Raw genomic sequence first — 72089 nt, forward strand, 5'->3', positions numbered from 1 at the left:
TTCCTTCGATATTGTTTGCTTCATTCATTGTAATTCGGCGTCTTAATTGCTTTGTCCGGAATGCGTTGTTTTAAGTAGTCTTGGTTGTTGTGCGGTGCTCTTGTAATTTGTTATGTCTTCTTTGTTCTTTCCCGAGACATTTTCAGTTGAGAGACTTTGAGGCATTCAGCTGAATGTTTTAACTGATCAGTTCCAACTGATCAGTTTACTCTGTATCATTGTATCAGCTGATTTCAGTTGATAAGTTCAGTTGCCGAATTTGCTTGTGCGTATCAGTTGATTCATATTTTGTTAATCGATTGATTCATGTTTTGTCAAACTCCAGAATCTAGTTACCAACACATGACAACAGGTGGGACAGGTTCAGGGTCGAGGAGATGAAGATAGATCGTGATTAGAGTGGAGACTACGGACTTGGATTAGAGATAGGGTTTGGACACTTGACATTTAGTTGTTAAACCTTAGTTGAATGATTGTATATATAGTACCAGACTTGTACTTTTAATATACTGAGATGTATATTTTCATGTATTCAATTACGTTCCGCAATTTAAAAAAATATTTAGACCATGTTTATTATAATTGATTAAATTGTCCTAATGATGATTAAGAATATGATTAGTGTTCGGGTTCCCACATTTACCGACTTCCATAGTTTAGTATATAGAGTAGGTCTCTTGTGAGACGGTCTCATGAATCTTTATCTATGAGACAGGTCAACCCTACCGATATTCACAATAAAAAGTAATAGTCTTAGTGTCACGCCTCGAGCCCGGGCTTGCGCCGCCTGCATGACTTACAATGGACTTCTATAGCAACTTGGTTAATCATTTTCGTAAAAGCGAAGACAAATACGAAGTAGTTGCTATAGGCTAAAATGTCACGCCCTGAGATGCATGGCATGAACATCGGAAATGTTCTTGAAATGCATCTCGGGGCGTGACATTTTAGTTGACATCAGATCCGACCTCTCCGAGTACGGTGTGGTTCGGGAACGAACCAAGCGGAAGCTGGTGGGCATGTGAGGCCCGGGGTCGAAAAGGGCGGGAGGTGATCACCGGTGCCATGAGGTTGCACGGACAATGAGCGGCTCCTGGCAGGCTTCTAGACGGAGAGAACATGGATGAACCGATCTTACACTGGAAGGAGAGGGATTCCGAAACTATTCAGGTATGGGACTGTACAGTTGAAGAGGGCTTAAAAGATTTGATATGTACTACTCATATCAAGAAGGTGCATCTTTTTTTCGGTAGCTCATCACATAAGAACTCTAAAGTTAAGCGTACTTGATTTGGGGCAATTCTGGGATGAGTGACCCGCCTGGAAAGTTTCCTAGGGTGCGTGTGAGTGAGGATATAAGCATGCTGGAAAGACTCGTCTTGGTACAGTGAGGACAGTCGTCGAATCTGGGGCGTTACACTTAGCATAAAAAGTAATACTTTTTCATGGATGACCCAAATAAGAGATCAGTTTCACAAAATACGATCCGTAAAACCATATCATACAAGTTTTTGCCTAGTATATAAACTAAAAATCAAGGTTTAAGTCTAATTTTTCTATTTTAATTTGGTCATGTTATGTTCACTTTTCTTATTCATTTCACATACTCAAATTAATTATTGCTCTTTTGATTTAGCATTAGGATATTGTCTTTATGTTAGGAATAATTCAACCTAAAACAGGTTCATATTGCAATGTTACATCCATTTATCACATTGCACATCATAGATTCAAAATTTCTCAAAAGTTGATTTAATATCTATGATGGTAAAAATATATTATAACAAAATCCAAAATTTCCTATTTCCATCTTGAAAACCTCCTTACTAGTTTCTTAGCTACACACAAATCAAAATATTCTTCCGTTGCTTGTTGTACTTCATTGGATTCTAAAAACTGATAATCTGAAGAAAAAGAGTTTTAAATCAAAGTTCTTTATATATCTTAAATAAATAAAATTTACACTATGGGTAAAAGAGTAAAAGCAAGTGCCTAGCAGAGAAATTAGAAATGATATGATTACGGATGATAATGGGATAGAGCAGGGACGGTTTGTCATCCCCGTCCTCGAATTTCATCCTCATCCCTATACCCATTCCGATTCTCGTTTTTTCGGGTTCGGGGATTCGTAGGGATCAAATTTTCATCCTTGTTTCAAAAATATTAATGAGACAAGACGATGACGGATTCGAGAATTTTCTCAAACCAAAATTTATTATTAGCTATTGTTACTAATGATAATTTTTATATTAATATTGATATCAATATTAATAATAATATTATTATAAATTTTTTGTAAAAATAATAATATTATTACATTATTAATACTAATAATAATATTATTTTATCATTAATATTACTTTTGGACGAGTTCGGGAATTTTAAAAAATCTCCGAACCCGAATCCAAACCCAAAAAAATCGAGGATCACTGTTCTCATTTCGGATTTTTTCCATGTGACTCAAACTCGTGGGAAAGTTGCAATCCGAAGGGAGGGGAAAATACAAAGGAAACAAGTCGGAATGAGTCGTCCATACCACCCCACTCTTTCCTCATTTGCCCCACAATTGAGTCCCCCGATCCTATTTTCTCCACTCATATATTTCTAGCCTTTTTTTTCAAATTAATAAATCTTCATATACGATTTTTGTTTGGTACGGAAAAAATATTACTACACGTCCTTGCCTCGCATGATATTTTTTTTGACAAAAACTTGTATGAGACGGTATCACGGGTTGTATTTTATAAGACGAGTCTCTTATTTGGGTCATCCATGAAAAAATATTACTTTTACGCTTAGAATATTACTTTTTATTGTGAATATCAGTAGGGTTGACCCATCTCACAGATAAATAATCTTGAGATCGTCTCACAAGTCAAAAGAGACCTTTTTTTTTTTTCATCTGGAGTTCTTAAATAATTTTAAATTTATAATAGTTATATTTCCATATTATCGGGAGGGCGGATAGCTGATGACGTAGATTTCTTTCGATGTAATATTAAGAATTTAGGAATGTAAATATAACACTTTATTGTTTTTATGGAATTAAATATTGTTTTTTTATAATTTATGTATTATTAATGTTTGTTGTTTTCACCGGCTCATTTCGAGCGCAAGACGTGACCGTTATATCCCAAAATCTGATTTTATAATCTTCATTACACAACTAATAATAATAAAAATAATTGTCAGAAAAATAAATAAAAATAACTGTTTATATATAATTTATGTCTTTTTTTTAAAAGATGATAAGTTGTTAGAAACTCATGTTGAGATTACTAATAACTCATTTATCGATTTTTTATTTAGCAAAGGGTTAATTTTAATATTTATTTAAATATATACGAAAGAGGTATTTCTCTGACATTCTTTTGTTTACTTTCACAATCAATATTTTCTCTAAATGATAATTCTTTTTTTTTTCCCATGACAAAAACAGAATTTGCAAAAATTAAGAAAGTATCTTCCCCCGAATTACCCTTAGTTAATTTTACTTGTAAACTATTCTATTGTAGTTTAAACTTGTCCTGGTTTAATTGAATTATGTGTGAAATAATTTGCAAAATATTTTGCATTTATGTAACGTTGTGTATTTTTCTTGTAAAAGATACAATAGTTCTTAAACCATCTTCAACGATATTTTGGGTAAATTTTTGGGCAAAAAATTGTGTGAGACGGTCTCACGGATCGTATTTTGTGAGACGGATCTCTTATTTGGGTCATCCATGAAAAAATATTACTTCTTATGCTAAGAGTATTATTTTTTATTGTGAATATCGGTAGGTTTGACACGTCTCACAGATAAAGATTCGTGAGACAGTCTCACAAGAGACCAACTCAAATTTTTGTTAGATTTAAAAAAATTGGGTCTTTTAGCTTCTTTTTTTTTCCTCATAAAATAATAATCACGAGTGACTTTTTGGGTAGAAAAATCTTTTTAGTAGATTTTTAATTGATTTTTTTCTATATAAACCCTTGTATTTACATCTCTCTTCCTATTTTTATTCTAAAAATTGAGAAAGAGTTTTTCTACGCAGCAAGGTCTCGAATTTGATATTTTTCTCGTAATTGACAACTTTGTGCTATTCAGCTATAAGCTTGTCAACGCAATTCAATTGAATAATTTTAGATCAAATTGAACCAAAATAATTTTTTTCCCATCGAAATCGAATTTTTTAGACCAATTTCTTGTCGAATACTTATATAGATTAACTGAAAAAATGATATTTTCACAAAGGGTAAGATGTCCATAGAAAAAAATTACCTGATGAATTAACAGATTAGATTTAGTTGAAGTGCAAAATAAACCAACATAAAAAGATATCTAATTAAAAATATAAATAAATAATGTAATAAATTAAAATTATTAATAAATAATGTAATAAATTAACTTTTGCTCATCGAAGACTCTCACCATCGATATATAATAAAAATCCTCAAGTCTGCTTAGTCACGATCATCTAAATAGATAAGTTGCTAGAGCTATTCATTTTTAGAATAAAAATTTTGAATCCTTGTTATATGAGATATTTGAAGTATTTGATGTTGCTGAAATTCGAGATGGTGGCGGGGAGGTCGGATCTTCATTTGGGGAGCTTGGATCGTGTTAAGATTGGAATTTAGACCTAACTCAACCCCAAAAGCTAGCTCAAGGGGGAGGATTGTCCAAGATCATATATATAACTCTCAGATATTTTATCCAACCGATTTGAGACAACTAACACACCCCCCTCACGCCCAGGAATGAACTGGAGCGTGAAGTTTACAAATGACCCAATTATGGGCAAAACGGATGACCCAACTATGGGTAGTCCAACACATAACGGTGGAACCTGAGCTCTGATATCATGTTAAGATTGGAACTTGGACCTAACTCAACCACAAAAGCTAGCTCAAGTGGGGGGGGGGGGATTGTTTAAGGCCATATATACAACTCTCAGGTATTTTATATAGTCGATGTTGGACAACTAACACACCCACATCACGCCCAGGAATGAACATCTGGAGCGTGAAGTTTGCAAATGACCCAACTATGGGCAGAACGGGTGGTCCAACACATAACAGTGGAACTTGAGCTCTGATACCGTGTTAAGATATGAACTTGGACCTAACTCTAGAATTCTAGAAGCACAAACAAGAACGTTAGAAGGGAGGCCGGAAGGTTGTTCCGGCGTAGCCCCTCCGACGCTCAAGTCAGAGAATAGAAAACTGAGAGAGTAATGTGTATGCGGAGAGAATGTGAATATATGAATGAATAAACAGTGAACGAAACCTGATATTTATAGGAGAACAATATAGTCCTGATTTGATAGCTTCAGATCCTCATAATCTTGAAAGATTTGGTTAGATCTTGTGCCAGATTTGGTTAGATCTTGTAGGGTTTGATTTTTGTGGGCTATCCGTTAATATCTAGGTAAGAGCTCTCGGAGGCATGAGCCCGCGTAGGATCTCGGTTTCTTGGGAGCTCGGCTCGGGAGGTCGGCCAAAGCATTCCCAATCGACATGAAAGCACGCTCTTGGAGGTCGGCTACCTCACTGACCGACGAGATTGTGGATACGGGGGGTCGGCATGGATGACCTCCCGGATGGCCTCCTGGATGACCTCTGTGGGGCCCTTAGCTCCTAATCGTTATTACAATGCACTTTGATTAGGGTTAACTAATTACAGCGGAAAACGAGTTTAAAATTTCTTTACAATGAGCCCGAAATATTTCTTCTATAATTTAAATACTAAAAATAGTATTTAATCTCACATCATAAACATGCCCACAAGAAATCATAACCAATCATATACAAACAACTCATATTCTCGGGACATGCCCCGGTATATAAATACATATACATATATACTGGGAACAAAACATAAACATCAACTCAACTGTGACTCCCTCCAGAAGTACCCTCTCCGGTCTCCTGATATCCTGGAGTAACTGTCATTGTCCACACACAAAGACAACAACAGCCCCCCTTGGGGGTGAGCAAAGCTCCGTATGGAACAATCATCATATATACAACAAGTATCTAAACAATGATATGTGGTATGCAATGCATGTATGTCGTGGAGGTATCAGGTCAAATGCTCATCCACTGAGCACATGTCAGAATCAAACAAATCGCTATCAAATTAATGCTTGAGCTGGCACACCGACCCCAATAAGGGATACTCGTATGATAGCGTCGACGAAGCCCCATCAAATCTCAAATCTCATATCAATCGTCGGGGCCACAAATGTCTATGTTTTAAGGGTCATGTAATACCAAACATAGCATTGTGTTCACAAACCCCAGAATCCAATCAAATCATATCAGGGTATCCAAGGATCATAGCTCAACGTGCATGTCATGTATCGATGTATGCATCAAACGATGTGTGTTAACAAAACATTTATTTTATACATCGATATTCCAATCACAATATCATGTATGCCACATAAACTCCACAATTAAGGCATATAGACATGTATTCTCATTCCAATCAATCAAACCAATCCAACATATATCATATAATACAGATACCTGTCGTATGTTATCCGGTCGCAACATACCTCAATTCTTCGTTCCAGCTGATGTGGCTTGAAGATATCAATATAATAATCTATCTACATCAATAACACATTCATTTCAATCAATAACATAATCCAAAATTAATAATATAAGTTCCAATTATCTTTTGGAACTTTGAAAATTCATATCAAATCAAAATCATATCATAATTCAATTCCGACTTCAAAACTTATTTTCTTGTCGGTTATTCTACCACATATAGGAATCTCGACTTCAAATACATGCTATTTCAGCACTTTCATATTTAGAGGTACTGAAACTAGAAGAAATTTACCTCAAAAGGAAGCTCTCGACGCGAGGATTCCGAATATATAATTTGTTCCAAGTTTGGACAACGTTTCGAAGTCAATTCGGACGAAAGAAATCGAATTTCCAACTTTTCTCTCGAAGTTATCGAATAAAACTGAAGAAGAAAAGAGGAAAAAAAGTTACTCTTATCCTCACCGCTATCGCGCTCGAGCGGTAGAATTCTTGCGCCTGAGCGCGAGACATTCTGTCTCCGAGTGTGACTCACACCGCGCTCGGGCGGTCAGAAACTACCGCTCGGGCGCGGCATGTTCTGTCCGAGCACAATTTTGTGCTACACTGGCGCTCGGGCGGTCATTTTCTACCGCTCGGGTGCCACATGTTCTGTACAATATCCCAACTTTTGGTACATGGCGCTCGGGCGGTCATTTTCTACCGCTCGGGCGCCAGATGTTCTGTTTAAAAATATTGGTTTTGTACTTATTGGCGTCCGGCTTTTCCACTCGAGCTCTTACAATGTCAGTTCATATCCAATACTTATTTTCTCACTTTCATTGTCATGATATATACATCATACACATAATCATATGACAATTTCATAATTATCGATAATCAACATGTGATTTACGATAATACGATACACGGTCCTTACAATCTCCCTCCCCCTTCGTTCGAGTGAGGACTTTCTGAATGCTGGCCCAACGACTATCTGGGCTACCGAGAGTGGGCCGAGCCCATCCTCAATCCGGGGGTATCAGTATTATTTTAGGTTGTGATTGGATTGATAAATTTCAAATATATGGATTTAAAATATATTTAAATGTATTTTTGTTTTATTTTGTTTTGTTTTTTTTTTTGACAAATAAGACCATAAATTTCAAATCATCCTTACATGTTTATATAATATTTCATGGTAATAAGGATATATTTCAACTTCACCAAATAATGATGTCATTTGAAATTAATTTTATTTTATATTACTAATATATAAATAAGTAATATGTGAATTTAAACTTTAATATATTGTTTCATTGTAAATAATAATGTTGTATTTGAATGGATAAATTCGAAATTAATGAATTCGATTATAGTTTTATTGTTAATATTAAAATGATAGATAAAATCTTAAATTCATATCTTACTTATTTATTAATTAGTTATACAAAATATAATGAATTTTAAATCTCTCCATTATTGGGTGAACTTGAAATACATTATCATTAACACGAAATATTATATAAATACGAAAGAAGTAAATTTGAAGTTTACGATATTATTTTTCTGAAACTATAGAAATATATTTAAAATTCATAAATAAACTTAAAAATAATCGAAATCCATAAGAGATGCACCATTAAGAAATAATAGAGAGACCTTTATAGTGATATAATGGTCCTCGAAGACTTAACGAAAGCCTGTATATCATAATGATCTAATTAGGTATTATTAAAGGGAGATAAAGGAGAAAGGACAACGAAAAAGACCTCAAATAAATATATAAAAAAAATTATCTATTTGATTTTCTTTAAAGAATCTAAATCTTATGATGGGTTAAAAGCAGAAAATCTAACTCAAGAAAATTATTATTATTATTATCAGTATTATTATTTATATTTTTTAAAGTACAACAAAAATGTTTTTGTTTTTTTTTATCATGTATCCAAATTCCAAACTTGGGCCCATATTGAGCAGAACATTGGGCCTCTACAGTTTGAACTTAAAAATGAACCGATTTTTTGAACGATTGTGTGAACAATTTCAGAATAAATAAATACATTCTCACAGGAAGATAAGTGCGAATTTAATTTCACTTACATTTTCCAATAAAAAAATTAATTAAAATTTGAAATAAATAACCCAAAATATATTATTGCTCAATCTTATATATTTTCTCCATAATATTATTTTATATCTTCGCAGCCAAACTATTTCACTAATTAAAAGATGTTTACGGATAAAAAATATATAAATTTAATGCTATTTAATTAGCTTCATTTAATATAATATATTAATTAATTTAAAGGATTTTGAAATTTTGGGATTTTTTTAAAGTGTTTTTCCGCATTCACTTTTGGATCGTCAACACTTATCGATAAAATATGAGCGACTCATATAATCTAGTAGTATTGACATACGAGTAAAATTACTTCGGGTGTAAGCATAAACTAAGCCGAAAATGTGTGTAATAAGGGTCATCCGATTTGCCGTAGATTCGAATGAATTTTGGGATTTTAGGTAGGGAGCTTCGGTTGGGTAATTTATTTAATCCAATTTTTTATATAAAATTTTATAAAATCGAAAATTTTTAAAGTTAAAACTTTTAGTGATACCCTTTCGAAGTATTTTTCCTTGGAGATGGAAAATTTGACCACCGGATTTTATCAACTTGCAAATTCATATTTTTTTGAAAAAACTTTAATTCTAAGTTTAAGTTGGGACGAAGTTGTTAATAATAAATTATCTAGCGAAATAAGTAAAAGAAATTTCCAAAAAAATAAAAAAATTTAGTGATACTAAAAAAATAAACGGGCCAAAATATAAATTTTTTCCTATGAAATGTTTGATTAATCAATCGTAGGGTAAGTTCGGTCCAACCAACCTAATAAACCGAACATCAACATTGATTGCTCATAAAATTACGCAGCACGTAGGGTTAGGTTCCAACATTGGTTGTACCATCACGAAATATTTTTTAAATTAAATTTTTAAGTTGAGAATATTCTAAAATCAATTTACATAAAAAATACTAATAATAACGATAATTTATATGTTCTTGAAAAGTTACTCCGAATAAATAAATAAATAATGGATATGTATCATAAATCTATCGACGACAAAAATTGGTATAGTTGTTTTCCCTCCCGAAAAGGGAATGAATACATCCAATTTAGTAATCTAATTTGTGAAGTTTTCTTATTTGGTCTTCTCTTCTAATTTGTCAAAATCAATATGTTTTTATCCAATAATTTTTTTAAAAAATTTATTTTACTCTTATATCCTTAGAGTGTTGACGTAAAACTGAATATATGATCAATTTTCGATATCACTCAAAATATTTACTTTAGTTTTCAATGGTGATAATCCTCTCTATCACCATATTTTAATGACAAAAACTTGCGTGAGACGATCTCACGGATCGTATTTTGTGAAATATATATCTTATTTGGGTCATGCATGAAAAAATATTACTTTCTATGCTGAGAGTATTACTTTTTATTGTGAATATCGGTAGGATTAACCCGTTTCACAGATAAAGATTCGTCAGACCGTCTCACAAGAGACCTATTCTATTTTAATACACAAGTGGGTGTATTCAATGTATGAGATTTATTGATTTTTAATGACTTTTGTATATTTTAAAAGTCTATAGGTATTCAATTAAGATTTTTGCATATTCTATAGAAGTCTAGTGGTATTAAAAATAGACTTTCATAGAGTTTTAAAAAATCAAGTGGTATTCAACATTGACTTTTAAAAACTCTATAAAAGTCTAAATGTATTCAAATTTTCAATATACTTTTAATAACTTAAGGAATTCATTAACATACAAACATTAAAACTTAAGGTAGAACTATAAATTTTCAAAAATTGTATTAGGTTCAACTCAAAAATTTGGATGGATTTTTAAAACTTATAACTCATACACAAACTATTTAATTCTCTCTATGTCCCTTCACATCACCTATCTTCTTATCTTCTCTCATCTCATCTATCTCTCACTCCCTCAAATTTTCGAAATGTGTATGTATATATATTTTCATCTTTCCTTTCAAATTTTTAATTTTTTGACTGATTGTTTATTTAATAATTTTTTATTTTAATATCATAGGAAATTTTGAATTCTAGAATTGATTTTGTGTTTTTTTAAATTATGATTTATACAAACTAACGTAATATTCAATAATAATAAAAGATGATAAAAAATGCTGCTTAATTCTTAATAATTGAATAGTGTGGGGACCCGGACGCTAATCATCTTCTTAATCATCTTTGGGATTTAATTATCAATTAAACGAAACAGGGTCTAAAAATTTTTCTTTTAAAACACAAGTGCGGAGCGTAATGGAATGTAACTAATATACATCTCAGTATATAAGTAAAATAATGTACAACAATTATTCAAACTAGTCTAAGGTTCAACTACTAAATTTCAAGTATTAAACCAAGTCTACAATAAGTCCGAAATCACCACTCTAAACTCGTCTTCTCTCATCATCTTCTTGACCCCGATTCTGTCCCACCTGTTGTCATGCACACATACAAAACAAGACAACAGCCGGATACTCCGGTGAGAATAAATCTCAGTATAAAACATGGTAGACATGCATATACACAATATAAATCATAAAGCATATTATCATGCATAAAATCAATAACAATAGGTTTCATAGTCTATGAAACCAAATCAAAATAAGCATGCAGTAACAATGGGTTCCATAATCTCTGAAACCAAAATAAAATAAGCATGCAACTCAATTCAATTCATATCTTGACTCGACTCGACTCTAACTCTAGGGATCCCGGTGTGAATAAGACGTCACTGTCTGTCACCTACCCTCCCAATCGGGGTGACGGTACGCCTTATTCCTAGACTTCGGTCCTGTCTGTATCGAATGTCTACAATCGGAGGAAATCTGCTCCTATGCGTCGATACCACCGAACATCTAGAAATTTGGCAAATCTGCCAATGACACTTCTATCTTAAATGCTTGAATAGAAATCTATAAACAAAGTATAATCATAATAAAATCTAAACAACAATTTAGTATGTGATTTTGTTGGGAAACTCAAATTGAATCTCATTTGAGTTGTGTCTTCCCAAAACAAAACATGAATTATACCTTTGTCTTCCCGGTCTGACGAAGACGAAGTCTTGTATTCCAATCTGTCCATACCCAGTCTGGCAATGACAATCGCATAAATACAATATCAGTATATAATTCGATTCAAAACCTGTTCTGATCAATACTCAAATCAGTATATAATCTGATCCATATCTGAACAAGGTACAATCTAATTCATATCAACGATATCATCGAAATCATTACTGAATCTGATCACTCTAAATCAACTGATGTTTCGACGGCATAACAATACAGTTTCGATATCCCCGTCAATCTCAACATCACAGATATAATATCAGAATTCATAATCAGTATCAGTACAATTCATAATCTCAATATCTGTACACTTAAGATCAGTAACAACACAACTCTGATATCAAATTCCAATCAATATCTTTCGAAAATCATAACAAATGTATAAACAGTCTATTCTTTAATCTGACTTCAATTATACAATGTCTATTGTAGCAAAAACACTATATCTGATTCATATTCAATTCTGACAATATCATAATTTCAAATCCTGTCTAAACGTAACAAAACTTACGTCCAGTTGTAGCCTGCGTTGATAGGAACTCGGTGCTGAAGTCGGATTGAAAATCTTACGGGCGGTTTCTTCGTAAATTAATTTCTAAGATCACGAACTAAAATTTCTCCCCCACTCTCGATTTCCTTCCGACTTTCTGAAGATAATTTGTATGCTTATATATATATATATACACATACCAGGCATGCAGCAACGCAAGTGGCGTCGTGCATGTTCTGCACGTTGCGCGCATATGCGCGCACAAAGTCGCGCATATGCGCCGGTTGTTCGAACCAGCATTTTGTCTTCTCGCACATATGCGCCAATCACTTCCGCGCATATGCGCCGAACATTCTGCCCATCACGCGCATGTGTGCCATCTACGTCGCGCATATGCGCCGAGTACTCTCCTAGCCTAATGGACACCTCGCGATATGCGCGCCCTCAAACCGCGCATATGCGCGCAAGGTTCTGTCTTCCTCGCGCATGTGCGCCCAACACGTCGCGCATGTGCGCAAGGACTTCTCCTTTCATCTCTTTTGATTTTCTTTCGGCTTTCCCGGTCCAACCCGTTCCGTCTATAATCATATTAATTATCAACAATAGATTATAATAATCATCGCCAAATCCTTTCAAATTAATAGGATAAATTTCTTGGGCCTTACAAATAGCCTCGCAACAACCATGCTTTTTAAAATTATTTTTAACATTTTCAATTACTATGTAAGCTATGATAAAAAATCGTACCCACACAATGATAAATAATATTCTTTTCACATGTATATTATCAATTCAAAAACAAGATTACAGATTAATAAATTGATGTATTTTTAAAAATTTACAAACATGCATACAAACCCACTCACACACACACACACACATATATATGTAAGGATTAAATGATTTAACTTTTAAATAAGTAAATTTATTTATTAATATAAATATTGAAAAACTATTTCAAAATGAATATATTATATATATCAATTAATTATTGGTTCATATAAATTAATAAAAAATAATATGTTATAACTCAGTACAAAATGTATAAAATTCTATAAAAAAAATTCACAAAAATATATAAAAATCTTGCAAAAAATCAACATGAATTCACATAAATCTGTGAGATTATGTAAAATTCAATAGTCTATCATTTAAAAAAGTTATTAAAAGTAAACTCTGAATTGAATACACCCCACAAAAATTCTTGTGAGATGGTCTCACGGGTTAATTTTGTTATATTTGATCACCCATGAAAAAGGATTATCTTTCATCGAAAATATGACCATTTTATAAATATAGACAAAGTTGAATCGTCTCGTGAAAGAAGATCAACGAGATTATCTTACCAAAGAGGTACCTATTCTTTTTAATATTGCACGACTCCTATGCCAGGGAAAAAATATCATCGTGTTCGGCCATAAATACAGATTGGTAAATCTTATTTTATGATTTTAAGTCACAAATATGGCTATCATGTTAAGAAGAATCAAATAATTTATTTTTAAACGAAATTTACGTATTATTTAATTCAAACAATGTTTCCACAATATCACATATAATGTCGGAATTCAATGTTTCCTGATTCAATTCGACTCTTCATTACAGCAGCTGTCATATAACCCTAACGTGTTGCTTTTTAATGCAATTAAATTTACAGATATATTATATTTTTTATATTTAAAATAATTTTTGTGGATTAAAATATCATTAAAAAAATCCACAATCTCGTCCTCATTAATTTGATGTGGTCATGTGCATTGTCGTGACCAAAAAATTGGATATTTGGTAATTGATGGGTTTACTAAATATTATATCGGACAATTTGTGCACATCTCCTTAATAATCTATTAACGTTTTGTAACAAAATAAATTTATTAACAGACTTTTTATTGAACCAACTTCCACAAATATAAAATTAAAATATCTTTAATATTAAAGTTTTTCTAATAAGTTTTTATTAATTTGTGTTAAGATTGAAACTTGGACCTAACTCAACCCCAAAAGCTAGCTCAAGGGGGGAAGATTGTCCAAGACCGTATATACAACTCTCAGGTATTTTATCCAACCGATGTGGGACAACTAACAATTTGACTAAACAAACTATATTTTTCATTTATAAGTTGATAAATTAAAATTTTGAAAATCCCGATCTTTAACAACTCCTGATTTTGAATATTATAAATTTATACGATAAAAAATTTCACTTAGTTCATGTTTAATGAATACTAATATTTAACTGAAGCACTTATATGTTAGTTTATTATTATTAGTTTAATATTCGTTAACATATTTTAATTAATAGATAGAAAATAATCGATATTATTTATTTTATATATATATATAGTTATTTAGAATTTGTCTAACGAAAATAAATGAGGTATAAAAATTAGGCAAAAACTTGTGTGAGACGGTCTCACGGGTTGTATTTTGTGAGTCAGATCTCTTATTTGGGTCATCCATGAAAAATTATTACTTTTTATGTCAAGAATATACTTTTTATTGTAAATATCAGTAGGGTTGACCCGTATCACTTATAAAGATTCGTGAGACCGTCTCACAAGAGACATATTCTAAAAATTAAGGGTGTCATTATTTTCGATAATAACTAACACTAATTTTGAACTTGCTGATTATAGTCTGAGGCTGTGGATTTACCCGGTTGGATTACTTAGGTTGTTGGACCTTCGAGTAGCTGATGTTTCTCAAGCCATCCAGCTGCCTCAAGCCCGCTGACATAAGAAAAGATAGCATAATACACCGGTTATCATTAAATAAAGATAGATTAATAGTCAAATATTTATCGTTAAAATTTTAAGTTGTTTTAATAATAATTTTGACCCGGTTTAAGATCCAATTTTATGGATAACTATTTGATTAATAAAATTGGATCTTAAACCGGGTCAAAATGATTATTAAAACATCTTAAAATTTTAACGATAAATATTTGACTATTAATCTATCCTTATTTAATCAACTCAACCAAACATCATTATAAATGTACTATTTTGGAAAAAAGACAAAAGATATGTGACATTTTTTGCATGAAATGTTTTTGGCCCTAAAAATGATTGTCTTTTCCAAAGTTATTAGGCAAAAACTTGTATGAGACGGTCTCACATCTCTTATTTGGGTCATCCATGAAAAAATATTACTTTTTATGCTAAGAGTATTACTTTTTATTGTGAATATCGGTAGGGTTGACCCGTCTCACAGATAAAGATTCGTGAGACCGTCTCACAAGAGACCTACTCAAATTAACATTGGAGAATTCAAATGTTTAAGGAGGCAATCATCGAACATTGAAAGACTACTAAATTCCAAGTAATCAATCTAGAATTCAAGTTTTTCACGTTTATTAAAAATCATCTTGCTTCTCTGACTTCTTCAAGCACAGCTGAATAGTCGTATATGATCATTTAAGGATATATCAAATTGTTATTTTCAATCTATTGATGTTAAACAAATAGTGAAATCTGGTGACCGTCGAAAATCATTTCTTTGACAAGTCGTGTTTGATTGAGTTGCTAGGAGTTTCAGTTGGCTGGTTATGGTTTAAAGCCAAATGAAGCAAATTTGTACAAGTTTTACTATTCAAATTCTTCTAGTGAAATACCTCAAACACGGGAAAGAATATATGAGAGTATTATCCTAATAAATTATATGAAATATTATGTACCATGCTGATTACTAAACTAATACATCTAAGTCAAAAATTGTTATTTTAATTATCAATGCTCGTCCGACGGTGGCTCCAGCCCTACCTATTTTTTTTTTTAAAAATAGTATGTTTAAATTTTAACTTTTTTTCAGCCTATATTAAAATTAGAACAATTTTTTTTATCAATTTTATTTTTTTAGTCTCGTGTTTAAAAATTAAAAATAAAACAACTCCCACAAATCATAATTTATTATTGTGTATTGGTTGGTTTATTGTCGTAAGTTCTGAAATTATGCAACTTCGAGATAAAAATTCAACGACTCTAAAATTTTATTGAATATTTAGTTGTGATTATTCGAGTTGCAATAATATTATCTTATGATGTATATGAATTTTGGAGTTTGAATTTTTGTCTTAAAAATCTATTGTTGCAGATTTTTGGAATAATAATCAATTGGTTGAAATATTTGATGATTATTGATATGCTATTAATTATTGGGCTTGTTTTGTGATTTCAATTTATAATAATTAAAAATTGAATAAGTATGAAAATTTGAAAAATGATTATTTGTTTTAAAATCTTGGGAATAATGAATATTTCTAGTTAAATAACTTAGGGGATGGAGAAAATAAAAACTGTCAAATTATTTTTAAACCAAAAAAGCATATATCAACAAATAACGGACAAACAACAATTACAGTATATGAATTAACAAAATATCAGTTTCAACCAAAATAACAAACCGAAATGAATTAATTTGAAAATTTGGTTCAATGTTAAGGTGCTATAATTGTCTCTACTAGGTAAAGCGATCAAATGATCATGAAACTTGTGTTACTGTGCGATTTAAAATATTTGAGTTGCACCATTAACACCAGATATAGCTTTTGGTAAAGCGGAAAATGTTTGGTCCTACATTCGGTTTATTAGGAAGTTCGGTTTAAATTTTTTAAAATATAGGTTAGTCTGTTCAATTTCAATTTTTAATATAAAACTTCGGTTAACCTAACAAACTAAATTTTGTAAATAAAATTAATATCATGAAATTTTCTAATAAAGTTTATAAGTATATAAATATTACAATTTATAATAAAATTTGTTAGGCAATAGTACTATACTTAAAAATATTTTTTAATAAATAATATTTAAATTTAATTAATCCAATTTTTATATTGTATTATTTAGAACATGATTATTTTAAAAAAAATCTAAAATTTCGATTAATTGTGTTAATGACCGAAATAATCGATTTTTTTGGATTTAGTTTGTTAGTTTTTCGTAGTAAAGTTCTGTCGGTTCGGTTTGCCGAAAAAAAAGTTCGGCTAATTCGATTTTAAAAAATTCGGTTCGATTTTAACTGAACATATTACTGTCTAACACATAATGGAGTCAGCCCCATATGGTTATGAATCCTAGCTCCTCCCCTGTTAATGTTCGTTCCCACTACTCTTGATCAGATTATGGCCTACTAGTGCTTGATAAATTTTCACCGATTGCATAGAATGGTCCGATTGAATAGAATGGTAAAATTCAGTTGTTGGAGTTGGAGTTGGAGTTGGAGTTGGAGTTAGAGTTGGAGTTGACTTGAGGATCGCGTAATGGTAAATAAACAAGACAATAAACTTTAAATATACATTTTTCATATTTATACTGTGTTTCATTTTAATTAAGATAGATTTTTCAATATTAAGATATGAATTTTTCCTATTTTAAAACTGTATCGACTACTTTCATTTAAAAGATGAAGATGACGCTTAAAATATTTTTTTATAAAAAAATAAATCGAATAGATTTGTATTCTAACAAGATGGTCCAGTCCTTGAAAATAGTATCGAATAAATTTAAGAATTTTTTTTTATTAGAATATCTTCGTATTTATAATTTTTGAAAAATAGTAAGCTTTTCGTCCTATGATCTATCTCAGTTAATAAATGTTTGATTTTTATGAGTAATAAGTTCGTGAAATTATTAAAAAAAAGATTGTCTTTGAAAAACAATCAAAATATGATATTTAAGTTGTACGTATATTGTTATAAAAATTATATTTTTGGAACATTCGTGTTTATTAAATTATTATTATATCTCATTTTTCATGCATCATACTTTATATATATTTTTATAAATTTTTACAACATAATTTTACCATACCATCAATTATACTAAATATAATAGTGGGATGCCTTAGTGTATACAAATGGAGACATTTGACGGACTTTTCCCTCCTTCACCATACCTTTATTATCCAAAAAATGCTTGTTCCAACCAACTTGATCCTAAAAAGGTCTGCTTTTATCAAATCAAGATTCTATCTCGTGATCTTTAAATTAAATGCCCTACAACAAGTGATATTGACAAATTCCCACATATCATTTTGTAATATATATATATATGAGTAGGTCTCTTGTGAGACGGTCTCACGGATCTTTATCTGTGAGACGAGTCAACGCTACCGATATTCACAATAAAAAAGTAATACTCTTAGGCTGCGTTTGGTTGAAGGATAAAATAAACTAATGATTAGTACGTAAATGATAAAGAAAATGATTGTCGTAGAAATGTAATATATGGTATAAAATAGTATTATGTTTGGTAAGATTTTTAAGTATAGAATAATTTTGAATTTTTTGATAAAAAGACAAAATTGTCCTTTCTTCTTTTTTGTTTCTTCCACTCTGGCGGCAGCGGCATTCCGGCGGCAAATCCGGCAGATGATCCGGCATTCCGACGGCAGTCCGGCGGCGATGGTCGGGCGGCAGATCTGGCAACCGAGGCGGAGCCGAGGTTTCGGCGACGGCGGTGTTCCGGCGATCCGGCGACGGCGGCGGTCCGACAATGGCGGTGGCGGTCCGGCGACAGCGATGGCGGCGTTCCAACATCCGAGGTGGTTCAACAGCGGTGAAGGAGGAAGGGAAAAATTGGAAAGAGAGTAGGGATAGAGGAAGGATTAATAATCATACGGAGGGAGGATGTATTCTTTAATCACATCTAATACAACCTAATCATTCATAGGAGGATTGACTTGGTTAAATAAAAAACATACCAAACATGAGATTAGGTGGATTTAAAAAAATAAACCTACCTAATCAAGGCAACCAAACGCGGTCTTAGCATAAAAAGTAATACATTTTTATGGATGACCTAAATAAGAGATCCGTCTCACAATACGACTCGCGAGACCGTCTCACACAAGTTTTTGTCCGTATATATATAAGTCGTCTTTGAAGTGTGATTACTTTGATGAGCCAATCAACAATTGAGAAGAAAAATAAAAATAAAAAATAAAATTATTAACGTGTCAAAGCTTCTTTTCGTTTACAATTAATAGTTTACTATACTGACAAGTACTTGAGATTAATTCAACTTATGGATCTTGTTGCTACGTATGTTTAGCTGTTACTTTCCATTCAAAGAATCAAATATATCCTATATTTCACTTTCAGACTCAGGGTCAATTTGGAAATATGAATATTACTAAAGATTTGTCCCGGCCCCCTCAATATCTATTCGCATACTAACGCGATGGATAGATATATCTAAAACATAAAAACTCTTTTGAAAACGTCTCACGGGTTCAATTTGTGAGTCATATCTTCTGTTCGACTCTATCAATGAAAAATCTTACTTTTAATCTCAAAAGTATTATTTTTTATTCTAGATATGGATCGAGTCGACCCATCTCACGAATATAAATTTACGAGATAATCTCGCAGAAAATCTACTTATCATAAAATTCCAAAGATATTTGTTTTCGACATCAACTAATACAACTTCAGGATCCACTGGGGAATTTTTATCCACCACTAGAATGGAATTTTAAACTATAAATACGTGGCAAATAATGGAATTTTAGATACGGTTACGTGGCAACGGGTCCATGTATCTAAATAAAAGATTGCATTTTTTTAAATAAAAAATATTAAACAAAAAAATTAAATTCATTGTAATGGGATTGTGGGCACTAACGTATTTTGGTCCTACATTCGGGTCAAGGTAACACAATCTCTTTATTGTCTAGTGTATACGTGTTTAGGGCTAAGGGGATATATGCTTGATACTTCACACTTTCTTGCTGCATGCAATATGTATTTTGTTTGTTAGATCCAATTTTAGGATACCTTATCCAGTTTTTGTCAATTATTCTAGATAAAGACGATGAACAAGTTGAAGAAGATGAGCAAGAGTACTTTTGGGAATGATGATAAGTCATTGGTTATCGATGATCTGTCATTGTAATTCGTTATTTGATTTACGATGTAAAACGCTTCCCCCATCGTATTTGTTTTTATTCGCTATTATTTATAATATTTAAGTTGTAAAGATAATATAATTTATGATATTTATGAAATAGACTAGTTTTGATTTATATCGTACTACAATACTCGTTGTTTTGAGATTGTGTGATTGTTGAACAAAGTCGATGTCGACTAACTCCGATCGTGGTGCGTGACATTTAAGTGGTTTGAATTCTTCTTCCACCCCATGCAAATTTCGGATGGCTTCTTCCAAATTCAAAAATTTCTTCTGCCTTATTTAGTTTGATATTTACCTTGTATAATTAATCCTACTTGCTATATGAGTAGCTCAAAACTTCTTTCATCTTTGTAAATTTGAGAACCTTTCATCACCTGCAATTCAAAAACCTCCTTCACCAACTACAGAAAAAAAAAAAAAAAAATTGAGCATAGAGGCCGCCATATTCAAGGGTTCCAGCAACTGATTGGCAAACCAATCTAAGGCCATGAAGAACCTCAAGCTCGAGATCGAGACATTTAGGAAGACTGTCACTAGTTTACTTTTTGACAAGAACAAGTCAAAGGGATTTATGGGCCAACTTCAAGATGTTGTAAGAAAAATCTCCTTCAACAAGAGATTTCCAGATAAACAACTTAAGGACTACATAGAAGAGCTACAAGAGGCCCAAAAATATGGTCAATAAATGTTAATTGTGGCTCAAACATGGTTCTGCCACTACCATATATACTGCAAAACAATTTGCTGACCTCTCCAGCAAGAGTTCAATAGGTATAGTCAGGAAATGGGAGACTACGTGCATCAGATTGAGCCCAACAACCAAAACTTGGAGGCAGAAATCGTCAATCAACAAATACACTTGAGCATATGTATCAACTATTAAATGCAAGGAAGAAGATGCCAATGAGGAGTTGGGAAATGGAGATGTTAAGATCCTTTGTAATAAGGATATTCATACCCATGTTTTTTCAGCATTATTCGATTTTAATGACTTTGGTTTTCGCATTCAATTAAAGCATTTTGAGTTGTCCACTGATTTATTTTTGAAAAATTTCTTGGAGAATTCCTTTTCAACATAGGGGATTGCTATTACGTAAGAAAGAAACGATTAGTATTGACATATATTATTGGGAATGTACCTACTAGAGATAAGTTGACATAAGCTTCTGACTTAAGATGAAAGATTGGACTCAGAGATAATGAATTATTTATGAGAAACTAGTACGTGAAAATATGAGAAGAATTATATGGATATTTCAATATAGAATTGATTTATGTGTCAATAATCAACTGCATGGACATTAAATTTGGGTTATTAGCAATGCTAAGAGCTAAAATTAAATATATAAGATCTTGGAGTATCTTGTTAAAAATGAATGTGAGGATCAATAACTATAGGATAATAATTTATATTATTTTTTGACAGAAGGTAGGCTATTATCTCAATGTGAAAAACAATGTCTTTAAGTTAAGAAATTTATATTATTTAAGGATAACAAGTATGTTATTACCCTAAAGTAAGTCATGAGGTATTGGTGAATATCGAGAAAAATATCACATAATAAGTATTTGGCGAAAGATATTCGATGAAGCTCAGTTACATATTGTTGGGTTCAATAATTGTCCTAACTTGGTAGAGCGATCGAATCGTAGTGCTTGAACTGCTGTACAATTTAAAAGATTTGAGTTGCACCATTGCCACTAGCTATAGCTTTTGTAAAGCGGTAAGTACTCGGTCCTACAATTGGTATCAGAGCCAAGGTCATGAGTACGATTCTCATTGATTGCAAAGAATGCAATTATTGGGATGGAGATTATTGGGTGCAATAATTGTCCTACTTGGTAGAGCGATCGAGCCGTGATGCTTGAGCTGCTGTGCAGTTTAAAACATTTGAATTGAACTATTACCACTAGCTATAGCTTTTGATAAAGCGGTAAGCACTCGGTCCTACGTGTCAGAACACGCTAGGCTCATGATCTTCATAAAAGAAAGATTTATTATAATAAGAATTATCTGAAGATTAGTTTCTTGCAAACAAGGTTGAGTGAAATTCTATTTTGTAACAACTAATTTATAATTTTTGAGATTTAATTCAGTATGCCCTAGATTGATATTGAGTTACGTTCTAAAATTCTATATGATTTTTAAATGTTGAGATAAAAATCATGATAATTTCAAGATAAAATAAAATCAATATTAATTCACATATATTCAGTATCGACTTGATTCAACTCGATATGGTAGACTTTGATGCCATCCTAGAAATAGATTGTTTGTCCAAAAAACATGTGCTAGGATTTCCGGCACAAGAATGTCAAAATCCGAGCGCCGAACCAAGAGAAATCATGTACCATAGCAAGGTCAAAGATCAGAAAAACATTCTTTCTTCTTACCAGAGTTGAAAAACCATGAATTCGGGAGAAAAGGTTTACCTAGCAATGGTAAATGAAATAAAGAGGAAATTGAGTTCAATCAGGAAAATATTCTAGTAGCACGAGAATTTTCGGACGTCTTTCCGAAAGAGTTACCTAATGGTCCTGAATCGAGAAGTAGAGTTCTAAATTAATTTAGTACCTGGTGTTGCATCAATATCAAAGGCGCTAGACGGACTGGTTCTAGCTGAACTCCAAGAGATCAAGGAGAAACTGCAAAAGTTGACTCACATTAAAATCAAGTCAACACAATTTTCGAGGACGAAACTTTCAATAAGGAGGGAAGGATGTGAAACCAGAATTTTTATCCAAACAAAAATCGACTAAGGACTGAAAATTCAAGATCCAAAGAAGCTCTAACCGGAATTGCCAATCAAGCCCGACTATTTTCGAAAAGATACATACTTGGGCACCAAGTTTTCAATATTTGGTAAGACAGTGTTTATGGAAAAATATCATCAAAAGGATGGAAAGATATGAATTGAATTATGGTAAGATTTGCACTACACAACTTATAAATACCACACTTGTGCCATTCAAAAAATCACACTTAATTCACTCTATATTTTCATTTTCAAAGATTTTGCAATGAGAAGTTCTGTCCAATCACTGTCAAGAAATCAAGCGGCAATTTCAAACAGAGCAAGAGTTCATTAACGTTTTGATTCAATACTAAGGTAAATAGATTATGTTTTAAAACAATTTATATACGAATTGTTTCAGTTTCCGAAAATTTCGTTCGTGCATGAGTTATTCGTATCGTGTTGTATTGAAAATACCTTATATTTTGAGAGAATATGAGTAGAAATTCCAAAATATGATAAGTCTATGACCTTTTATACGGTAAGATTATAACCGTTATTATGGCAAGTCCTCTAGAGAATTAAATATTGGAGAATTATGACCCAATCTTCCACAAGCATAACAAAAATTAGGTGATAGCCATATTTAATATTTTCAAAAAAGAAAAAAAAAACATAAATGATCGAAGGAGTATCATTGAACTTGGCTAAATAATTAAATCAAGTTTAGGTTCGGATGTCAATAAAACATGCATGGTCCAATTGGTGGCCACATTACGAGACGGGAATTATTATTATTATTTTTTAGTTTACTAACTTGTCCAGTTTTTTATTTTAGTTCATTAAGTTTTTAAAAGTTGTTCGGTATATTTTCTTTTCATTTTCAGTTATTTTGGTCCAACTGTTGACGTGATATCAGACATGTCAGAATTTCTGATGTCATGTCAATAGTTTCGATGTTATACCAGCATGTTCGATGTCACAAAAGTATTTTCTAGTGAGATGTCACTTTAACACTCTGATGAAATATGGCTGAAAGTAAAAAAAAAATAAAAATTAGTGCACCGAAACTAAATTTAGAGACTCGTGACCAAAATGCAACTAAAAAATATATGGATCAAAAAAATAATTGTCTTATGAGACCTAATATGTTACAAATTTTTATCAATTTCTTTAACTCGTTTTTCTTTTAACAAAAGTGAAATTAAATTAAAACGTTTTTATTCGACAAGGTCATCTTTTATCAATGTTTCCCCTTATGTTCAAAATGACCTCTATTGTATCATACTACACTATACCATATTATCTACTCATATCATATTGTTTATTATTATATTATATTGTGTTGTATTATCATATCAACAATCACACACACACACATATATATATATATACATACATACATGCATGTGATAAAATAATAAAAAAACGCCACCATTAACTTCGTAGCAAACAAAAACAGAAACAAAAAGTGGACACCTTGAGCAACAGTACTTTTCCGAGTACAAAATTTAATTTAAGAGGTGTGTCATATATATATATATTTAAAATATATGTGTGTGTGTGTAAGTATTCTGAGGACCATACATCACTTACCCGTTTCCCCCGGTTCTTTAAATCACATCACACGCCCCTCCCGATCTCTCACACATATTTTGCTGCTCACATCCTAATATAATTATTGAAGCAAAAAGGCAGAAAAACAATGGTACTGTGTTTAAAGTGGGTAATTTTTTCTTGAATTTATATGTGTAAGTATTTAATAATTTAATTGATTTATTTTTGTCTGTCTGATATATGACAGGAAGTGGAGAACCAGTTGGCCAGAACTTGGGACGGGTATGTGGATTGGAGGGGGAAGCCTGCTTTGAGGAGCAAACATGGCGGCATGCGACCTGTTTTCTTCGTTTTGGGTAAATTTTTTTACAGAAATATTGAGCAAAATGTTGTGGGATTCATTTTCTTGCATGATTTTATATGTAAACAACAATTATATATATATATATATTTTTTGATTTTATTTATGTGGCCTGTATATGTAGCTGAAGAATACTTCGTTTGTAAAAGTTTGTTTTAAAATATAATTTTTTTAAAAAAAATGATTCCAAATATATAGTTTGTCTGGTTTTTGGATTTTTCGAAAATCTAAATCGACGACCAAATAAAAAAATACCTGTTTTTGGTGCTTCTGCCTTTGTTCATAAGGTAATGATTAAAAATTTGCTTTTTTAAGTAAGCTTTTGTTTTTGTAAAACTCACCCAAACTAGTTAACAAAATTCATGAAATATAGCCACTACTTCAGTTTAATATGGAAATTAGAATAAAATTAAAAGATCAAAGGGAAAAGACACGGGAAGAAAAATAAACTAAATTATCCTTTTCTTTTCTTCCTATATAAAAAATCAAAGCCATATTTTGAAATTTTGTGAATTATGTTTTCCCCCATAATCATGGCATAAAATGTTTGGTAACAGTTGCGGAGGTGTTGGAGAATTTGGCATATTTAGCCAATGCAAGCAACTTAGTGCTGTACCTATCGGAATACATGCATTTTGCACCGTCGGAATCAGCCAATTCCGTCACCAATTTTATGGGCACGGCGTTTCTTTTGGCCCTTCTCGGCGGCTTCCTGTCCGACGCCTTCTTCACCACTTATCACGTCTACTTGACAAGTGCAATCGTCGAGTTTCTGGTATGCAAGTATCCTCCGACTCCATATCATAAAAATTATTATTTTTTGCCAATTTGATTTGGATTCGATCGGACGCTAATAATAAATAAACATGATGAAAAAGTACCATTTATATAAGATTAAAAGCCAAAAAATATATCAAAATTAAGCGGTCTGCATTCAGTCATTTTTTTGTGACTTGTGACACCTCTATACAACTTGCTAGAAGTTGATGCTCTCATTCAGTCATTTGCACAATATTTGCATAGATTTTTTTTATAATTTGTTTAAAAAATTTTTAAGATTTAATATTCATTTGAATATATGTTTTTTTGGGTGCACATAACTTTATTAGCAAAAACTTGTGTGAGACGGTCTCACGGATCGTATTTTGTGAGACAAATCTCTTATTTGGGTCTTTCATGAAAAAATATTACTTTTTATGCTAAGAGTATTATTTGTTATTGTGAAAATAGGTAGGATTGACCCGTGTCACATATAATGATTCGTGAGACCGTCTTACAAAAAACCTACTCAACTTTATTTCATATGTCCTTTTCTATTCATAAAACGCAATTTAATGCAGATGATATATAGTCAACTAGTGATCCAAAAAATATGTTATATAACGATCATAACTCTTAACATATTTTGTTTGAATATCAAGATGCTTACGAGTCTCGTCGTTTTTTCGTTTGAATACTGATGTGTCTGTGCACATATTTTGTATTTATTTATATAATATTGTTTTGAAGTTAAATGAATTAATATATACATTATTTATAATTTATTAAAAAAATTAGAGATGATTTTTATAAGATTATTTATGATTAGTTTAACAACTTTCTGAATAGAATTTTGATATGTGCATGTTGGGTATTTCAAAATTTTGATATTTTGGTTATTTAGGACATTATTTTATTATGTGGATTGTCATCAGTATTAAATTAAATAAATAGTTTTTGGCTTGGTGCTACCATGCAAGCAACGTCATCTAATGCTTTTGGACCAACCGATTTGTCTCGATGACGTACACAAATTTCAAAATATGAACATGGGAGTTGTAAAACATACATGTCACAAGTTATTATAAGGACCACTTACCGTTGTCTGATTATGAAAATTACGCCAAATCAAAAGTGGGCTTTCAATGTGCTGGAGTATCTGCCAATACATATGTTTGATAGTTTGGGACGTAAACGAATCGAGCTGATGTCGAGCTGATGTGAGAAAGTACGTGATTTTCATTAGAAACTGTTGATCTCGAGCCAAATTTGAATCAAATTGAATATTTATTTTTAATCGAATTCGTGTATTACAATTTAATTCATATCCGACTTAATTCGGTTCTTGTCACCCAACTCACAATAAGTGGGGAGAATTCTATTTCTAAAATATAGTTCCCATTTTTTCTTCAAATTTTGAAAATATTTTGTGAGTTTTCATGCTATAGTTTAAATCTCTTAATTTCATTGAAATTCTTTAGTTTGTTAAAGTGAAGAATTCAATCAAGTTGACTCAAGCCTCACAAATCACTTGGAACACAACAATAAATAATATTTTATATGGAAACATGGATGAGAAGGTGAATTATGAATAATATAAATTTGATAAATCCATATATTGGATAAGATGATGCATGTCATTAATTTTTTTATAGAACTTGATTCAAATATTGGACAAAAAAAATACGAATAATCAATCAATATTTTAACTTTGACACCAGTCGGTGCATTAAAGACAAAAAAAAAATAAAAAAAACAGAGCCAATAAAACAAAAAAGTGGAAACAATAAATAAAAAGAAAGAAATACAAAGCAATATCAAGAAGTTCGTATGGATGGTATATTGTTGCGTTAATTCGCATTTGATTCTTGTCGTATGATATTGTGAGCTTTGATTATTTAACAGGGTCTGGTAATACTCACAATTCAAGCAGAAATCGGATCCCTGAAGCCCACAAAATGTGACCCATCCAACCAGAACATCCCCTGCCGGAAAGTGCATGGAACAAAGGCTGCAATGCTCTTCTTAGGCCTCTATCTAGTAGCACTCGGCGTTGGAGGCATTAAGGGGTCATTGCCATCCCACGGAGCCGAACAGTTCGATGAAGACACGCCGCAAGGAAGGAAGCAAAGATCGACTTTCTTCAACTATTTCGTGTTTTCCCTCGCGTGTGGTGCACTAGTTGCCGTGACGTTGGTTGTGTGGATAGAAGATAACAAGGGTTGGCAATGGGGATTTGGGGTTGCCACGTTGGCCGTGTTTTTGTCCATACCGGTGTTTCTTGCTGGTTCTTCGTGGTACCGGAATAGGATTCCTGTTGGAAGCCCACTCACAACTATATGTAAGGTATGCGATAGCCTCAACAATAAGATTCTTTGATGGTTTTGATCCTCTAATACGACTCGGCTTTTTGATCCTCTAATACGACTCGGCCATGGTTTCTTGAACAGGTTCTGATTGCTGCATCGATGAATACTTGCATGCCAAGCAGCACTTCAAGCAAAGTCATCGTTAATATGACCACAAGCCCGTCTGAAGATTTGGCCTCGGAGGACGAACGAGCTGTAGAGAATGAGAAGATAATGAATACAGCTGATTCTGCCTCAAAAAGCCTCAAGTTTCTGGACAGAGCAGCTGCGCAAAACTCGGCCAGTGGCATGCTAAAATGCTCGGTACGAGAAGTGGAAGAAGTCAAGATTGTCCTGTCGGTCCTCCCCATTTTTGCTTGCACCATCATGCTTAATTGCTGTCTTGCTCAGCTCTCCACATTCTCAGTCCAACAGGCTGCCACCATGAACACAAAGCTCGGTTCCTTAAAAGTCCCCCCTGCTTCTCTTCCCGTGTTCCCCGTGATATTCATCATTATTCTTGCCCCCATATATGACCATGTGATAATCCCATTTGCTAGAAAAGTGACGAAATCTGAGATGGGGATAACTCACCTACAGCGAATAGGAACAGGCTTACTCCTCTCCATCATAGCCATGGCTGTGGCTGCTCTGGTTGAGATCAAACGGAAGCGGGTAGCAACCGATTCAGGCCTACTCGACTCCACCAGGCCTTTGCCCATTTCATTTTTCTGGATCGCGTTTCAGTACTTGTTCCTTGGATCAGCTGATCTCTTCACCTTAGCAGGGCTACTTGAATTTTTCTTCACAGAAGCGCCTTCTAGCATGAGATCTTTGGCTACTGCTCTATCTTGGGCTTCACTAGCTATGGGGTATTACTTGAGCACCATGATTGTATCAATAGTAAACAGCGCCACTGGTGATTCGAGACACAAGCCATGGCTTTCAGGTGAGAATTTAAACGGCTACCACTTGGAGCGATTCTACTGGCTATTATGCATACTGAGTGTATTGAATATCATACATTATCTCTTCTGGGCTACCAGATACAAGTACAGATCAGCAGGGACTAACAAGTAACAAAGGCGCCGGTAATTTGTAGTTTAAAGTGGCTAGTAGAGGCCACTTTCATGTAAATTCAGTGAAGATATGTGCAGTAATTACAAGTAAAATCATCTTGTTCGAGAAGAAATGAAATATCTAACCCTTCACCGCCTTCTAAACGATGTCAAGCTCGAAGAGTGTAAATTAGAACACAACACAAAATTGCATCCGTCACAAGTAAGTTTAGATTATAGCTAGGATGGATATCCATGGCTTGAGGTATTAATTTGCAACACGGTTCTTAAAGTAGAATCACAAGATCAAAAGGCATGTTTTCAAGTCAAATAGTGCATCTACATTGCATTGCCTACAGCTCAAAATAGGCATCAACCTAAGCAATCGATCGTTTACTTAGGATTCAAATGCCTTAAAGCACATTATTTTCCTTCTGGCGTGAAGCATACAGTGGAAGACAACATGACATAAAACAAAAGTTCGATTCACTGATTACAAAGTACTAGCACCCGACAAGCTTCTCACAGCAACTTTGACAGCACCCACGACACTTAGTTGCCGAATATGAGGACTCAACTCATGTGTTTCGTAATTTTTGCCACTATCATCTATCTGAATTCCAACAAAGTACGCCACCTGCGCAAATAACAAGATGTGAAATGAGGTGTTCAACAGGGGAAAGTTCAATGATGGAAGAGTCAGAGAGACCAAGGAAAAACTTGGCACCCTCCGGCAACCATGCACACTATTCACCAAAAAACCCCAACCTTATTTTATCATCAGGATTCGTTCCTTGAATAAAGTCAAGAATCCAAACAAAAGATTTCACAAGTTGGTGGCAGAGCCTTTCCCCAGTGTTTTTGTTGACACTAAAATCAAATTTAATGATCTATCATATGGGGGAAAAAAGAAAAAAATTTGTAACAACAACCCGTTTATTCTGTGGCACGACGATAGAATTGTGACACTTAAGTTATTGTGTAATTAAAAAGATTTGAATTGTATCGTTATTATCGACATAGATTTTTTATAAAGAAGAAAGTGTTCGGTTTAACATTTGATGTAAAAAAAATTCGCACATGTTTAAGTACAATTCATTACAAGTTGATGCAATTAGTAAGATATGACCATGCAACCTTATATCTCACAATGTCGCAAAACAATCTAAATGTAAATCTTGGCTGCTTTACAGTTTAGGAGATTTCAATCATACTATTTCCATAGTCTTTTGACATTTTTGGCACTAAAACAATACGATATCAGGGCTAGTTAATTTCATGAAATTTAAATGTCATCCCAATATTGACTATGCTCACTACGAGTTACTATATATTCAATTATTACATATACACCAAAAGACAAAATGAGTAGACACTCAGGTACCCGAATTTTGAACTAAAATGTTAATAGAGAAGAAAAAATTATGACGAGTGATGCGATCCTGGTGAAATGAATGAGCAGGGTCGGGTGCTCCACCGGATCTGCTATCAAGATAATGAAGGAAACTGAGCAAGAACTATATCTGTGATGAAAATATATCTCTGCAATATGGCTTCCGCTGTAACCTGCAAATAAGAAAAGAACTCGTGAATGGGCGCCGGAGGGGTGTCCGGCGTGGCCACTCCGATGCTTAAGCCAGCAGGTGAAGATGATAACCAGTGTAACTTAGATAAAAGTAAAGGCTACTGGTGTAAATATGTGCATTAACATGTGTTGGTGAATGAATCATTCTCCAGCACAAGAGAAGAAGAGGAAGCCAAAGTCCTTCAAATGAATTACATACCTGCTATTTATAGGAGAAAAGGTAGTAGGTACCTTGTTTTCAGTGCCTACTTGCCACTTCCTGTCACGCCACCCTACTTTTCCATCAAGTCACATCAATAGGATTCTGTCAGGTGCGCTTCTCGACACAAGATCTTATCTTCTGAATCACTAGAATGCGGCACTGTTATCGAGGTGTCCGGGTAGAATGCCTCCCGGGAGATTTATACAAGAGCCCGGGACTATGACTGCCCGGAGAGTAGAGCATGGGCTTGCACCTGTCCCGCTCCAGAAGAATCCATCTGCAGACTCACTCGGATTTGGGAATCCATTTGATATTCCGGGTCATCCATGACCCGGGCTCTTACGGGGTATCATCACCCATCCCTTAAATAGTCGTGCTAGAGTCATACTCGCTGTCCCGATCAGTCATGCCTGGATTCCCAAAGAGATCATCAATCTTGTTCTATAAAAGCATCGGGGGCTTCATGTCTCCCAGAAATGGGATGAAATGCCGGAGTCTCATGTCTTATGGACTTGAGATAAGATGCCGGGGCCTCGTATTTCCCGGTCTTTGCATAAGATGCCGGAGCCTCATGTCTCCCGGACTTTGAATAATGTGCCGGGGCCTCGTGTCTCCCGGACTTAAGAGAATGTTCCGGGGCCTCATACCTCCCGGACTTTGAATAATGTGTCAGGACCTCCTATCTCCCGGACTTAGGAATGGTCGAGGTGTGGTGCCCCGAGCCAGATTTGAGAACCCTGGGCTTATAAGTAACCAAGGTGCGGAGCCTTGGGCCGGGGAGCATGTCCCGGGACTTGGGAATGGTCGAGGTGCGGAGCCTTGAGCCAGGTTTGAGAACCCTGGGCTTATAAATAACCAAGGTGCGGAGCCTTGGGCCGGGGAGCATGTCCCGGGACTTGGGAATGGTCGAGGTGCAGAGCCCCGAGCCAGGGTGTAGTGCCCTGGGCTTACAGATAACCAAGGTGCGGAGCCTTTGGCCGGGGAGCATGTCCCGGGACTTGGGAGTGGTCGAGGTGCAGATCCCCGAGCCAGGGTGTAGTGCCCTGGGCTTATAGATAACCAAGGTGCGGAGCCTTGGGCCGGGGAGCATGTCCCGGGACTTGGGAATGGTCGAGGTGCGGAGCCCCGAGCCAGGGTGTAGTGCCCTGGGCTTATAGATAACCAAGGTACGGAGCCTTGGGCCGGGGAGCACGTCCCGGAACTTGGGAGTGGTCGAGGTGCGGAGCCCCGAGCCAGGTTTGAGAACCCTGGGATTATAAATAACCAAGGTGCGGAGCCTTGGGCCGGGGAGCATGTCCCGGGACTTGGGAGTGGTCGAGGTGCGGAGCCCCGAGCCAGGTTTGAGAACCCTGGGCTTATAAATAACCAAGGTGCGGAGCCTTGGGCCGGGGAGAATGTCCCGGGACTTGGGAATGGTCGAGGTGCGGAGCCCCGAGCCAGGTTTGAGAAACCTGGGCTTATAAATAACCAAGGTGCGGAGACTTGGGCCGGGGAGCATGTCCCGGGACTTGGGAGTGGTCGAGGTGCGGAGCCCCGAGCCAGGTTTGAGAACCCTGGGCTTATAAATAACCAAGGTGCGGAGCCTTGGGCCGGGGAGCATGTCCCGGGACTTGGGAGTGGTCGAGGTGCGGAGAACCGAGCCAGGTTTGAGAACCCTGGGCTTATAAATAACCAAGGTGCGGAGCCTTGGGCCGGGGAGCATGCCCCGGGACTTGGGAGTGGTCGAGGTGCGGAGCCCCGAGCCAGGTTTGAGAACCCTGGGCTTATAAATAATGTGTCGGGGCCTCGTATCTCCCGGACTTTCAAGAATGTGCCGGGGCCTCATACCTCCCGGACTTGAGATAATGTGCCGGGGCTTCATAACTCCCGGACCTAAGATTATGTGCCGGGGCCTCGTATTTCCCGGACTTTCAAGAATGAGATGTTGGGATCTCATACCTCCCGGGCTTTGCATAAGATGCCGGGGCCTCGTATCTCCCGGACTTGATATAATGTGCCGGGACCTCGTACCTCCCGGGCTTAAGAGATTTTGTTTTACCTGCTGTTTTAGTTTTATTACAAATCAAATCACTAACCTGGAAATATTGAATCCGAATTCATTTCCGGTAGAGTGAAACTTCTCTGGTTGAGCTAAATTAGGTGACTAATATAGCTGTATGCTACTGAGTGCATAGTAAATGCTCTTCATGCCAATCCGGGATAGCTGCTGAGCTTTGAGCCCATATGAAATCCACATATAAGATCTGAGTGCCGAGCTGGTCGGACTTGTATGTTTGCCAAGCAGAATTGGGCTTACTGAGGTGCCGAGCAAGGTCAGACTTACTTTTGAATGGAAACCATATCTACGTCTTGAGCTCAAGTTCCCACAGACGGCGCCAATGATGCGATCCTGGTGAAATGAATGAGCAGGGTCGGGTGCTCCACCGGATCTGCTAGCAAGATAATGAAGGAAACTGAGCAAGAACTATATCTGTGATGAAGATATATCTCTGCAATATGGCTTCCGCTGTAACCTGCAAATAAGAAAAGAACTCGTGAATAGGCGCCGGAGGGGTGTCCGGCGTGGCCACTCCGATGCTTAAGCCAGCAGGTGAAGATGATAACCAGTGTAACTTAGATAAAAGTAAAGGCTACTGGTGTAAATATATGCATTAACATGTGTTGGTGAATGAATCATTCTCCAGCACAAGAGAAGAAGAGGAAGCCAAAGTCCTTCAAATGAATTATATACCTGTTATTTATAGGAGAAAAGGTAGTAGGTACCTTGTTTTCAGTGCCTACTTGCCACTTCCTGTCACGCCACCCTACTTTTCCATCAAGTCACATCAATAGGATTATGTCAAGTGCGCTTCTCGACACAAGATATTATCTTCTGAATCACTAGAATGCGGCACTGTTATCGAGGTGTCCGGGTAGAATGCCTCCCGGGAGATTTATACAAGAGCCCGGGACTATGACTGCCCGGAGAGTAGAGCATGGGCTTGCACCTGCCCCGCTCCAGAAGAATCCATCTGCAGATTCACCCGGATTTGGGAATCCATTTGATATTCCGGGTCATCCATGACCCGGGCTCTTACGGGGTATCATCAACGAGATTTCTTGTAAATTGGGTATGTTGGATCCTCAAAACTATCTAGCAAGTAAATAACTTAAAAGACCATGAATCAAAGTCATTGGGATTTAATGGGAAAAAAACTCCATTTGGATAGCACGTGAAGGAAAAAAAAGGTAAATTTGTTTCAACAAAAGCGACAATCGTGCTCCACTGAAAGTTTCATGTAATGCGTTAATGAACCTTTTATCTAAAATAAAGAATGAGAATGTCATTCATCGGCGGATTTGTAACCATGATTCGTGTGCGCATTCAGGAAGATAAAACATGAAATGATGCAGGTACCAGATATGACCACAGCAGTTGATAAGATAAAGCGTGAAATACAAGTACAACACACAAACAATAAGCCGCGAAATGATTTGTTAATAACTTCATAAAAATCATGTTAAATAAACTAAAGTTTGAAGGCAGTTAACGTTAACTCTGAATAATTTTTTTGGGATGTTCGAAAGATGAAATTTCCGAAATAAATAGTAAATCGGAGGAAGAAAGGGAGAGTTTAGTAATAATAGAGAAGTAGAGCTGATAAAAAAGTTAACCCATTTGAAGATAAGAACGTACATAAATTTCTTAACGGAAAATGTACTGATACGAACAAAAAATACCTTTCCAGAAGCATTCCGAACTGCTGAAATATGAAGAAAATTCCAAAATGGAGTCCTATTTTTTCTGGAAGCACAAACCAAGATGTAAGGTCAGGTAAAAATCTTCATACAAACTAGCTGTTACAAAGGGCTGTCAGTCATCAACCTGTAATTTAGGATACGTACTGTACACGATTGCTCGGTCTGAATGCATGCCTTCATCTACAGAATAAGAACAAAAAACCACCCTATCTAAATTTTATTTTCTTTCCTTTCTCGTTGAGGGACAGCACACGATATGTTAATAACATAAAAACTGTAAAACCGGGAGACTAAAGATGCACCACAAATTATAGCTATTAGTAACATTGCAACTCAACTGTTTAAACTATATAATAGCCTGATCATCACGTTCCGGTTGCAGCACTATACAACCACACAGAAATCATGGGAGTTTGCCGTCCCAACCAGAAAAAAAAGAAAGAAAACTTATTAACAGATGAATGCAACCACCTGAAACTGGGTTGAGGGATCTGTATCTGCCCCACTCAAAAATCGGCAATTTTTCCCCAGTACTTCATGCCTTCCATAGCCTAAACATGATTTTGGAAATATATTAAAACAGAATGCATATATTTTCGATTCATTAACAGATCAATATAAAACTTAGTTCTCAATCTAGAAAAGTGCTAACAAGACAGAAAAAATTTATTCAACAAACTCGTAAGTTTCATGCTTTTCAAATACCTGTTAGTTTAAAAAACACCTCACTTGCATAAACTATTGGCATATCAGGTAAGGATGCATCAGTTCTGCAGCGTAGCATAAATGTAAGGTAGCACATCAAAAGATATTCCTTGCAATTAACATAAGCTGATTTTAGGAATTGAAATACACAACAACTCACAATACAAAGCTTTGTTTGATTCTACCAAGGGATAAATTTAAGGATGCATCAAGACGGCTGTTCCCAGAGAAGTAACATCTTTGCCGACTAATCACTTTACTGGTCAACTCACTGTATTGTATTAGCACCGATAAAATGTTATTAATTGCCGCAGTAGCTTTGGTCTTCTGTAACTCCAATGCTTCACAAGACTCATTAATCTCAACTTCTGCAACATTTTTTCTGATAGATTTATATAATATCACGACAGGTAATAAAATAGTTCCATAGAGAACATTACCAAACTAGCCCATCCATAACAAAGTGGAACCACAGTGACAAAAGCATTAGAGTATCACAGAGACACAGGAAAACCATGATCTCAATCAGAAAGCAACATTTCCTTCATCATTTATTAATTATCATACAAGTAATGACGAATCTCACTCTTAGCTCAATGCGAAATGTAAATTGATCGACATAACAATGAATTTAGCAGCAAAACATTTGATAAAATTGATACTTATGGTCCACAAACCATATAGCAATAATTAACACGAGATTTTCAAAGATTCAAGTTAGTTGGTAATAAAAACAATTCTCCACAGACAAACACTGAATTTTAAACAATTAAACATGGTCACTGACAAAATCAAAAGCAAACCTCTATCATCATGACTTAATATAGATCCTAAAGCTGAATTATGTGCTAGTTCCAAGGCCGAATCCGAGCACACCTCTCTTCTGCAACACCTGAACATGGAACCACAAATTCCTCCACCATCTTCACTTAAATTCATTTCACTCAGATTTCCAATCCTTGGTTTCCTCGAAATAGGCACTTGGATACCCACAAAATGAATCACCCTACCATCCTCCTTACAATAAACAGGACATATTTGAAACAACATCCAAAAGGGTGTCCCATCTTTCCTATAATTCAACAAACTAATCTCCATAGCCCTCTCATTCCGAATCGCCTCCCGAATCAACATAATCGATCTTTTATCACTTTCCGGCCCCTGAAACATCCTTCCATTCCTCCCAATCACCTCATCTTTCGAATAACCAAACATGTTCAAGAACCCATTCGAGGCGAACACGATTGGGTGTCCAGAAATGCAAGGGTCAGTTATGGTGAAACTATCAGGCAATTCATTAAGTGTTTCCCTCACCCATCCTGTGTATCTCAAATCAAATGATTGTTCAATCAATCCCAGTTGTGATTCCATATTAAAAATATTAACCTTACCTCAAAAACTGAATATTTATGATCAAAGAGCAATCCCATGTGTTTTGTACCTTAAACCTAGAAAAAAACTTAATTATCTCAAGAATTTCAGTTTCGGCCCATCGAACAAACCCATAAAATACCAAGTTCATCAAAAAATAGAAAAACCATGAACCAAGCAAACACAAAATGTGAAAAAAATAACAAATTGTCCAATTCAAAGAATCCTCGTGGATTTCAACTTAAATGTAAAAAACAAGAAAATAAGGTCACCGTGCCTCAACTATAGTGGAACTCCGCGATTGAATGATCATTCAACAAAAGAACAAGATAGATATTTCTTCTGAGAAACGACGATGAAGAAGGAAAAAAAAGAACGCACACAACACAAACTACAAATATCCCAATTAAACCACCGATTGAAATAAACGAAACTTTCTAGTGGATACCCATCAACAACTGTAGATGCACGAGCTTCTTACGGCTATATAATCTTAAATCTCTAAAATTCTACGGAAAAAAAGGTTCTAAGAGTTTTCAGATATCGTGTACAATCATGCAAAGTTAAAGGATTTTTAGCTTAGAATAAGTTAATCCTAACAGCGTTAATGAAACGTGAGCACTGTAATTAGGAGAAAATAATTTTATGGCAAGAAAGTTAAAAAAAACAAAAACAAAAACAAAACAAAACAAAACAAAGATGAACGTACGAGGGGACTGAACCAGGGACCCGCGTGAACTCGGGGAGAGGAATCCAATACGAAACATTAAGGCTCAGTTTGGTTAAACTAAGGTGTGATGGTTTAGTTATCCTTCGTTTGCTTTCATTTATAAATGTGATATTGACTATTAGTCAGACAAACTTTATTGTTCTCTTTGGACAACAAATCCATGCATTTATTGTGGATAGTATTTATCCTGCTGCTCTCATAAAGTTTATTGACCAAAATACCCCTGTTTCTAAAATAAAAAATTGCAAGTGGCCTACGGACACGTCATTCTCCTTCTTTCTTCTGAAGAACTGATGGATGCGCAGTACCTTAGAAATCGAAAGTGGTGAACCAAAAATCCTCATTTCTAAGTCCGATCTGTTCAATTTTCAAGTTTATTTGAAGGTAAAACTCGATAAATTACAACTTTGAAGCTATGTGTGATTATTGGTTTTGTATGTCATGCATAACGTATTTCAGAGTAGATAAACCTAAGGAAAACTAACGACTGATGAACATTTCGTGTTTCACGTGATCGTTGTTTAGTACGAATGTGTTGTACATATCCTAGTAGTGTTCTGTTGTCGTTTTTTTTCCGGTTCTTGTACTGTAATTTTGAACCTTTTTTTTTGCGTAAATCCTGTACAAAAATTTATCATGTGACATTGTATGAGACATTCGTTGTGAATCTGTGTTGGGCTGTTGTACAACAAAAATCTTGTTTTGTAAATTGTAGATTTTTTTCCTAAAGCTTCATAAACTGATATACACGAGTTACAACTTTATTAACCATGCTTGTGAGCTTTCGTTATTTATTTCTTGGCTCGTTCTAATTTTCGGTTGCATTTGGTAAGTACGTGTGCAAAATGGACCGTAGACGTCATAACATTAGAATTTTCCTGCTGCTACACCAAATGATGGTCCGTACAATTTTTATGGTATGTCTTTTAATACGACATCGCACGAGATGTAGCGCCGATCGACGTCGTCAAGCACGTAGAACGTTAGTTTCGTAAACGAGAAGACCATGTTCATGCTTACCGGTGAATCTTCGGTTCATATCTTTCACGGATCTGACCTCGACTTACGATCTTGAAGGAAGAACAATGTGGAGAGGGTTTTCATTTTTTGGGATACAGACGGTAGCTTAGGGGAGAAGTGAACAATTATGGCAAATAAATTAAAATATAACATTTAAGGGTATTTTGGTCATTAATAAATTTGACATGATTTTATCACTCTTCTTAAATTTGCACCACACATGATATTATATATAACCCAAATTATATATCTTATCCTATCAAACATTTATCAATCAAATTATTAATCATTCAACTATCCCGTCCTACAAACCAAGCGAACCCTTAAGATCATTCCAGTTCATTTCTCTCTCTCTATGTTTTTTTTTAAAAATCATTATTATTATGATAAAATCGCCAAAGAATATAGTAGTTTACTACCATTTTTTTGAAAGCTTGATGTTCAATAAAATATAACGTTTGTTACTTAAAATACTACTGAAATATTTTTTTTATAAAAAATATGACCGAAAATACACACTCCTAAACATATAAATAAGTTAATCATGCGTTTTAAAGCATATGATCACTGAATAAAAATAACTGCAGTTAAATAAAATCTTAAAATGTATTCAATCTCCTAATCATCAGTTTTAAGAGAGAAACTCGAGCCTAATACCAAAAATCTGACAATTCAACAGCATAAAACAAGTTTCAAAATCATTTCAACATAACGTTTAGACTCATGACTCATAATCGTATTATACGAAAGAATGCAAGGTCCTCAGGTTATCAAGTACACCCCCAGCTCCGTCTACTAAATCTTCAGTGTTTCCAGTTTCCACATCCTCATGATCACCTGCATCAATCACACTTAATGAGTCTAAAGACTCAACACACATGAACTGTAATAAAAAGCACATATACATATCACGCAACAATGAGAAGTATTATAATTAAAATAAGTTTCTTGATCATTAAAAACATGAACTTAAACATGTTCAAATCATGTCACATCATATCATTATATACGTATTCATTTTCTTTTATTGAATTCAGATCATTAGTGGTGACTTTTCGTATTAGCTCTAAGTAGATTGATCCATCTACGTATAACCGTGGTAGCCGACGGGGTGACATCAACGACAATTTTACCCATCCACTGAGCTTTGGCCTTACATGTTCGTGTTCGTATTAGTCACAATCAACTCACCTCCTTCAAAAACATGTCATCGAATTTATCACTTATAAAATTCATGCATAAAGGTACATTTTCTTAAAAACAAGCATGCAACGTATTTATCAGCATTTTCATAAAAGTTCACATTCATAATTAACATATACATTTTAATCATGCATTTTCAGTTATCAGAACATTGCTAAGACTGCTAACCCGACCCGCTCAAGCTTATCAAACTCCTTAAACATACTTCTAATCATTTCCTTAAGCGTTTCCCGAACTCCTGCATCAACCTCTATATTTCGTTTCAGGGTTTAGACCGGAGTCCCGTTCAACCCGAATTAACCCGGGACTTGATAAAATTTTAACCATAGTTCAACAACTCCTAACCAAACTCTATATGACTCAACTTAAACCATTTATAACCATAGACATATGGGTATAACTTATTGGAAACCACAAAACGAACAATATACACAAAAATTCCAAAAGACACGTACAATACTAGCGCCTAGGCGATGGCAGTGTAGCGTTGCGGCACTTGGTAAGCGCCTAGGTGCCATGTACTAGGGCCACGACGCTTGTGCAGGGGCAGGCCGCGGCGCCAACCCTGCGGGAAAATCCCAAAATCGGCTTTCGAAGCCAAACTCTACCCTACTCCCAACCAGCCCGGACTAGACTCGAACGAACCTCTCCTAGACCACCTTTGGACTCTCCTGGATAGACCTAGCCGAGGCCCTAGCCCCATGCATGCTATTGAGCAATTTTCACCCGAACGCCACAGAACCGATCCCGTCTAACCACAACTCATTCGATCTGCCCCTAGCCCATTATTAGCCGTACTCGAGACATCCTGGACCACGTCTCAGACCCACCAGTGACTGATCCAAGGTCTCGAACGACCCTTGCACTGTTGTACCCATCGTATCACCCGATCGAGCCAACCTATATCCCAAAACTTGAAGATTCCATCGGTTCTCCCTTAGACTTGCATCGATCTCAAGAGTAGCACCTACGCTCATGTACTATCAGATCACTCCTAAACCTCGAGTCTTGGCAGACCCTTCAATATAAGTCAAGAAACGTGAGAAGCATGACAAGAAAAATGTGTATTTTCGTGTAGAATTCATGTAAAATTGATGCCTAACACTATATCCTCAATATATCATGCGCACATTTCGAAACACGTATTATGATGTGATCTATGAGAAAAGAATGGAATCGGGCATGCCTTTGCGTTTGTATGCTCAAAAAACACGTAAAAGATGCGAGAGACGGACATCGAAGGAACGGGGCAACGTTTCTTATGAAAATTCTTATAACACTCAATAAAACCTGTCGCCGGAACTCACGAGTGGCTGCTGAAGAGGTGGGACGTGAATGTTAAGGTTTGGGATAGGTTTTAGTGAAGTGACAAAAATGGGGTCTTGGGCTTCGGTTTTTTTAAAAATAACATGTGTAGGAGTCTACGCTCAAAAATATAATAAAATAGGCCAACCAGCCCAATAACACACTCATAAAATATTTTTTTTAATTTGTTTTCAAAAATATTACTCGAACCCTCAAAAATTACTACGCTTTGCTAAAAATCGCCTACTGGTTTAAAATATGGCTCAATGTGTAAAAATACCTTAAAAAGCCCACTTTGAAAATTCCATAAAAATTCACCATATATTAAATATTAAAAATAATTATTTGATAAAAATATTTTTCCTTAACTGTCTCCAGTCTCTGTCCCTCGTTCGAGCGTGGAATACTGCTAAAACCCCAATTAAATACAAACTAATAATTCATGAAATAAAAGCAAATATTCATGTCATAAACATACATTTGAAAATAATCAAATAAACATTTTAATAAAACTCTATATTTACATGCAGTCAGATTACGTCGTTCGAATTTCTAGACTTACATAAAATCTTTTACTTTATAAATTAAAATCAAATATTTTATTTTCAAAATTTTTCCCGCATAATTTAACATGTATCAAATTTGGCACGAATCAGGTTTGAGTTTATCAGAGTCATACAAGATAGAAATACCCGAGCAATCGAGCTCATAACTTAATCATCCGAGCCGAAACCAAATAAATATGACGGTTAATTCACAGTCCTACTAATGCAAAATACCTGATAAAACTCATCTAAATAAAAAAAAACTCCAATGCTATCACGATATATTTAACATATATAATTTGCTAAACATAAGGGCATGTCAGTACAAATATTGGTGCAAATCTAGTGTTTCACAAGTTTGTATCACTAATAGATCTTCATCTACAAGATATCTAGCCTAGCCCCTTCTAACTCTATAAATACTAGACATCTCTCATATTTTTCTACATTCATTCATTGCTATCACTAGCACTACTTTTTATCGCACACTTAAGTTTGGTCTCAGTACCGAGTTAAGCATCGGATGTGCTACGTCAGAAACACTTTTGACACCATGTAACTTTTGTTTGTCTGTGAAGATCAATATCATCGTTCTGCTCGACCTACACCCATATTGATGTTCTGCTCGATTCACATCAAATTAAAAAGAATTATTTGGCTTAGTAGACCAAACTCAAGGTAAAATTTTTTGGTTGCATCAATTGACACCACATGTGAAAAATTGAATAAACAAATATAATTTGGTAAGAGGAAGAGAGATACCTGTTGGCCATGGGAAAGGTCGTGGGATAAACCAGGAGAACGAGAATAATGAGAATAATGAGAACAATGAGCAGGAGACTCAAAATAATCCACCCTTCACCGGTTCAATGCAAGGGTAGTAAAAGTCCCTTTTGTGACCCCGGATCTACCGATCAACACTTTCATCCAGGGCTAAAAACCATAGATCTTTTCAAATCCTTGGTGAAGAAGCCACTCACTAGTTTCAAGGGCTTGAAGGCTAGTAATTCTTTATGATTATAAGATTTTACATTCTTTCTTTTATTAATTATAGTATATTGTTGACTACACTAAATCAAAATTTTGGCTCTTCCCATATGATGGGAAAGTACATGGTCGCAAGATCTCGGCTGTCCGTGATCTCATCCAATGATTGGAAAGAAGAGTGTGCCAATTAAAATCATGGTCGTTCATTGCAATGATTCATACGACGTCTGAACAAACACAAAATTCCCAACAAACATAGATCCAGGAGAAGTACATCATGTTTGGATCAGGGTCTTAACTATACATTTTAATGGACTAGCATGATGTACGTGTGTTGCACGTAATATCAATTATATTTTAAAAATTAAAAAGTTTTGATTTTCTAAAAAGCAATTTGAATGATTTTGTTATTTATTTGAGTTTCTTATCATATTAGATGATTTATAAGAACTTATATAACTTATTTTCAAAATTGTTTCCCAAATTAAAATTCAAGCAGTTGATTTTATGTTATATAATAAATTGTAATGAACATAATATACAGAACAAATGAACTGAAACAAATTTTTTAAAAAAATTATATATTCAAATATCACGTATAAAGCATAATAACCTAAAAATCAACCAAATTATAGATTTTTATCAATGTATAAATCATAATCTACAAAAGCAAAGCATACTAAAGACAAATAATTATCAATTTAAAATCACTGTGACTAACTCATAAAAACAATATTAAAACAATATTGATAGTAAAATATAACTCATAATATTTAATTTAACTTCCTAAAGAATTTTTTTACTTTTTATTTTTACAATTCTATATCATAGATAATAAATTCTATACATCGATCTTTCATAGACTAACATTGATGACTATTAATTTCTTGTTAAATAAGTTTTAAAATAATAAATAAATCAACATATGTAAACAAATGTACATTCAAATAAGATTATATGGTAAATATCAAATAAACTCATATAATAATTATTAAATATAGATTTTTAAATATTGGTATGATTTTCACCATTAAAATTTGAAATATACAAAAGAAATAAAATTGCATAAAAAATGTTATTTTTGTATGTATGAATTAATTAGTTTGATTTCAAAATAATTAAATAAAGATATTAAATATCATATGTAAAAATTCTGGTACTTTGACAAATGCTAATCAATGATCATTATAATTATATTTATTATAAGAATTATATCATATAATGTTTTTACAGTAGAAAATAATTTAGAGTCATTTCATTGCTCATTAAATCTCTTTTCATGAATTACATATTAAAAATTTTGATTGATGATTGATTTTACAAGCAACACATATAATTTTTTAGTTATACACTTTAATAAAATAATTATGCATATAACATATATATTTGTTATAGATAAGTTTTTTAATTAGAAATTGCACTAAAAATATAATTTAATTACAATAAAATCATTGGAAAAATGTAGAGAAAAAATTAAAAAGATAAAAAATTTAAATATAGTATAAATATGAGTTATTTGATAAAACTAATATAGGAGTTACATTCTATTCTTGAAGTGTGTATAGAAGGTTAATTTTGTCATTGTACAATTGAAAAACAATGCCCTTTATCCACACTTTTATTGATACTAGCAAAAAAGCACGTGCATCCGCACGTGAACTCATATTTTAAATAACTAAAAAATAAATTAATAGTAAAAATATTTTTAATCTTTGCATAACGTGATCAAATCAATCAAACAACATTTCGTTCGGAAAAAGATAGATCAAAACAAATTATAAGAATTTGGAATAATGATCTATCGGATTAAGTACTAAATTGAACTAAAATAACAATACAAATACAATGATGTGAAATGATTTGAATTGATTAAGCAATATAAGAGTGTAAATAGAATTATATGAATATATTTTAATTAATTAAGCAATATAAGAGTGAAAGAAAATATTTTAGTAAATGATGTTGATATTTATCTACTCATTACATCAATTAATTGATAAATATGTTCCTAAAATGTAAAAATTACATCTTGAAAATCTAAAATAATACTTACTTATAATTTAGAATAATTAAGAACATGTGACAACAATTTTTCATTTTAAGTTTTATTACAAGAGCATTACTTTTTATTGTGAATATCGGTAAGGTCGACTGGTTTCACATATAAAAATTCGCGAAATCTTCTCACAAGAGACTTACTCTACACCAACATAACTTCCAATTTAGTTATGTTAACATTATACTAATAATTATTTGTAGGAATATCTTGCTCTTACTCTTTTTTTACTTATTTGTGTCATTTTTTAAAACAATTTCATAATAATTTTATCTATGTACCATTTGACTCTACTTTTTTTATACATATAATAGATGCCGTCATTGATTTTTTTTTTTTTAGAAAAATAAGCTGAAAACGTATCAATTGTGATAACATTTGTGAATAAGCTCAATTTTTATTTTTATTTTCAAATTAAGTGTTTATTGATTTTTTTACTTAATGTGTGCTTACCTTTTTGTCAATATAATTGTCATTATATAATTGTATGTAAATAACTCTACAAATACAAATAAAATGTCATGACATTATTGTTATGATTGAGTACTATTTGATAATATATAAATATGAGGAGACTTAAATAAAATAGAATCTATGAGAGTAATTAAAACAATTAATCATTCAATTAATTTTATTTATTATCAAAATTAGTGGGAAAAAACTAATGAAAAAATTGATTGATTTTCTACATATTTCTTTCTCATTTTAGCAATTGTACAACAATATTTTTCTATTATCATATCATCCGATGTATCATGTATGTGGATGAACGATTCATTTGTTAACACTTTTATAGGTACTTCTTATTCAAATTTATTAATTTTTTTATTAATATTATTCAAATTCACAATTAAATTTAGATTTACAATATATTATATTTGTTCATGCATTTAGAAATTAATAGTTTGACAAAATAAATTTAAAATTTTGATTAAATATAATTTTATTTTCAATTCAAATTGTTTTATTTAATTTAAAAGTAATAATGATCATTTTAATTTTTTATTTTTTCATTTGTCAATATTTAATTTAGAATTTATTTGAATGACTCTTCGTTCAAAGCACTCAGATATTTTATCATGAGTCCTTCATATATATAATTTTTTGAAGTTCTTTTTAAATCTAATTATATTAAAATTTATTTTTAATAATTCATTGAATGAATTCAGATGATAGTGAAATAGAACAATAAATAACATAATTAATTTAATTTAGAATTTAAACGAAAGTCCAAGAAATTTATTAAAATGAAAAAAATAATTGATATTAATATTGAGTAAATTTAATAGTATGCTTTTTAAAAAAATAGCTCAAACATTTAAAAACATGTAGATGATTTATTTGCTAAAATATGAATATAACTCAATTTTATTTACAACAATTAGAAAAATTTTCTATCATACACACATTTATATGTATATATATAATGAAATAAATTTTTTAAATGAAATATGACTTAATTAAATATTATTAAAATGAAAGAAAGATAATGGAAAAAAGTCAAAATAACAAAATCATAACCATAAAATGTGGTTAATTAGTATTAATTATTAATTAATAGACTAAATGTGAAACTACCACTTATCTTACTTAATAATGAAAATAAGTAAGCATGTAAATGATAATTATGTCCTTTCACAATTGGAAAAGAAGCTATTAACAGAAAATTTGAATTCGTTTTCACTATATATTTATATTTTAAGGTTTGTTTTTCTTATTATCGTCTGAAAAATAAAATCATGTACATTACTGATGAATTCTATATATATTGGACATTAAAAAGTTACTAAATTTGAATTAGAATAAAATATAATTACTTAAGTATAATAATATTTTCCAATTCAATTGATTATTATTAAAAGGTTGTCAATACATTAGATTTATATTGTACCTAACTTTTTCAAAATTTTACTCTTTTTTGTTAATTAAAAACAATAAAAAAAACTAATGAAAAAATTGATTGATATTCTACATATTTCTTTATCATTTTAGCAACTGTACAACATATTTTTCTAGTATTATTTCATCCAATGTATGTGGATGAACGATTCTTCGTCCACACTTTTATATGTACTTCTGATTGAAATTTATTAACTTTTTTGATTAATATTATTTAAATTCACAATTAAATTTAGTTTTATAAAATATTATATTTGTTCATGCATTTAGAAATTAATAGTTTGACAAAATAAATTTAAAATTTTGATTAAATATAATTTTATTTTCAATTCAATTCGTTTTATTTAGTTTAAAAATAATATTGATTATTTTAATTTTTTTTTGTTTTTCATTTATCAATATTAAATTTAGAACGAAAATTATTAAAATGAAAAAAATAATTGATATTAATATTAAGTAAATTTAATAGTATGTTTATTTAAAATTAGCTTAAACATTTAAAAACATGGAGAAGAAAGTCAAAAGCACAAAATAATAACCATAAAATACGGTTAATTAGTATTAATTATTAATTAATGGACTAAATGTGAAATTACCACATATGTTACCTAATAATGAAAATAAGTAAACATGTGAAGGATAATAATGTCCGTTCACAATGAGAAAACTTTTCTACTATCCACACTTTTATAGGTATATAGATAATATATAGATCAGATGGTATCTAAACAAACACAAATCTCAAATAAAAACAGTGTGCGTGGATCAAGATCTTGACCATTCATTTTTGTGGTTCAAATCTATCCTTAATTAACACAAATTTTGAAGAAACACGGGTCATAATCACTACATTTCACTCAAGTTAGCCGTATCTCAATATAAATACTTGATCTAAACTTCATATTTATTTTAGACAAAAAAAAAATAGAATGTGCTATTGATAATCTGTACATCCGATTGACCTGGATCCTACCAGATCCTCTGAAGATCCGAGTCTATTTACAAAGTTGATAAGCCCATTATCCTCGATCAATCAAATTATTAATTATTTATTTCACATCAATCAAATTCATAATAATTTATCTCACATCAATCAAATCAATAATATAAAATTACGATATTACCCTTAATAAATAATATTATTAATATTCTATTAATATTTTCAACAATGACAAAATGGTAATATCATATTATCTCAAATTTAATCAATCAAATCAATTAAATCAAACACTATATTAACTATCATTTTCTATTTATTTTATTATTACAAAATATTACTTATCTGCATACTATATATCTCATACCATGAACCAAACGGTACATTAAGGTAAAAGCCCCAACTCAAAACCTTACACATAGTTCGAGCTATTCTCTGCTAGAGAAAAATGTCATACAAGATGGAAAGGTTTGTGCAACCAAGCTCAGAGCATGATCATCCGAGCGCGAGCTCAACCATATAAATATGGCGATTAATACAAAGTCCTACTTATGCAAAAGACCTGCGAAAAACTAGTGTAAAGGAAAACTCCAACAATACCACGATACATTTAAATACATAATCTACTATAGATAAAGAGAAGATCAATACAAATCTTACTATAAATCTACTATTTCACAAGATTGCCTCACTAAGAGATCTTCATCTAAAAGGTGAGTTCTTCATCTAAAAGGTATCTAGTCCCTCTTAACTTTATAAATATATGATATCTCTCATAATTTCTTACATTAACTCAATGCGGTCACTAACACTACTTTTATCACACACTTAAGTTTGATATCAATATCGACTTAAACACCAGAGAGGCTATATCGGAAACACTTTCGGCTTTTTATAACCTTTTGTTCATCCATGCATATCCATATCATCGTTCTGCTCGGCCTGCACCAATATTGACGTTCTACTCAGTCCGCAACAAATCAACAAGGATCATTTAGCTCACCAGACTGAACCTAAAATACAAATTTTTGGTTACATCAATTTTAAAATATTAATTATTATTTTTGAAAATAATATCTATTGGGTGTAATAATTGTTCATACTGAGTAGAACAATAGAAACATGATACTTGAACTACTGTACAATTTAAAAAATTTGTGTTATACTGTTACTACTAGCTATAACTTTTGGTAAAATGACAAACACTCGATTCTACAATATCAGTATAACTTCTAAAATAAAAAATTGTATTAGTAGAAACTCAAACGTAAATAAATGATTAAATAAAGTTATGCTATCCTCGTGTTGTTAATTAATCTACCACAATTGGATACTATGCATTAAATCATGAACAAAATGTTAAAAACTTAAAATATCGTCGAATTGCCATTCTTTTAAAACAAAACAAAGTATAGTTCAAGTCAAATCAAACTTAAGAAAACAGTAAGCTACAATTTATCTTAAGTGATTATGTCTCTTGAATATAATTATAAATATAGAGAAAATTGCTTAACGACAAAAACTCGTGTGAGACGGTCGTATTTTATGAGACGTATATCTTATTTAGATGATCTATGAAAAAATATTACTTTTTATGCTAAGAGTATTACTTTTTATTGTGAATATCGGTAGGATTGACCCGTCTTACAGATAAAGATTCGTGAAATCGTCTCACAAGAGTTTTACTCATGCTTAACTGGTATCATATGTTGTCATGTCTTCTAATTTGGTTATCTAATTAGTCAAAATTGGGTCTTAGTCTCGTAATTTTGTTTGTTTGTTATTTTTTTGGTTTATTTTCCTTAGAGTAATGATGTGAAATCGAAAATAGCGACCAGACACTTAAAATGTTTGATGTCATAAAATTGTATACTTAATCATAAAATTTATATATTTTTAGAGAAAGAATATAAAAGTTAGTTAATTTATGATTAACCACCACCATATGTCGGTAATTGGTTCACCATTCTTCAAGCCTCATGCTTCTCAACTTCAACTCCTTGTGGCGTATGTCTGTTTCATCCTTATTTTTCTCTTCAAAATTTTCCCATCATTATATACAAACCAACTTGTTCCCAACATTTAATCTTTTCGAAGGACAGCGAATCACTGGTAAAGTTTTCCCAGTGATTCAGGTTCTGTGCGAAAAAAATAATTATAAGATTCAAGCGAAACTTGTAGTTGGCGCTTCAATGGCGCTAACTTATATTAAATTATCGATCCTTGTGGCGTTCGGATTCTTGTTAGTTATCGAAATGATACCAAGATCCAGCGCTAAAATCGCAAACTACGACGAGTATTTGCAGAAGAGAGCTGAGGAATCCTTTGAGGCATCTTTGAAAGCATTTAATCCTAAACCTGAGGAGGTGACAGATGATTTTAACCAACTAGTTGGCGAGTAAGTCATTTTAATTCATATACAAATTGTTTTCCTTAATGTTCTAACATATATGTATAGATATCCGTGTATATATAATGTAATTACCCGCGGCCGAATGCATGCAGGGAGTTGGCAAGCGAAAATGTTACAAGGCGGAACCTCCGAGAACGTGGCTGCCGGGCCACGAACGCCATCGACCAGTGTTGGCGTTGCGACCGAAACTGGGCCAACAACCGGAAGAAGCTAGCCGACTGTGCCAGAGGCTTCGGACACCACACCACAGGAGGCAAAATGGGGCGAATCTACGTCGTAACCAATCCATCTGATGACAACGTGGACAACCCAAAGCCTGGAACCATCCGCCACGCTGTGATCCAACCGGAGCCGCTATGGATCATCTTCTCTCATCACATGATCATCAGGTTAAGGCAAGAGCTAATTTTTACCAGCCACAAGACCATAGATGGGAGAGGAGCAGAAGTGCACATTGCTTTTGGTGCAGGCTTAACACTCCAATTTGTCCAAAATGTGATCATTCACAATGTGTGGATCCACGACATAATTCCGGCCTCAGGTGGGCTGATCCGGGACGCGATTAACCACCTTGGTTTCCGAACTAGGAGCGATGGAGATGCCATATCGGTTTATAGTTCAAGCAATATATGGATAGATCATGTTTCTTTATCTAAAGCTACAGATGGACTTATTGATGTGATCGAGGCTTCCACTGCTATAACCATCTCCAACTGCAAATTCAACCACCATAATGATGTAAGTTGGATCGCCTCCGATTCATTAGCCGTCACCGTTGTCCTTTTTCTACTATATATATTTGAAATATAAAATTATTATCGAGCCACGTACCTCCCATGATTCGGGCTTCTGCAGGTGATGCTCTTGGGTGCACATGATAGCGATGCTAAAGATGCAATCATGCAAGTCACGGTGGCTTTCAACCGGTTCGGAGTGGGTTTGATCCAGAGAATGCCACGGTGCCGATGGGGTTTCTTCCATGTCGTCAACAACGATTACTCCCACTGGGAACTGTACGCCATCGGCGGTAGCGCACATCCCACCATTCTTAGCCAAGGAAACCGATTCAGAGCCTCAAACGGTCGATATATCAAAGAGGTAACAAAAAAAAAAACATAAACGTATCAACTTGTCATTTTCACTATGTCTAACGGGAGTCCTAAAATGTGAATCCCATGCGCATAGGTAACCAAGAGGGACTATGCTCCGAAGAGCGAATGGATGAAATGGCAATGGCGGTCCGAGGGCGATCTGTTCATGAACGGAGCCTTCTTCACAGAATCAGGGCCTCCAATGACAAGAAATCCGTTGACAGCGAGAAATACCATCAGGTTCAAGCCTGGTTCATTTGTAGGGAGGCTGACTCGTTACGCCGGTGCCCTCAGGTGCATCAGAGGCAGGCCATGTTAATCTTATTTTTCCAAACCGTTTCATTTCCTTAATTCTAGAATCTTCAATTGGTGAATAAACATGTAGTTCATTACAAAGAAAAAGACACACTATTGTTGTTCTTTGTCGTGATTGAATCATAATAACCTGTAATGTTTTAAAATTCAATGTATGATTTCTGCAAGTTTTGGACTAGTAATGTGTTATAAGATTGCAATTTTAGAACATCAATATGTACTAATGATTTGATCAATATATAACTTATATAAATTTAGTAATAAATACTGTATCTATCTACCTGTCTGTCTATTTGTTAAAGCTTGGACAATCAGACCGAATGATAACATAATATTATGTTTGGTATTATTATTAAGAATGTGATAAATAATAATCTTTTGATAAAATGACAAAATTGTCCTCCCACTATTGCGGCGGTGGTGGTCGACGGGTAGGGAGGCAGCGGCGACGGGGGTCGGCCGGCAGGAGGAGGGGGTGGTCGGCAGTGGCGGCGGCGTCGGGCGACGGCTGGCGGGGGTTGGAGGGGTGATCGGCATCGGGAGGCGGCCGGCGGAGTCGACGACAGTCGACGGCGTCGGGAGGCGGCCGGCGGAGTCGGCGACAGTCGACGGCGTCGGGCGACGGCCGTCGGTGGTCGACGGCGGGATGGTCGGTCGGCGGTCGGTGAAGGGAAGTGGTGGTGAGTTTGGATTTAATAGAAGGGTAAAATTGAAAAAATAAGATGGATTAAAAGTATGATAAATAATACTAAGGGGTGAGTAGTGATTATTTTATCCCAATTAATATATAATATTCATAGGAGGGATTGACTTGGTTAAATAAAAATTGTATCAAACATGGGATAAAGTGAGTTAAAAATTCATAAATCCACCTTATCACCCTACCAAACGCAGCCCAAATGACAAAATAAAAAAACGAAAGATCGTTTTAAAAAAACCCATAAAAGCACGCTTTTAAGAAAAGTTTCGACGGTCGAAGTAGGATCGTTTTATCGTTCTCCTCTCGAACGCACACTCACTACGTGCCATTTCGACAATCTTTCCACCGAGCCCCTCTCAAGTTCGGGACCTCTTCCTCAAAAACCTCACAAAACCCTCCTCATGTATGCCAAGACAACGTTTTGAAATTTGAGCGAAATGCTTAGCCTCAATATAACTGCACCAGGAGGAAGAGGAAGACTCTCAATTCAAAACCCCCAAAAACTTTCCTCTTGTAATTCCACCATACCCACCTCTATTCTTGTCACCAGACGAAAAAATGACGTTTTTCTCACCGCCCCATATGGAAAATGCTCTACAAATGTATCTTTTAGTGTTAAATCTCAATACCTTACACCTCAAGAACAACGGCAACAGCAACAGCAGCGGAGGTTTTCTTCATATGAATCTCCTTCTCCCTCTCAGCCTGGTAAGTGTGAAGTACTTTTGTTTGACCGTTTGTTGTTCTGTAGCAGTGGTTTCAAGATTTGATTTTGCTTTGTGGGTTTTGCTGGGGCAGCTCCCTTTTGGCTATTTCAGACCACCTTTGTAGGCTTTAGCGTTGTTATTTTAAGAAAATCATTTTTGTATAATCTATAATTAACTGAGAGCCGACTTTAATCTTGGTTGTTTTTTTTCTTTATGTTTTGGCATATATTAGGTTTAGATGCTAATGCTATGCTTGTTTAATTTTTTTTCATTGGTCTTTTTTTTTCATGTATCCTTTGGTATACATAATTTTGGTTTTAAACTTTAGTGCTATAGAACCTTTTTACCTTCTTCTGGTGAGGTGTTACTAAATTTTCATTTGTTTATTTCCATTTCACAGTCTCATATAGTAGGCTTTCTCCTTTGCGTGTTCAGACAGGATTATCTTCTTTATATTTGGATTTATGTTCTTTTTGGTTGTTATTAGTGGTTTTGCTTAATTTAATCAAATGAAGCTTGTCTACGTTGATTCGTTCCTCTGTGTTTCTAAAAGTTAAAAGAAGTACGACTTTCAAAATCTTCTGTCGAAGAGGAGTTTAGTTTGGCAAATCATGTACGCATATTTTCTGGTTTTACAACATTTTTTAACCTAAAAAATTAATAGAAATATAACATGTTCAGCTTTTGTTTATCTTCGAGTTATTATTGCCTTGTTTTTTTACTTATGACGAATAGGCAACATGAACTGGGTGTATAAATTGTTCTAAGAATGAGGCGTATGCACATTTTTAGTAATCTAACAGAAACTGAGAAATTTTGCTTCTTGTTGATTGATAGAAAATGAAACAGAATCCTTTAATTTTGAAACGTATGTAGCAGGACAATCGCCACCAAGGGTATATGTAGGGTACACTATATACAAAGGGAAATCTGCTCTTGCGGTGGAGCCACGCCCTCCAGAGTTCTCGCCTTTAGAAGTATATTTCTTGAGCCTTCTAGTGGTTTTGAGCTCTTGTTATATGCCATTTCTTTTGTTGTCTGATTATATTGATTTATTCGTAATAGTTGGTTTATGGTTCAGTCTGGGGCGTTCAAACTATCAAAGGAGGGTTTTGTTTTGCTCCAGTTTGCTCCTGCAGCTGGCATGCGCCAATATGATTGGAGTAGAAAGCAGGTAAATGTACTTTTACTTTGTTATTTTATTTTTATACACGAGGGAACTCATGCGTAGGTATGATATAATCCAAATATGCGTCGAGAATTTGTTCATTGAGTGAGTGATTTATTCCTAAAAATTGAGAAGTAAAGGGGAGGTCGAGAGTGTGCCAAAGAAAACAGAGAGGATGGGAAAATAACCAGAGAGAAGAAAAGAGATTTTATTTCATCATCATCTAATATTAAATGTTTATGCATTTGTATTCATCATTATATGAATGCCAAACTGCAATAATTTTATTCAACAAGATGTTTACATAACCATATCAGGATAAGTGTGCACATTGGACCCAATTTTTAACGCTCAACTTTCTTGAGAATAATCGATATCACATTTTAAAAGGTGATATTTTGGAACTTTTCCTTGTGGCATATCTGTTTTGATTGCTTCGAGACAAACAAAAACTAAATAAAACCACGATTCTCACCATGTGGATTTTTTGAAAGGTGGATGTAATGTATGCTGTTGACCTTGGCCTGGATTTTCTTTAATAGTGTTTGGTTTTGCTTATTTCCAGTTATTCTCATTGTCCGTGACTGAAATAGGAAACATTATCAGCCTTGGGCCTCGAGATTCTTGTGAATTTTTTCATGATCCTAATAAAGGAAGAAGGTCAGATTATACCATCCTTCTGTACATACTATCTGATTTTTATTAATGAAATCTTAGAGTTTTGTTATTTTGTGTTCACTAGTTTCTTGCTTAGGTCAATAACTCGTGCATAGCAGCAGCATAGAGTCGCCTGTGGATTGTTCATTTGCATAACACTTTTGAAACAATATGACCTAGCACTTTAATTTAATTAGTCTTTCACTTCTGGCACCTTGCAAGCCATTGTTAAAGACTTGTTGTAAAGGACTAAATTAATTTATGTCTTCGTAAATGTCTTTTGTGAGTTAACTTGTGCAGCGAAGAAGGCAAAGTGAGGAAAGTGTTGAAAGTGGAGCCCTTGCCTGATGGTTCTGGACACTTCTTCAATCTCAGTAATGACATATATCTTAAAATCATGTCACGAACTTTTTGAGAGTACAGTATATTCTCATATTAAGCCTTTTGATCGTGAGATTGTTTGATGGTTTAAAGGTGTTCAAAACAAGCTTATAAATGTGGACGAGAATATTTATATCCCCATCACTAAGGCAGAGTTTGCTGTCCTTGTGACATCATTCAATGTAAGTCGCAGCTTTGTCCATTATTCAATTCCCTTAACATGTTGTATTTGCGGAATTTATATCATTGCCCTATTGATTGCCATTCTGGTAGGAGCCATAAGAATTTCTTTAAGACCTTTATTATTTGCTTGGAATCAATCCGGCCTTTATGCAATAAACTGTTTGGCCATTTCAGCTTTGATCGTGAGTCACGCGGGAGCATTTTACGTGTTAAATTTTTTCATATGGTTGACCGTTTTAAATCTGCACAAACATGTACTACATTTATAATGACCACTTCTCATTTGATGTCGTTGCAGTTCATTTTGCCATACCTTTTGGGTTGGCATACACTTGCAAACTTGACAAGACCTGAAGAGATGAGTCGTCTAAACAATGCGAATTCTACTGTCGACTATGAGTGGAGCAGATAGGAGGAAAACTTCGCTCCTGAGGTTGCTAGTTAAGCAAAGGATGGCCTCTTCTCTTTTTCGCCATTCTTATCTTTGTTTTCTACTGTTGTAAATTTGTTTTGTCCCTCCTTATTTTGGGTAATGTTTCTCTGTTGTATGAGTACATCGACCAGACTAAGGTTTGGGGAAATACCCTTTTCTTTTACTTAGGTGTACGTGATATGTCAAAGTAATATCCTCAATAAATTCGGAACGTTTTGTTTTAGAATCGTGGTCTTACCTCGAATGATGAGAAAATTTTGATGTTCGATTACCTTGTAAATGCATATAATTGCCTAACTGGTGGAAATGATAATTACCCAAGAGATCTTAATTTAAAATTTTCAATATTAGTTACATACTAGAGCAACTGAAACAGCATATGAAGTCCAAGTCCCAGGATGACTTTGAATTGAAAGAATTATTACAGCAGAATATTATTGGCATGGAACTTTACAACTTTGTATCAAGGTTTCCACTAATATTTCCACTGAGGTTTCCACTGTTTGTCCAACCCTCTTGAACTTGAACTGAATACTGCAGATGCCAAAGTACGTCTTCAACCGTAGGTCGCCCTATTGGATCTTTGCATAGGCAGTTTACAGTGATCTGTGCAACCGTTTTCAAGGATTCATATGCAGAAGTTCCACACATAGAGGGGTCGACTAAGTCTCGTAGTTTCGATGGTGATTCTGACAAGATCCTCTCTATCTGTAAATGAATCAACACATGCTAAAGTTCAGTAATCCTTTGTGAGAAAGTGGAAAATTCGGCCTAATTGCCTAGGGCAGCTGCACCACCTGATACTTAAGGTCATCGGATTCACTCTTAGATTGTATTGGTCTACCAGTGATAACTCCGGTTAGGATAACTCCCAGTCGATAAATGTCTTCCTTCTCTGGATCTTCACTGCTAGATATGGAGCATCGTGTGAGATTATCATGTTATGCTTGCTTTATCTCAACTCTTACATTTGTTTCAAGATGCGATATTAAACTCATTAACACGAAAAATATGGACCAACGTTCAATCGTTTGAACCTTCATGCCAATTCATAACAACAATTTCGAAAAACTGAGGAAGTATCCAGGAAAATGAGACTTAAAAAGGGTAAGAAGGCGTAACTGATTTGAGGTGTCCTTGCTATCAAGTGAGTTTTCTGCACCAACCTGCAATTTCCATATGTTAAAATGAGCCAGTACGAATTTTTTGCTTACTCTTACTTGTTGGCCTACATAAATATAGATGTATTATAATTTATATGCGCAGAAATATACCAATTTAACCACATAAATGAATTACCTTAGATGGAAGTGCTATTTTATAGCTGCTTATTTTAGGAGTGAGACTCTCATCTAACAGTATATTTTCGATTTTCAGGTTGTTTCCTTGAACTCCTCCTGTATGCAGGTATTGAATACCCCTGGCAATGCCCATAGTGATTGCCATTCTCTGTGGCCATTTCAGAACTTCCCTTTTTCTCCAATCTGCCAAATGTGAATAAGTGTTCCTCCGTACCTTCTTCAAGAATATGCATTTCAAAATATCAGTTTTAAAAGTTGAGTACCAGTTAGGTGATCCCTCAACGACCCCTTGGCTATATTTTCGAGGAAGATATACACTGTATTGGTCGTGTTTGGATGGTCTGGGTACGTGGCAATGCCGTGCCCGAGAACGCTGACTAAATGGCTGTGCCTCAGCTTCGATACAACTTCCATGTGGTGCTGCAGAGCTTTTGGTGAATACTTCTGTTTTAGCTTGATACACTTCACTAAGATTGATGATCCATCTCTGAGTCTACCTTTGTATATCTGTTGAAAATAAATAAATAAACGAGTTGAATTCTGGCACAAGCTTACATATTCACTCACATCAAACACACACACGAGAAAATAGCTTCTTCACCTGACCCTGTGATCCTTCTCCCACGAGATTATTTGTATCGAAATTGTTGGTTGCATCCTTAATTTCCTCTAACGTGAACACATGATATGGTGGCAGTCCCGGCGATGCCATTTGACCTGTCTGCGGTATATTTCCCGATGACATGCGATGAAAATTTCTTGATTCAAATTCATGGATGGTAAACTATCAATGATGATGCCCCGAGATATCTCAGGTCATGGATAATATCCATGGTTTAATGCCCGGGTCAGGAGAATAAAAGGTTCTGACCATACCAATAAAGTAATCGGACGGATCGGCACCCGAGTCATGAAATTACCCAGGATAACGAGAAAGTGGCTGGAAGAACCCACGGAAGGGCCGGTCAATCAGAGGCCAGGCCACGAGATCACCCGAAGCAGAACCTCTCTGAGAAGTTATACATTTATGTTCTTATAAGGAATCCCAAGGAATACCTCACCCTGCTCACTTCGATATGAGTGAAGTATTTAATGCCGCCGATCAACAGTGTTTATAGCCGATTTATCTCTGACATTATTACAAGTGGTCAATGAATCAAGTGGCCTGGATGTGACAAGTGTGCGATTTGACATGTCAGAACAATGGGGTATAATCAGCCACCCTATTATAATTAATGCTCTCACACGAAGAACGAGGTCATCATTGTATCCTCTACTATAAATATCAGGTCCTTTACTTGCATATACGATCTTTGAGATATTGATTCACATTTAATACTCTCATTTACTACACACCAATCATCACAGCCATCACTTGGCTACATTGGTTTTATTGCTTGAGTACCCTGCTGACTTAAGCATCGGAGTGGCCACGCCGGACTCCCCTCCGGCGCCCATTCACGTGGTTATTTTCTTATTCACAGATCCTCCAAGGAGCTCGAGAAGTTACGATCCAAGCCCGGCGTCTAAACTCCTATTTCCTTCAATATCCTGATAGTTTACCCGGCAGAGTTTCTGACCCGACTCGTCCGTTTCGTCCGGGTTGCATCAATCAACTTGTATTAGTTGCCACTCCCATGAACTCGGATTTTTTAAAGAGTAGATTTTTAACTTTACATCATAATAAAGATTACAATTTAAAAGCACTGGTTCACATTCTCCTTTATATTTAAATAATCCGATCTTGTATGTTATTTTTTAGGCTTTTACAACCCGATACCCCACCAAAATACATGCAACTTCGAATATTTAATTTTGGAACATATATTTGAATCTCTTTTTGAGGTGCGAGAGATGTTAAAATATGAAATATTCATCCCGTTATGCTATGAAATATTCGTTATGCTTTTGACTCAAGTACTTTCTAACTATTTCTAGATGCTAAAGAAAAAAAGGATTGGGGGACTTACTTGCGATCGAGGATCCGGGACCATAAGTTTTCTGGATCACAACATCATCATATTTGTACTCACAGCCTCTTTTTCTTTGTGCCCTTTTCATGATTGCCAAAAACAAGAACCCCAAGACGCCTAAGATTGCAACAATGCCCCCAATGATACCAACTACAGTACCCAGTTTCATCACCGGTTGCTCCTTCTGGATTCTTGCCGAAGGATGAACAGCTAGTGCATCATCTTTTTGGCAGAAAGAAGTAGGTCTCTGATACCCCGAGGTGGTGTTTGACAGACAATTCCACAGAGTAATTAATGTCCTGTTTCCGACATTTGATGCTAGACAAGAAGGTAATTTCCCAGTTAATAGGTTATTTGAAATGTCCACATAACCAAGTTTGATGTTGCATGAAACATCTGCGGCAAGTACCCCACTTAACTGATTTTTAGCCAGACTAATGTACTGAATTGATGGCATGGAAAACAAGAATGAAGGGGTTGATCTAATGAGGTTATTGGATGACAAATCAAGAACTTGAAGCCTATTCATTTTGTTGAAATCTTGTGGAATTTCAGATTTCAAAGAATTGTTCCCAATAAGAACAGATACAAGATCGTTGCCTAAAGATGGAAATTCAGGCCCCAAAAAATTGCTACTCAAGTCCAGCTCTTCAAGCACTGATAGAGCACTTAGATCTGGAACACTCCCATTGAGCAAATTATTACTCAACACAAGACTTTTTAAACTCAGGTAACTTGATATTGATGGAGGGATGTCACCATATATGAAGTTTGAGCTAATATCCAGTACTTCAAGGGATCGAAACCGGCTGATTTTCGCGGGTAACTGACCCCATAATCCTAAAGAAACCAATGACAGCTTCTGCAAACTTGAAAGCTTGGTCAAGACAGTGAAGAATGATTCAAGTGAGAACTTATCAGAAAGAGTCTGCTCAGAAACTGCAAAGCTTTTGTTCCCTACAATGGTTAGTTCACTGATGTGATTACTTGAACAGACAAGTGTAAGAGAAGGATTTGGTGGCAACGTACAAAAGTTTGTCCATTTGTTCCATTGTTCAAGGGCTGGTGGATATTCAAGAAACCGTTGAATTTGGAATAGAAATCTGGTTTCAGATGAAGCTAATTGTGCCATTGAAAATGGGAAAGCTACCAGGAAAATGATGGTTGGCAACATCCATTGATGTTCCATTTTCACACAAAATCAAGCTCAATGCTGGTATTTTAAGTGGGAAGATGAGAAATCCAACAAGAAAATCAGCTCAAAAATAATGAAATCATCAGAAATATTTGGAGTTTGGATATCTCATGAAGATGGAATAATATTTGGAGTTTAGATATCTCATGAAGATGGAATAATATGTGTTCTTGGCTTTTTTAGCTAGCAATGATAATTGGATGAAATTATTAAAGTGGGACTTTATTTTGCGATAATTTTGTTTCCTTTTTGCTAGGTTTCAACTTTTCTTGAAAATATGCAAAATTCAGAAAAATGACAGCTCAAATGTGAAGAGTTAATCGAATTGCTTTTGAACAATTGAATACTTTCTTATATATCTCAACCACATAAGTTTAATTCGACATAAGTTTCTACGAATTTAGAAACTTAAAAAGATTTAAATAATTGAAGAATGAATTTAATTTATTTAAACACTACAATGTATGAAAGATTATACGAGGATTTCGGAAATTTACGAGACTTTTTTCTTGTCTTGACCATTTAATGCAAATTGATTTTTCGTCAATATACAACAAAGTTTCATTTATTTGAGAATCATTTAATTCTGAATTTAAGGAATTTATTTCTGACGAGTGGGACTTGCATGCAATATTGGAACCTTTCACCAGCTGATGGAGCACGTGAGAAGTGGAACCAGCTAATATTGATGTCAAATCTTGCTTTATTTTGATTTGTGAGAGTTACAAGTTTATATAATATGGTTTCAATTTTTGTTCCATAATTTCATTTCTTCCTAAATTTTACAAATATAATCATACGTATAATCGTAAGTATGTATACATACACGTAAACGAATTCACGTCGGAAAAATGATATATAAAAGTAATGTAAAATAATCTTCCCCATAGCACTTCCATAATAATAATAATAATAATAATAAGAAAAAAATGCAACCCTTTTATAGGATATTTAATTAATCACATTCTAAATAAAGTCGTAAATTATAATAATAAATATATTATAAATTACAAAATTAAAAATAAATCATCTACGATGTGTGGTATATAAAATCCCAAGAAGAAGTAAAATTTATGATTTTCTGTAGTGAAAATTTTTGTTTATAAAAAAATATATCTTAAAGTTAATATCCAAATGTTTTGTTAAAGATACAGTTCAATACATGAACTTTTCGGCTTGTAATAAATAGATTATTATTTTTTAGGAAGATTTTTAATTTTATTAATATCAGACAGTTGTTGTCCGTACGAATGTAATATTCAAGGTAGATTATTGAATTTTGGAAGCTAATTTGTAGTATTAAAAAATTATGTATTATTTTCATTTAAATAGCCATGTCCCCAATTTCATTCTAAGTCAGTGTCTTTTACATATGTTAGTTGTACCATATCGATTTGATAAAATACTTGGTTGTTGTATATATGATCTTGGACAATCCTCCCCCCTTGAGCTAATTTTTGGGGTTGAGTTAGATCTAAGTTCCAATCTTAACATGGTACTAGAGCTTAGACTGCCCATAATTGGGTCATCCGTTCTGCCCATAATTGGGTCATTTGTAAACTTTACGCTCCAGATGTTCATTCATGGGTGTGAGAAGCTATGTTATTTGTCTCACATCGATTGGATAAAATATGTGGGTGTTTAATCACCTTTTAATACCAAGAAAATATCAAGGTTTTACATACACAAACAAAATTACGAAAATTATAAAATTTTCTTGTCTAGCCTAGACAAGAAAATTTTATAATTTTCGTAATTTTGTTTGCATTTTGTGTTTAATAATTAAAATAAAAATTGAATCATAAGGTTATTTGGATGGATTTCAAATTCTTTATCTTGAGTAGATTAACAAAATTCAAGTGTTATATTGTTTTGTTTTTTTAATAGTAATTGTGGTTCATTTCAATATACATAAAATAAGTTACATCTGGAAATAATTTTTCAAATCTTTCCTGAAATCAAATATCTTCGTCGAAATCAACTGGTTAGTTTAATTTGCAGAGTAGGTCTCTTGTGAGACGGTCTCACGAATCTTTATCTGTGAGACGGGTCAATCCTACCGATATTCACAATAAAAAGTAATACTTTTAGCATACAAAATAATATTTTTTCATCGATGACCCAAATAAAATATCTGTCTCACGAAATCGATCTGTGAGACTGTCTCATACAAGTTTTTGCCTAATTTGCAACCTAAAAGCATGAAAACGAACAAATTTCGGATATTTCATCCAAAATTCCAAGTAAATGAATGGAATGTGTCGGTGGAGTGTCTCCAAACATTTACCTTTTTGATGTGCGAGTGTTATTATCCAATCATCAAGATATCACACGTTGGGATTTGAATTATCTAATAATTCCTTAGAACTATAATTCTTCTCCATATGTCAAAATTTTTATTTTTAATTTTTTTTTTATAATCAAATATGTCAATCTTGCTTCAATATTTGAAATCAGAATTTGTAGTGACATTTCTCCCATGGCTGATGAACTACGGATTGTTTCGGTTTTTCAAAAGATCATGAAGCGAATAGAATTAAAAATCAAACCAAACGTAGATTTCGATTTGGTTCGATCCAACTTAGTTTAGATGATCGATTTAACTCTAATTTTTCAAATAAAATATTTGGATTATTTTTAAATACAATTTAAAATTTATAACTAACTATTATAAATAAGAAAAAAAAACCTTTTATGAGACTATCTCATGGGCAAATTTTATGAGACGAATTTTCGAACTGACCCATGAAAAATATTATTTTTTATGTCAAAAATATTTTTATAACTGAATAATATCAATATTTTTATTTATGGTATGAAGAAACATTTTGTAATATATGTTGATTTGAAGTAAAATTATTGTATAATATATGCTGATTTTAGTTAAAAATATTTGTTAGAGTTTATAAGTCAGATGAATAAATTCTTTTAATATTTATACAAAACTCGAGATGACCTTAATAAGTTTTAGCTATTAATGTCTTTTCTGAACCAGTTAGAGTCAATATGTCACTTCTAAAATGATTTTTCAAGTGCGGAAATAGCGAGATGGAACTAGCGAGATAATATATGCTCTTTGGCTTGATTTTTTTAACAACTTATAAAGATAAATAGATGCATGCAACATACAAAAAATATAATAATGATTTTAAAAGTATGGAAATGGCCAGCTGAAATTAGCATTTCTCATCAATTTTTTCCATTTTTTCTCAACTAAATATTATAGATATGATAAATAACATTTCAATTACTTATATATATTTTAGATGTTAAAAATCATGATTAAATCAAATATTTAATAACATTCTTTTTATACACTAAGATTAGGGTTTCTATTTTTTTGGGACGGTATGGTCAACCTGTCAATTTTTAGTTATATTTGATGAGTTGGTGCAACCCGCCACTGCATATCTTTGGCGGGCTAGTTAGCCAAAAAAACCTGTTTATTTGGTGGAGCAGGGGATCAACATGATGGGACTGATCCATTTTGATAACTCCAACTAGCATGAACTACATACACGATGGGTGTGTATAATATAATATAATATATTTAGGATTATATGTTAGATATAATAATACATTTTATTTTTCAAATAATTATTTTAGTTATGATATATAAATATATATATAATATAAAAGAATTTTCTCAAATTTTGATTTAATTATGATTATTTGCATCTAAAATAATATATAAACAAACTAAAATGTTGTTTATCCTATCTATAACATGTGTACTTTTCTTTGGTTGCTGGTCGGGTTTCGATCCTCGCAAAGTGGAAAGTTTTTAATGATTTCGTTGGTTTATTTGTTTTTGTCAATTGTGTTGGGTGGTTGTGATCTTTGGTTGTCTGATTTTCGGCAGCAAAAAAATCTAATTTGTTTAATGGCTACTCCCACACCCGTAAATTCTTCTCATAATCGCCATTCGCAACGAGAATCACCGGCACACGGTGTTCCCTCTCTCTTGGACAGCTTCTCGCCATCTTCTTGTTCGGGTATTTCTGATCGAGAGTGATTTATTCTCTTGATATTTTCCTTTATGAAGTAATCACACCACATATGGCGACGAATAGTTTCTTGGCCTTGATGTTCAGCCAGAGAGAAGTGAGAGCATATGATTTTCAATCTCAAATAAATATTTTTAATGCAAATCTCAATCCTAATCCTTCTTATAAAATAACAACTTGACTTAAAATAATGTGATGAATTATAAGATTGAAAGTGGATTATTTCTACCAAAGAGGTTGTATTTGGTTTAATGACTATACTCTTAATTTTTGGTCATAGTCATGTTTCCTCATTACCTGAAGCCCACGCTTCCATCTTCCTTGGCTCATTTTTTCCTATATTTCTCCCTATAAAATTTATTGACCTACGTACCTACGAATAATTTAGTGAATATTTTATTTGTGAATGTATAATACATGTGATACTGACTTTAAATATAAACGTGACCTCTAATATGCATTTGCTACTGATTCCCATGCATGGTGAATTTTGTTATCTAATTGCACATATTTTGTTGGAATATAGATAAATATAAGTTTCCTCCAAGAAAGGATGGTTGATATCATCCTAATCAAATAGAGGAGATCAAGTCTCCATAATTGTGGGGACCCGGACGCTAATTCACGTCTTAATCATTATTAATGTCGAATATAACAATTAAGAAAAGTGAGACTAAATTTTTTTCTTTTTAATTTACAAATATAAATGCGAAAACGTAATAATAATCTATCTCGTATACATGTCAATATCAAAGTACACGTCCTGTATTACATGTCTCCATCTCAACTAGGTTCAACGACTATACATTCAGTGTTGAATCATATTCTGCTTTTGGGCCCGGATCTCCATGCTAACTATAATCTCTCATCCTCTTCATGATCCTGATCATGTCCCACCTGTTGTCATGCACACATACAAACAAGACAACAGCCGGATAACTCCGGTGAGAATTGCATTCCCAGTATAAATCATGTATACATGCATTTCATATAAACAAATATAACAGCATGAAACAAATATTCATAACATGTATCAAAATCAGAAACATGAATCAATACAAACTCTGAATCACATTCCGTGATTCTTAGACTCTGACTCGACTCATCCTAATCTAGGGATCCCGATCTGAATAAGAACATACGCCCACCTACACTCCCGATCGGGGTGGTGGTACATTCTTATTCACGGACTTTGGCTCTTTCCATATCGAACATCAGTAATAGAAGAAACTCCAATTCTATCCACTTCGATATAACCAAACGTCCGATGTCTTGACCTATCCGTCACAGACTTTGACACTTTCGCCAAATCAATATCATGTGACAATGTGCAATGTGCCCGTGACGATTCCATCACTATCAGGCACTCCTGTCACGAGATCAATCGTCTACGACTAGGCGTATCCGCCTATGACTCAATACATAAATCAATAGATCAAAGATAACAATCACATCAATTGCAAATATCAATGCAATAAGATGAAGTATGTGATTTTGGGAAACTCAAGTCGAATCGGACTCGAGTTGTGCAATCCCGCATCAACATCAATTTATATCTTTCTCTTCTCGGTCTGACGAAGTCGAAGTCTCGAAGTCAAATCTGTCCATATCAATCTGGTAATAACAAAGGTCGAGGAGTGTAATATCAATACACCAATCAAATCAATACTTGATATAATCAGAACTTAATCAAATTCTGTTTCAACGGCATAACTGTACAATCTCGAAATACCGACAATACAATATCAGTATACACAATCAACAACTCATCTGATCCAAATCTGAATAATATCAATATACCCAGCAATACAGTATCCATCAAATATCAATCCCAACACCTCATAATCGATAACAATACAATTCTGATATCAAATCGGTCTAATCATAATCAAATTGATTATGAAAATTCATAACAATTCCATACGGTATCTGTTCTTCGATCCAATTTCGATTATACAATGTCTGATATCGCAAGAACAACATATATGGATCATATCTGATTCTGCCAGTATCACAATTTCAAATCATCATAAAACATAAGCAAACTTACGCCCAGTTGAAGCCTGCGTCGATAGAAACTCAGTACTAAAGTTGGATTGAAAATCTAGCGGACAGATCGAAATATAAAGGCGTAATGATTTTCAGCCATTTCTCTCTTCCCTTTCCTCGTTTCATATGTTGGAAATGAAGTATATATGTATATATATATCCTAAGTTGCATGTTTATGAAACGTGTCTACTTTTCACAACTTTCAGGCGGCGCTCGGGCGGTCATAAAGTACCGCTCTGGCGCCGAACACTCTGTTCGGTTACTCGGCTTGTTAAACACTGGCGCTCGGGCGGTCAAAAACTACCACTCGGGCGCCAGACTTTCTGTTCAATCCCTCATATTCTCATCCCCTGGCGCTCGGGCGGTCAAAAACTACCGCTCGGGCGCCAGATGTTCTGTCCGAAGGGTAGACTTATGGTGCATTGGCGCTCGGGCGGTTGTAATGTGCCGCTCGGGCGCCAGATGTTCTGTCCACCATCTTGGCTTATGATGCACCGACGCCCGGCTTCTCCTCTCGCATCTTCCTTTGCTCTTGAAATCTCAATTATGTTAATTAATCAATATCTGATTACAGTGATAAATTCTCGGACCTTACAATAATTCTCTACACTATTATTTACAAATAGAAAGTTGTAAAACTCTCTACACACTTGTCTTACATACAATAGAACTTAGACCTAGAATAGTAATGAAGATTTTTCTATAAGTCCTTCGGAAACTTTTAGACTAAGCTAGTTCCGTAATATCATACGTCATTCCACATGAACCTAAAGGCAAAAACTTGTGTGAAATGATCTCATGAGTCGTATTTTATGAGACATATCTCTTATTTGGGTCATCCATGAAAAAAATATTACTTTTTATGCTAAGACTATTATTTTTTATTGTGAATATCGGTAGAGTTGACCCTTCTCACAGATAAAGATTCGTGAGACCGTCTAACAAAAGACCTACTCGAACCTAAAATATTTCTTTCCCTTAAGATGCCTCATTTGTTGTCTCATATTGATTGGACAAAATTTTTAAAGATTATATATATGAACTTGAACAAAAAGTTTTAGGTTTCATAATCATTATTCTCACCGGCTCGCTCGATCATTCTTTCGGTCTCACCAATTAGACAAGCTGCGGAAATGTCCTCCTTGGCAACTACTTGAGCATCCGTTACTTCTATCAACACATGAAAGAGCTGATTGCTGAGTAGAACACACTGTCTCCAAAAAAATTGGGAGATGACTAAAGGTGGACTCGCATTCAACCAGTTTGGCCGCCTGCTCAGCGACCTTCACCTTTGAGGCCTCAAACTCAGGATGTAGCTTTAGTACCTTCTCCCACAAAGGGATAGGGAATGGCTCAACACTGACATGGTCTCATCAATCTTTGTGGAAATTAAAGCATTTTAGACTACGGATAGATGTAAGTATTAGTTTAAAAACATTAATAATAAATTAATAGAAGGGATAAAATACCTAATAACAACAGACATGGAGATATTGAATAGAAGCCTGTTAAATCATGAACCATAGGAAAGAAAGTATAATCAGGTGGACTAATTTAACGGGGTCTCCACCCCATGGAGATGCAGCCTCATGAACAGATGATAGTGGGCTAAATCGAGAGGTGGGAGGCTTGGGAGGGTTTTCCAATTTCAGATCAACTCGACGTTGAGGTTTGTGCCCCTTGTCCTCTTGCAGGGCCTCAATATAACGGAGCCTCTTCAGATTCCTCATCGCTATCGCCCATCAACAGGCTAACTTCATGGGCTTTCTGCTGAGGGGGAGTCATGTTGCTTGGCGGTTCAAAGCCAGGCTGGTCTGAGGAAACATCGCAACCTTATATACGTCATTTAATCATCCAAATGAATAAAATAACGTGCCTTTTAATAAATTTGCTCAAAGTAATAAGATCGCATGACGTGTTTATACATAAAAATCCTCAAAATTACACCCACACTTGTACGTATCTTGTTTACAGTACTTTCGTGGGGGAAAAAGTAACAGAAAACAAAACAAAGTACTTGCAACGTACCAAAGCTTCTTCTTTCGTCATTATCTTTGTACCATTTTTTAGGTATTTATGGCTGAATTTGAAGTGTTCATATGTATAAGATAGCCACCTCTATGCAATTAGCAATATAAATATGCATCGATAATTTAATTAAATCAACTGTAATTTTTAATAATTTTATTTAATAATAGTTATCTAGTTAGAATCGTAACTTATATAGGTATCTTGCTTTACTACGAAGAAGAAGCAAGTTAATGATCTAAAAATTTCCAATAGAATTTTATATTTATAATTGAATTCTAATTCCAAGAGGTCAATTTATAAGAATACACATATAAGAAACTCAAGTACTTGAGAGTTGGGAGGGAAGATTAATTACCTTAAGCGGCGACGGCGCAACACATTGTTAAGCTAATTAGCAACTTCAATATTACTGTGATTTGTGTGGCAGTTTTAATTAGACTTCTCTCTTATTATTGTATCGGCTAACCTCAGGAGTTCCCCCAAACACTTCAGTGGGCATAAGTTTTTTCAAGAAAATACTCAATGAAGTGATGCAGGGAACTCTAGAGATGAGCTAGCTGATGACTCGTTTTAGTTCTTGTATGACTCAATTCGTTATTTACACCGGTATTTATAGTATTGAGGTCTATGGAGAGGAATTCGAAGATAAAGTCTCTAGCCACTTGAACTATTCTCAAACTTGATTCATATGGAAAAAAGAACATTGTGATACCCTTTGTCCCACATCTTAAAAGTTAAAAATTTAAAATGAGTTTATAATGAGGTTACAATGAACTTCTATAGCAACTTGGGTTATCCGAACTTTTTCACCTAAATTTCATGCGGACTGGGTTGTTTTATGATCTAACACAGATGTTAACCTGTGGTTGATACTTTCGAATATTAAGCTTGCATGGTGATAATCTTATGGATAGAATCGTAAAAGAAAACTGGATGGAAAAGGTGATGGCAAAAAGATGGATATTTTGTTGTAAGTACGAAGCTAAAAAAATTTGGTTTGGAGGCAAAACCTATTATTTAAAAAAAAATTGTTAATCAATAATCGATAAACTGTTAATAATAATAAATTACCTATATTATAAGAAAGTTGATTGTAGAAAACTTATTTAAAAATCAAAATTTAAAAAAAAAAAACTATTGTGAAGACCATAATTTTCGAAAATCAAGCTTATTAAAGTTCGGAATTCTTAGACTCGGTGCTCAAGTTTTCGAATTTTGGCAATATTTGGATTGAAATTATGAAAGAGATTTTTATTAATTATAGAATGATTTATACCACACTACAAATAAAAACCTTAGACAACGATGGAATATATAAAATCGTTGATAAATTTACTGACAGATATTAAACATCATCGCTACTAAAATTATCGCACTTAAATACATAGCGACGGTATGTATAATTTCGCTCGCAAATTTCTAAATTAAATTTTGTCATAACTTTGAAAGTTAATAAACCACCATAAAATTGCGAAGATTTCTTCAAAAACTATCACTAGTTGCTTATATATCACCCTCCTATCATTTTTTCAACGATTTTCGTCTTTCTCATCTTATATGTGCGAGTTTTTGCCAGGTTTTTTGGCCAAATTTTATTTTAATTACTCTAACTTGTGGTTTTGTCTAATAGCAGATCTGATTTAATGCTTCAACTTTATAAATCGAGTCGTCAACGAAGTTTTTCATATATATTTAATTTTCAGTTAATTTATATGTATATGTTTTAGAAATTTAATTTATTACTATATATTTTTGTATAGAATTGTGTGCATGCATATATTTTGTAATTATACGTTAGATGTACATATGTAGTGGAGAACTTGCATGTCATATACATAATTTTTTTTGTTAACTATTAGATTTGTATACGAAAATTTTATATGTTAGTTTATTTAATTTATTGTAATATTTAATAGTATGTTGGATCTAACTAGCATATCTATGCATGAGTTATAGCGTATTTTTTTTTATGTATGTTAATTATATAAATTTACATTTAATATGTAGCAAGCTATATGATACCCCTGGGATGAACCCATCAAGATCCGGCCCATATCTAAGGCCCGCAGGTGAATGGCCCATGACAAGCCCATGTATTCTCCTATAAATACCAAGTTTGAGCGTATAATTAGGGATTCAATATATTGTTTTCAGCAGCACCCTTAGCTGCTCCCCCCATACATCTTCAGTCACTGACTTGAGCGTCGGAGGGGCTACGCCAGGACACCCTCCTGGCCCCCTCCTAACGGTCTTCTTTGTGATTTCAGGCTCAAGGTAATTTCAAAACCTGCGTCTGGACTAGTGACCCTTGCTGGAATCGGACCCTGAATTTCCCGTGAGTATCACTTGGCGCCGTCTGTGGGAAATATTTGAGTTGAGACGTAGAGATGGTAGGGAGAAGAGGGAGTAGAAGAGTTAACTCAGCGTCATCGCGTCCTCAGAGGGGACCCGAACAGTCTCATGCTGAGGCGAGGCAGGAACCACCCCATCAGGAGACAAGAACTGAACAACATCGTCAAGAGACCAGGGTCGAGCAACCCCGTCCTAATGAAAATGTGGGGAACTTGACCCTGGAGCAGTTGGGTCAATTTATCACTCGGACTTGTGTTCATTGAAGAGCAGGCCACTCGCCAGGAGCGAGAGGAAAATGTTGAGGGCCAGCAGAGCAGAATTGAAGAGACCCAGCCCCTCCCAAGCGAAGGGAATGCAATGATTGGAGAGATGTGAAAGGAAATACAGATGTTGAGACAACAGGTGGGAAGTAGAGCGCCGGCCCCTAAGAAAGGAAGTCCTTTTTCGCTTGCCATTCTGAAAGAAGGACTTCCCCCGAGTTTCCGACAACCGAATGTTGGAGAATATGATGGACATATCGACCCCGAAGAGCATTTGGGGAGATTTGAGAATGCGGCTCTGTTGCACCAATATTCAGATGGAGTCAGGTGTAGGGTTTTTCTGGGCACGTTGGTGAGGTCAGCCCAGTAGTGGTTTAACACTTTGCAGCCCAACTCTATACGTTCTTTTGAGGACTTCTCAGCTGCCTTCTTGCACTGATTTGCTAGCAGCAAGAGACACCAAAAAAATTATTTGAGCCTGTTCGTGATGAAGCAGCAAGAGAATGAAACTTTACGAGAATTTGTCCAGCATTTCAACAGTGCAGCGCTGGAAATACCAGCGGCTACTCCTGACATCATGATAAGTGCCTTCACACAAGGATTGAGGGGAGGGGAGTTTTTCAAGTCGCTGGTCAAGAAGCCCCCGTCAAGCTATGATGAACTGTTGGCTCGAGCTGAGAAATATGTAAACTTGGAAGATGCCCAACGATACAGAAGGATGGAGAACCGGCACGGAGGAAGTAGAGTTGAGGGAGTGGAGAAAGGAGGAAGGAAGAGGGGTGCGGGGGAAAGAGAGGAAGACAGAACTAGAAGTAGAGGAAAATTCTCATCACATGTTCCCCTGGATAGGAGTCGTGACGAGGTGATGGAGGTGAGGGAGCCCGCGAGGAGGTGGGAAAAGTCACGAAGGGTTGAGTGCAGTGCTAGATTTCCTTCGCGGGACAGACGAGAAGGATCCGCATCCGGGAGTCGACCGAGGTCTCACCCGTCCCCTAGACGTGGTCAAGGCCCTCCATGGATAAATCAGGGGGTTGGGGAGCAGAGAGGGAAAGGTCGAGGTCAAGATGTCCTTCAGGAGCCCGTCGAACCGAGGAGGGGAACGAATGAGGATAATCACCCTACGAGAGGAATGATTCATATGATCTCGGGCGGTGCTACCAATGGAGGCTATGGGCGAGCTCGGAAAGCACATGGGAGAAGATTGGAGAACTTTGAGATATATAGTGGTGCAGACTTACCACAAGACCACGTCATCAGCTTTGGGCCGGAAGACCTCCGAGGCGTTGTGACTCCACATAACGATGCCTTGGTGGTGACGGCCACCATTGCCAATTATGATGTGGCAAGGATATTTATTGATAATGGAAGCTCCGTGAACGTCTTGTTCAAGAGCACGTTGGATCAAATGAAGGTGGAAGAATTTGAGTTTGAGCCGGTCTCCACCCCGCTGTATGGGTTTGCAGGACATGCCATCCCGCCGCTGGGTCAGATTACTCTTCCCCTATCTTTGGGACGTGACTCTCGGCGGGTGACAAAAATTATAACATTTACCGTAGTGAATACTCCCTCATCGTATAATGGAATCCTGGGGCGGCCAGCCTTAAAGGATTTTAGAGTCGTAGCTTCCACTTATCATCAGAAGCTTAAGTTTCCTGTGGGAAAAGGAGTTGGAGTCTTG

General features: G+C 34.5%; 6 protein-coding genes across 9 annotated transcripts; 3 read left to right on the forward strand and 3 right to left on the reverse strand.

Annotated features, from left to right (window-relative positions):
* Positions 1 to 24400: 24400 nt before the first annotated feature.
* LOC142543481 (protein NRT1/ PTR FAMILY 4.6-like) lies at positions 24401 to 29095 on the forward strand. The gene is made up of 5 exons (XM_075650774.1): positions 24401 to 24533; positions 24630 to 24738; positions 25301 to 25518; positions 27408 to 27848; positions 27953 to 29095. The coding sequence occupies exons 1-5, from the start codon at positions 24531 to 24533 to the stop codon at positions 28928 to 28930; spliced, it is 1749 nt and encodes a 582-aa protein (XP_075506889.1). The 5' UTR covers positions 24401 to 24530; the 3' UTR covers positions 28931 to 29095.
* A 119-nt stretch (positions 29096 to 29214) lies between these two features.
* Positions 29215 to 34693, reverse strand: LOC142543483 (protein TWIN LOV 1-like). The gene is made up of 3 exons (XM_075650777.1): positions 34561 to 34693; positions 34416 to 34479; positions 29215 to 29545 (listed from the first exon to the last, which is right to left on the reverse strand). The coding sequence occupies exons 1-3, from the start codon at positions 34614 to 34616 to the stop codon at positions 29402 to 29404; spliced, it is 264 nt and encodes an 87-aa protein (XP_075506892.1). The 5' UTR covers positions 34617 to 34693; the 3' UTR covers positions 29215 to 29401.
* Positions 34561 to 36522, reverse strand: LOC142543482 (protein TWIN LOV 1-like). 3 transcript variants are annotated; one of them, XR_012819762.1, is made up of 5 exons: positions 35945 to 36522; positions 35327 to 35509; positions 35142 to 35206; positions 34908 to 34987; positions 34561 to 34616 (listed from the first exon to the last, which is right to left on the reverse strand). XR_012819762.1 is itself a non-coding variant. In XM_075650776.1 (4 exons), exons 1-3 carry the CDS (start codon positions 36510 to 36512, stop codon positions 35175 to 35177), a joined length of 783 nt encoding a protein of 260 aa, XP_075506891.1. In that variant the 5' UTR covers positions 36513 to 36522; the 3' UTR covers positions 34561 to 34987; positions 35142 to 35174. The 3 variants fall into 3 exon arrangements, 2 of the variants coding, with proteins under 2 accessions (XP_075506891.1, XP_075506890.1); XM_075650776.1 differs by having other exon boundaries at positions 34561 to 34987; XM_075650775.1 differs by having other exon boundaries at positions 34561 to 34987; positions 35302 to 35509.
* A 12749-nt stretch (positions 36523 to 49271) lies between these two features.
* Positions 49272 to 51189, forward strand: LOC142543484 (pectate lyase-like). Its single transcript, XM_075650778.1, has 4 exons — positions 49272 to 49592; positions 49700 to 50345; positions 50463 to 50705; positions 50793 to 51189. The coding sequence occupies exons 1-4, from the start codon at positions 49387 to 49389 to the stop codon at positions 51015 to 51017; spliced, it is 1320 nt and encodes a 439-aa protein (XP_075506893.1). The 5' UTR covers positions 49272 to 49386; the 3' UTR covers positions 51018 to 51189.
* Positions 51190 to 51967: 778 nt separating this feature from the next.
* LOC142543487 (single-stranded DNA-binding protein WHY1, chloroplastic-like) lies at positions 51968 to 55508 on the forward strand. Of its 2 annotated transcripts, none has more exons than XM_075650780.1 (7): positions 51968 to 52421; positions 53297 to 53397; positions 53502 to 53594; positions 54154 to 54248; positions 54546 to 54619; positions 54720 to 54808; positions 55108 to 55508. In XM_075650780.1, exons 1-7 carry the CDS (start codon positions 52151 to 52153, stop codon positions 55219 to 55221), a joined length of 837 nt encoding a protein of 278 aa, XP_075506895.1. In that variant the 5' UTR covers positions 51968 to 52150; the 3' UTR covers positions 55222 to 55508. The 2 variants fall into 2 exon arrangements, with proteins under 2 accessions (XP_075506895.1, XP_075506896.1); XM_075650781.1 differs by having other exon boundaries at positions 51970 to 52421; positions 53300 to 53397.
* A 42-nt stretch (positions 55509 to 55550) lies between these two features.
* Positions 55551 to 59907, reverse strand: LOC142543486 (putative LRR receptor-like serine/threonine-protein kinase At1g14390). The gene is made up of 7 exons (XM_075650779.1): positions 58513 to 59907; positions 57145 to 57277; positions 56807 to 57050; positions 56542 to 56726; positions 56365 to 56408; positions 56040 to 56151; positions 55551 to 55950 (listed from the first exon to the last, which is right to left on the reverse strand). Exons 1-7 carry the CDS (start codon positions 59703 to 59705, stop codon positions 55693 to 55695), a joined length of 2169 nt encoding a protein of 722 aa, XP_075506894.1. The 5' UTR covers positions 59706 to 59907; the 3' UTR covers positions 55551 to 55692.
* Between the last annotated feature and the right edge of the window lie 12182 nt (positions 59908 to 72089).

Source organism: Primulina tabacum, chromosome 4 (assembly GCF_025594145.1).
Source record: "Primulina tabacum isolate GXHZ01 chromosome 4, ASM2559414v2, whole genome shotgun sequence".
Classification (NCBI taxonomy): domain Eukaryota; kingdom Viridiplantae; phylum Streptophyta; class Magnoliopsida; order Lamiales; family Gesneriaceae; genus Primulina; species Primulina tabacum.

Excerpts from the sequence above, each read along its gene's own strand:
- LOC142543481 (XM_075650774.1), top strand. Across the intron at positions 24,739-25,300 it reads ACCTGTTTTCTTCGTTTTGG|TTGCGGAGGTGTTGGAGAAT; the intron begins GTAAATTTTTTT and ends GTTTGGTAACAG. Across the intron at positions 25,519-27,407 it reads GTGCAATCGTCGAGTTTCTG|GGTCTGGTAATACTCACAAT; the intron begins GTATGCAAGTAT and ends ATTATTTAACAG.
- LOC142543483 (XM_075650777.1), bottom strand. The coding sequence starts at position 34,616 with ATGAAGGCATGCATTCAGACCGAGCAATCGTGTACAGTACGTATCCTA. Across the intron at positions 34,480-34,560 it reads GTACGTATCCTAAATTACAG|AAAAAATAGGACTCCATTTT; the intron begins GTTGATGACTGA and ends TTGTGCTTCCAG. Across the intron at positions 29,546-34,415 it reads TTCGGAATGCTTCTGGAAAG|GTGGCGTACTTTGTTGGAAT; the intron begins GTATTTTTTGTT and ends TTATTTGCGCAG.
- LOC142543482 (XM_075650775.1), bottom strand. The coding sequence starts at position 36,512 with ATGGAATCACAACTGGGATTGATTGAACAATCATTTGATTTGAGATAC. Across the intron at positions 35,207-35,301 it reads ATCAAACAAAGCTTTGTATT|AACTGATGCATCCTTACCTG; the intron begins GTGAGTTGTTGT and ends GCTACGCTGCAG. Across the intron at positions 34,988-35,141 it reads GGTGTTTTTTAAACTAACAG|GCTATGGAAGGCATGAAGTA; the intron begins GTATTTGAAAAG and ends AATCATGTTTAG.
- LOC142543484 (XM_075650778.1), top strand. The coding sequence starts at position 49,387 with ATGGCGCTAACTTATATTAAATTATCGATCCTTGTGGCGTTCGGATTC. Across the intron at positions 50,346-50,462 it reads AATTCAACCACCATAATGAT|GTGATGCTCTTGGGTGCACA; the intron begins GTAAGTTGGATC and ends GGGCTTCTGCAG. Across the intron at positions 50,706-50,792 it reads ACGGTCGATATATCAAAGAG|GTAACCAAGAGGGACTATGC; the intron begins GTAACAAAAAAA and ends CCATGCGCATAG.
- LOC142543487 (XM_075650780.1), top strand. The coding sequence starts at position 52,151 with ATGCTTAGCCTCAATATAACTGCACCAGGAGGAAGAGGAAGACTCTCA. Across the intron at positions 53,595-54,153 it reads ATGATTGGAGTAGAAAGCAG|TTATTCTCATTGTCCGTGAC; the intron begins GTAAATGTACTT and ends GCTTATTTCCAG. Across the intron at positions 54,249-54,545 it reads GATCCTAATAAAGGAAGAAG|CGAAGAAGGCAAAGTGAGGA; the intron begins GTCAGATTATAC and ends TAACTTGTGCAG.
- LOC142543486 (XM_075650779.1), bottom strand. The coding sequence starts at position 59,705 with ATGGAACATCAATGGATGTTGCCAACCATCATTTTCCTGGTAGCTTTC. Across the intron at positions 56,727-56,806 it reads GTTGAGGGATCACCTAACTG|ATTGGAGAAAAAGGGAAGTT; the intron begins GTACTCAACTTT and ends CACATTTGGCAG. Across the intron at positions 55,951-56,039 it reads CCGATGACCTTAAGTATCAG|ATAGAGAGGATCTTGTCAGA; the intron begins GTGGTGCAGCTG and ends ATTCATTTACAG.